Raw genomic sequence first — 72,089 nt, 5'->3', positions numbered from 1 at the left:
AGTTTGCAGAAAAAAGAGATTCATTTTTTCGTATGATACCCGTAGTAATGGAACTGGGAATTATCTCGCTTTACTTCTGAACGTATTTTGTGTATAAAACTTTACCCATTATCATGCTGAACCCGACTGACCCCGACTGATTCTGCCTTTGTGACCAATGTAGAGTATGATCAACACATTCATGCAGTCTGATCATGATCTGCACTGTTCGCCATTCAGTCAGTATCTTTTTTGTAAGCACCTCTTTTAACAGAAAATGGTACTGTCCAAATTGAGAGATGTACAAGTTTATGGTCAGGGTTAAAATTCAGAAAACTACCGTAGTTAGCTCTCTTTACCAATGTTTACAGTTTATTTTAAAGACACACAGTCAGGTATTTTGGGGAAAAAGAAGAAAATTTGATAGATCTATATCAGTTTTTGTTAGATTTTACTCGCAACCTTAGCTAATAAGTCACGTGGGTTTGCCACCGTGTATTATGATAAGAGGTAAGAAATTTTTTGATATCATAATGACATTTGCATTCATAATACTGCAGTAAATATAAATTCTGCACAATATCTGTCTGCTAGTTTAGTGCCGTTATATTTGCAGTGACAGAGAATACAATATAAAAAGCTTTATTTCTTTTTTTAATTTTGAGGTTTTATACTTTCTAAAAAAAAAGACGAATAGAAATTTGTAAAGCGTTGTGATCTGCTTAAGTAGTGGATGTGCCTTGATATAGAGCTACATCAGTTGATAAATGATAGATAGGATATTTGTTCGTTTTAGTTATGAAATAATAGGCTATTTCTCATTTTGTGATGCTGGATGAAATCACTTTTTGGATTTCAGATGCGAAGGAATTATACCACGAAAGCGCAGTCGTAATAAAACGCATCTGAACGACAAGCAATGATTTTATTCAAGAGCAAATCACTAAATGAGATATGTTATTTCGATTCTAACACGTTACCAAGGATTTTTAACATTTTTGATGACATCCATCAAACATGTGCCTGTTTTCTGTTGGTTTCTTTTCCAGCGCGCCACTATGCTGTTTAACGATCTGATAATTGTGACGTCAGAAAAATGAATTGTTTGGGAACGCCTGAGTGATTAATTACAACGAATCTGAACGGAAAAAAAAGTTTTATTTGCCAACAAAACACGCAAAACTAAAACATATTTTCATTATAACACGTTCGAATTAGGCCAGGAAGGGATAATATTTTAGGCGTAAATGTACCGAGTAAACCGGAATAGCCAAAAGTAGATTCTAGATCATTTTGCGAAACATGTTTGAATTGACAAGACAAAACACTAAAATCCTTCCTTAACTATATAAAAGAAAATCTTTAGAGTGTTAGAATGTATAATAACACATAATTTTCAGCCTTCTCAGTTTAATAGGAAAATGAATCGGGTCATGTTATATAAAATATCTTTTCGAAAGTGAAAACAAGATAGAGTCTACAATATTTTCACGAGTGAAACTGTAAGATATGGTCTTCATGAGTGGAAGATATTTCGATCTTACATGTAACAACAAACAGATTTTCTTTTTATTTCATGTTTTGACTAGATCTACATTTACCCTTTTATTGTTTCTTAACAGTGAAAAATACATTTAAGTACCGCATGTATTTGCCATTTTATCTAAAAAAAACAACAACATTATTTATGAAATTCGTTCATGCGATAAGTCCACACGCCTACAGATTTTATGGCCCAGAGGCTGAGCACCACTAGATCCGGTTGTTCTTTATTTCAAGTGAAATCCACTTGTAAGTAGCATTTTTATAATGAAATAATAACATGACAGAATTTGTTATAGAAACTCACATCATACACCACCATTATTTTTGGGGGTCTCAATTTTTAACTGGTTTTGCAGTTTATGTGTTTGACTGAAAATATTTTCTTGTATCAAACATGACCCAAACTTTTTCTTTTGAGTTTATTCAGCACTGACCAAATTTGTCAAGAAAATGAAACGGTTACAGACTTTTAAAATGGATCTGATGTGTACTACAACCATTGGAAATATGCCAATTTTATATGCATGTATTTACATTCGCCCTATTCTTTCCCATTGAAACCTTTGACGTTCATTTCGTATGAACAGCAAAAGGAAAGGCGCGAAAGTTATGTCATCGCTGCTAGTGATAACCGACCGCTGTTTTGACGGCGTTTGCGTATAGTCAGGGAGAACGTTCCTTAGATGACGTCGCAGTTGTTCCGTCTGGCGAACAGAATGGCCGGGAAGCTGATTTTAATGCTAAATGCTACAAATCATATAGTTTACAAATGGAAAGGAAATATAATGTAAATATATAAGAAATGAAATTATTTTTTTCAGTGATTATGCGAAATGATGTCATTACAGATCTGGTGCAGCCTTTCTGCGCATGCCCGGAATGATTTTCAGTTGGAGCGCTCAGTAAAATTACGCAATTTTTTGCATGTCCGCACGCATTTAGTGTATAATATTCATAATATACTGACTAAAGGTTAGGGTCAGTATCACCATGGTTACAAAATATATACATTTAAGATATTTTTCGTTCAAATTTAGTTTATCCGGTATATACCGGAGTCTGTAATATATCACAGGCGCAGCAGCTCTGTTTTTAGTCACACCCCGCAGTTATTCCATGTGTTAAACAGAATGACCGGGAAGCTGATTTTAATATTGAAATGCCAAAAAATAATTATGTGCAGTTTATAATATTATCTTGTTTACAAGTGGGAAAAATATATAATGTAAATATAAGAAATGTTCCAGCAGGTATGCAGATTTTGATTCCATACATCATGTTTTTATGTCGATGTAAATGAGATGTGGAACCAAAATTTGTAGTCCTGTTTGGCGCCATATAACCTTTACTGTGTTGGTGCGCCGTAAAACCCAAATAAATAAATAAATATATTATATATAAGAAATGAAACTATTTTTCCGGTGTTCTTGTGAAATGAACGACAGAATAGGGTCGGCAAATTAAGCATGTATTGCTCATGGATTTGCCGATCCTGTTCTGTCGTTCATTTCGCATGAACACCGAAAAAAAATCATTTCATTTTTTAAATAAAATAAAGAAGAACTGCCTTCTAGGGTGTTGTAACCTATAAGGGAACATTGGTAAAAATTGAAATCTGGCCAGATGAGGATAGAAATGGGCTACTGAGATGAAAATTTAATAGAAAATGACATATTAACCGCGCCATGAGGAAACCAACATAGTGGCTTTGCGACCAGCATAGATCTAGACCAGCCTGCGCATTCGCGCAGTCTGGTCAGGATCCATGTTGTTCGCTAACAGTTTCTTTAATTGCAATAGACTTTGAAAGCGAACAACATGGATCTTTACCAGACTGCGCAGATGAAAGGTTTTATTTTAACCATTACGCTGGATAAGCCCAACAAACGTTATATATATTCAAAATTTCAAGGTTGCTAGGAGAAAAAATATGGTAAAATGTTGCCTAAATTTCACACCTAGTTCATACAGGCCTAATTTTCACACCTAGTTCATACAGTGGCTAAATTTCACACCTAGTTCATACAGTGGCTAAATTTCACACCTAGTTCATACAGTGGCTAATTTTCACACTTAGTTCATACAGTGGTTAATTTTCACACCTAGTTCATACAGCGGCTAAATTTCACACCTAGTTCATACAGGCCTAATTTTCACACCTAGTTCATACAGTGGCTAATTTTCACACCTAGTTCATACAGTGGCTAATTTTCACACCTAGTTCATACAGGCCTAATTTTCACACCTAGTTCATACAGTGGCTAATTTTCACACCTAGTTCATACAGGCCTAAATTTCACACCTAGTTCATACAGGCCTAATTTTCACACCTAGTTCATACAATGGCCTGATTTTCACACCTAGTTCATACAATGGCTAATTTTCACACCTAGTTCATGGCCCAGGTGCAAACCTTGGAAAGAAATTTAAAAAATAGCAAAATATCAAAACTCGGGTTATTCTACGATTAACCACTTTTGGGAACTTATTATTTCTTAAATAACCCGAGTTTTGAGTTTTTATGCGTATGAATATATCACGAAGGCCGCATCACTGATAAGTTTGAACAAATCTCACATTCATAAAAGAGGATTCGCACGATATGGTATTTACACCAAACATAAAGGCCATTAACTCTGAGAATTCAACTGTAATGTTGTTCTTTTTATGAATTTGATATTTTAGACGAGAAAATTCCACTACGTGAGTCTAGAGTAACGTAGGTAGGTCACGTGACACATATAGACTTTTCTATTGGGGGTTGGTGGGTGGGGGGGGGGTCAGAATTCAATTATTAATTGGACTCGAGTGCCGGTTCTTTGTCAGAACCAATTGTCCGGTTTTTCGTTGACAATCTAAATGTATGTAACGTCTAAAATACCTTAGAATGTCCGTCTGTCTAAATTTACAACACTTAAGGAATATCAATTCCTTTCTTTCAGGTTTTACATACGTTATGATTGAACGGTTTACATACGTTATCATAAATGGAGTTTCAGACTAATGATTTCTCACACATTTTAATAATGTTACGGATATTTTAACTTCAAATGGTACTTAAAAAATCTGAATTCATGTTTTTCTTTTTACCCATTTGGTAGCCCTACCAGTAAGTAATTCAGTCCGGTTCAAAATATGCTAAAATTGAACGATAAGTTGTGTAAATGCATTATGTATAGAGGCTAAAAGTAGCCCATTTATTTTATGTCTGACTATGTGTAAGACTGTCGCCATCGCAATCGCAAACCACCAGGATAGCACTTTAAAACTAATCAAAGGACCTCCTTCTGCCATAGCACAAGCTGCGAGAGTATACTCATTTCTGTTTTTAATATTTGTGTTTTTGTTGGTTGGTTGGTTGGTTGGTTGGTTTGTTGGTTGGTTGGTTGGTTGGTTGTTGTTGTTGCTGCTGCTGCTGCTGTTTTTCTTTCTTCCATTTTTTTCATTTTTTAAAAGAAGGCTTAAAGCGACTGGCCTCCAGATCGATCGACCAAAAAATATGTTTTTTAGATGTTTTGAAATAAATGCTATATTTCTTAAAGTGGAATTATGCGCATTTTTCAAGTAAGATTCCAGCTGAAATAGATGAGTGTATAAAAAAGGGTGGTGGAAATTATAGTTTTGAACCCAGTATACTAAACTCTTCTTGCTACCAGCATAAAATAATTAGTTTCCAAATATGACTTTTCTTATTTTGACAGGGGCAGTCATTTTAAGAAAAGTCAAACTGCACGCAGGAGTTGCTTCCCTTCGACTTCAGAAATCACTAATTATAGGTAAGTGAGATCACTGAGAAGAGCTATTATTTTATTAGTCCGATGTCTTTCTTTCTGAAGCATCAACTTCAAATACTTAAGCAGCTTTATCTTTAATTTAACACATTTAAATGCACAACAACTGAAAATTGCTTTTATAAAACATTCACCAAAAACACACTATATGCAGAAAGATGCGCATAATGCCACTTTAAGAAGGCTTTAAAACACAATTACTGACAGACTTTATGTTACGGAAACTCGCGAGAATTTGCTGTTTTACTACTTTTTACGATGAAAATCGAAAAGCGTTTGTCACGCTTTTACTACAGGCAAACTGTCTCGATTATAAATACCTATATATGTAGTCATTATTTGCTACTTCAGCTACAGCGCTATTGGTTACGACGACGGGAAAAGGTCATGTTTTTCTTGATTTTAGAAAGAAAAATTCATATCTTAATGTTCATAAAATTTGAAAGAAAGATTATTTTTAGCTCAATCTGGAGGTGAGTGCCTTTAAAGAATTGAAATTTGAATACATTGTATTACTAACTAATATAACTAGGTTGTCAACTTAAATTGTTTAGGAAGAATGATAAGACTGAATTCAAAAAAGAAGAGATTTTATCTGATTCCTTTGTGAATTATTTTCAGATTTGTTTGCGAGTTGTTTCAGCAAAATACTTGAATTTGAAAGTCGTTGTGAGTTGAAATCTTAAATTACAACCACGAATGAATCGATTTTGGTTAAAAAGGGATAAGTTCATCGGCTTTTGGCTGTTAATAGTTTCTTTTCTTTTTTTAAAACATTGTAATACGTTTGATTTTTAAAAAACCGGCATTACTGTCGGAAGTGAAATAAAAATGATAATAATTCCTTTATTTAAAGAGGAAAGGCTCATCTTCCACGAATCCCTCATTTTACAGAAATATATACAGTTAAATAGTCAATATTTTCACACAGTAATCACTGGGAAATTTCCAACGAAGTTTGATTGTTTGTAACAAAAAGATAATATTTGTGAATGACTCAATGTATGAGTATCTTTGCTACAGTAAAATGTAACATTATAATAAATGTGCATTTTTTTATGAATTTCTACACGCATGTCCGATTGCTGCGTGTACATTGTATTCTCCCTGTCTGTCGTCTGCGCATACTTAGACAAGAAGTCTAAACTTTAATTTCTAATGAATAAACTTTTTGACAAATTTGCACTTTTTTTTCTTCGTTTTAATTGTTGACTCAATTCTAAGTAATTATTATCAATTAGAAACAGTTTTGCCACCATAAACAATAGCAAATTGTCATAAACGATAGCAAATTGTCAAAAAAAAAAAAAAAAAAAAAAAAAAAAAAAAAAAAAAAAAGCCTGCGAGGCCGAAGAAGGCGATAGCCGGTGAAATCCGCCACTCTCTTCTGTAATTAAGTTCGATCAAAGCGGAATGACACGTGCCAATTAACAAAATTTCTATCCGGCGATCGCTGATTGGATAACTGCACTACACGGCTACTAAACGCTAGCGCCACCACCAAATTGTGGTGATAAGGAAAAGAGCGTGTGTTAACGATTTGAATACTTTTTCAAGAATGAGCAGAAGTTCTAAATCTCAAAAGATATATAAATGATAAGTATGCAGAAAACTGTTCATGCGTGCACAGGTATTTCGTTCCTTTCTAATTCATCGGGAAGTTTTACTCAAGAAAAAGCACATGTCGTCTGTGATTTGTCCAAAATTGTACGCGGGTCACGGCTACTAAACGCTAGCGCCACCACCAAATTGTGGTGATAAGGAAAAGAGCTATCGACATTTCCGTGGTGCAGCTATCGCCCGTTTCTACTTGTAAACACGTAAGTAAAGTTTATATTTTGTCTTATATTTTCATTGATAGAACTTTTTTCGAAGATCGGAGAATGTAGTTCCGTGTAACAACACTTTTACTACAGGTTGGCTGCAATGTCATTAAAATATTATGCAAATTGTGGTGCCAGGAGCTTTTCTCCCGAATTTGACAGTGGCATATTTTTATATCTGACAGTATTCGAACACCATTCCGATGAATAGACACACTGTAAGAACATACCTGCGCATGCAAATGGGTAGAAATGAATAACACGTATTCCCATACATCAAACAATTACAAAAAACACAGTAAAAAGTTAAAACACGACTATTTTTGAAAGTGGTGGCGCTATCACTCAAGTGGTGGCGCTATACAGTAGTGGTGGCGCTGTTGTATATGATTAGTGGCTGATATATTCAATTTTAATATATGAAAATGTCTGTCTACAATAATCGATGTTATCAACCTATCCCACACTACACCCAAATTACGTTACTCAACAAAATACATGTAGTAACCTCTACATTATCGCAAAATAATCTACATGTATATGGATTCAGATTGTACATCTAAGCGCTATTGATTAATCGTATTTAATCGATTGGAATTGAAAATGTACTGTACTCACTTTTCAGAAAGAATTGTGAAAGTAAGATCTTCTGTTTACAATGACATGCAAACGACGTATAAAAACAAAGGGGAGTAACTTTCAGAATCTTAATATAACAAATAAATTCTACACTATCTTCAAATTATTTCTTTTACACAAATCTATGTTTGAAATAAAAGTATTACTACTATTTTTCTTGACCTGAATTTAAAGTACACTTACGTTTGTATTTAAGAAGAATATTTAAAAGTTAGAAATAATTCTACATTAACATTTTAAACAAAGGAAAATATTTGATTTGACTACAAGAGTCCCAAGGGTCTGTGAGTATTTTGTTCTTTTTTTTCTTGGATAGAGAATGTTTCATAAAGGTAAGTAATCTATGATCGTGTTTTTCTTTCTTTAATAACATAATTCCCTGCAGGAAAATTATCAATTAGAGAATGTTGGTGTTTGTTTTGTTCCGAATGCGTCAGCAGTTCGTATTATTGAATGCCGTAACAGCGCCACCCCTACTGTATAGCGCCATCACTAGAGTTATAGCGCCAGCACTTTTAAACATTCTGGTATGTTTCTTCTAACCCGAGATTTTATTATTCATGGTGTGTGCGTGTATAATTATTTATCATTTCTACACCATTTGCATGCGCAGGTATGTTCTTACAGTGTGTCTATTCATCGGAATGATTTTCGAATACTGGACGATATGAAAATGTGCCACTGTCAGATTCGGGAGAAAAGGTCCAGACACCACAATTTGCATATTATTTTAATGAAATCACAGCCAACATGTAGTAAAAATGTTGTTACACGGAACTACATTCTTCGATTTTCGAGAAAGTTCTTTCAATGAAAATATAAGACAAAATATAAATTTTACTCGCATGTTTACAAGCAGAAACGGGCGATAGCTGCACCAACATTGCACAAACAATATGGTCGGTACAAGTTCAACAGATGCAATTGATGCTTCTTTTCTTAGAAAGGTAAATAAACTATTTTAGTAAATTCTATTTGTTAATGTATTTGTCTGCTTATTTAAGACGTTTCTGTCGTTTCTGTCCAGATACTTTGTCTTCATGAACAGTGGCCATCATTACATATTAGCCAGTTTATTATAATTCATTTACGGGGTTATTTTTTATGCTTCGGATAAGAGCTGTATTACCTGATGCAAGTCAAAAGATCACCTTGATGAAAGTTTTGACTATGGATCAGACAAGTACATTTAACTAAGTGTATCAACCAATTATTCCCCCACATATAATTTAAGTTTAACTTAGTTCTAAGACAACACCGAAGACTAGCTGTTTTACAAAGCTAACTAAAACATTGATACATGTCAAACTAAAGTCTTCTTTCATCAAGGGACAATACCCTGTATTTACCTTTGATAAGACAAATTAGATATGCGAGTTTCTCCCCTTATCTACCAGTAAGGTAACATAACGTATCTTATCACCAATCATTCTGATTCATCAGATGTTCGACATGGTGCCCGAGACGAACCGGAGAACCATGGTAAAGCTCTGTTATGCGAGAATGCTCGCCAATAAACAGTGTTGTCATTATCATCCATAAAAGAATAGGAAGGACGAAATGGGAGTCCGTATATTTAATGCAAGAATTTTATTGGATAAAATATTTTCATGATCACCTCAAATATGAACAGAATCAATAACCAACCTCAATAAAACATAGCTATGATGTAATATAGTCATATAAATTAAAATCATAAAAATCATTTTCAGCAGTGATATGTGAATGAAACTTTAATTGAAATCATTCAAATTGTGAATTAAAGATATCCAGATAAGATAATTTTGATTCACCAACAGCTTTTAAAACTCGATTTGTAACATTTAGTGTTACAATAACATTTTTGCTTGTAGGCTTTCTTTCGGGCGGAGATACTTGGTTATTAAATGAAAGTTCATTTTTGAGTACAATCTATGAAATGGACTAAGGCAGTCTGACATTGTGGAAACTTTACTTGCAGCAATTAAAAACACATGTATTTACAATATGTAACAGTACAGAAAGAAATGACAATTTAAGACACCAGTCAAATAATTAAGTACTAAATTTTTAGGTTTATCTGACCGCTATCTCATTTGCATTTGCTTAGTTAATTAAGTATAACATGTTGCGCAACAGAACATCTGGTTGTATATCAGTATGGATAGCGCACACTGCATGCAGTTATGTAAATTCGCATTTCTGTGATCAAAAGTATTCATAAAAATTTTCGAAAAAGTCAACGTTATAGGATAGATTTTTAGTATAGAAATATGATAATTTATTTAAAAATCTAGTTCATTTTCTTTCATTTCTTTTCATCATAAAGTTTTTCTTTTTATGACTGATCCTTATACAGGCGCGGATACCTGCTGTGTTTACAGAAGTTTTATGGTATGATCATGCTGACAGCTACTATACTTAACACTTTGCTATTAATCAGAAACACATTACACGCTTATACATTTAAATACTAAGCAAAAAGCCAACCTGCTATATGCTGTTTTATTTTAAAAGCAATATTACTGTAATACTAAAATCCATTTTAAATTTAAGTTAAAAGATATATCATATCAGTCCATCGTTCACACTTAGACTAAGAATAGTTTTGACAATTATTTATTCGACTGTAAGCTTCGTAAACATGATAATTAAAATTAAGTACTCGAATCTGTGACTGTGTCAGTAGTATATTTTATATACTTCCAGTAGTGCTAAATTATCTGCAGTCAATTATATCATATAGCAACCTCGTAATACATATAATAACAGTAAAAATAATACAGTCTTAAAACTCTGTTAAAGCCGATAAGAATTCTGATTTTGTTTATATTTTCTATACTGAATCTCAAACGTTATACTATTTTTAGTTCGCAGGCACTAATATCTCATTTATTTCACTTTTACAAAAATGCAACCGATATATTCTGTCAGTCACAGTGTAGCGCGGATGTTTTTACAAAACTATAAACTGTGATTATTGACATTTCACATGTAACAATCTGTTACATTCTAAGACCCCGAATATTTTAATGACACGTAGTTGCGACAATTTACATTTTTGACCACAACAATGACATTGACCGCAATACACAGTAATATTTGACACCAGTTTTTTTTACATAAAATAAACGATATGTAACGCAAAATGTGATAAAGGCAATATTTTATCTTTTATTTTTAAACAATCAGTCCAAAAACTTAAGCTATACAGTTGTATTCCTAACATCTTTGCCTCTACTACGGAATACTTCAAGCAAGGCAGATACTCCTATCAGCTAACCGAACATAACTCGGACATTTTGGGCAGAGTGGCTAAAATGCAATTTTAGCCGTTTTTAAATGCAAATGGAAGCAAGATGCTATTGAATTACTTTAAATATTTTTGTATCATCATTCTCTTTGTTTGTTATACTTTCACGTCATAACAGTGATAAAATTTGTTTCAGAGAAGAAACAGTATTAAATGTCCTTTAAAGTTAGCGAAAGACGTGGTTTGCTTGCATTTTATATAGGTTACATAGGGAAATACTATGGTTAATTTCAAATGAAATTGGAAGCAAGAAGAAATAGTGTTACAACAATAAAAAATACACCAGTGGAAAGATAAGAAAATGAATTTTATGATAGGAACAGTGATAAATTTAAATATCAAAGCAGGAAATAAGAATGGTCAAAACAAAATTTAATCCTTCTATATTTCAATGTAAATCTGAGGTCTGTCTGATATCAGAAAGTCTCTGCGGCGGCTGTTCTCGCACCCCGCTGCGGATAGCTTGATAAGACGCCTAAGAAGAAAAAAGTTGGGTATGATTACGTCGAGGAAATACAAATGTTTTGGAAAGATGGTCCCACCAGTAACATTATGGAATTTAAGACACACCGGTGAAAAAATGCATTCCTCACTGGAGTCCTGTCTTGTACTTGCATGCATGTGATACACTTCATGGATGATTAAATTATCAAAATTCGATATATTTCAATTTTCAGTTACGAAAACCACTGATAGAGAAGAGGCGACGAGACCGGATGAATGTTAGTATAGACAACCTGAAAGCTATCCTCGCCAAGTCCTCCAAAAATGTAAGTATCATTTATTACAAACATAACGTATTGAACTCTTTCAAAATGAAACTGACAGCGAGTCCTAAATCAGGCGTCAAACAATCTACGATATCACAGTTATGCCAAAGACAAATAATATCTAACGTTAACTGTCTACCAAATAACTTTTAATATAATCATAAGTTTTCACTGGACAAAGATAAAAAGCAGTCTTACTGTAAATATTTCACTGAATAGCCTGAATTTCTCGTGGGTATTTCCGTGCGAGATAGTCTTTTTAAACGTGGTTACCGTGAGCTGTCGATAAAAGATCTTAGGGGCGAATTTATAGAAGGAGATTTACTAATTAAATATGTTAATTAGTATTTTTAAAGACCCATCACAATTTAGTTTCCCTCTCAGTGTATTTTAAAATTTCAAGAAGACAGCTAAAATAACGACCATACACTGCAGAAACACAATGTGGCACAAGCTAATACATCAAACACTGCTACATTAAATAATAAAATGTTTAGACTTCAAACACATTTTATAAGTACCATCACGAAAACACAATTCCGTGGTTAGTCTTTAATGTTATCCTGGTCACTTTTTGAGCAAATTTATAGTCTGAATTTTGAAATACCGCATAATGAACATATCGCTTGACAATCATGTTACATCGATCAACAAACTCAGACCATATCATAATTCAAAAGAGACATAACGATCTTAAAAACTTGCTCCCAGTCCAAATTTTTTAAGTATATGTGAAATATATCCTATCTTTCAGGTATATTAGATAGCTAAAAGAAATATTTACAAACGGCATTCGCTTGGTGTAATGTTAAAATTGACCTTGTTTGCACGGTGTTGCAATTTTTAAACAGCCTTTACCTTGTCGTTTTTTTATTATTATAAATTTTGTATAATTTATGATATTTCTTCTAACTCAAGTAGAGACAAATTTCAAAGTGATGGCAGTTGTCCAAAATGTTTGCAGCGAATTCATTATACCAAGAAACTCCACACTATTAATAAACAATTGTAAAACACAAAATAGTATCATTTTTGTCCAGGGTGCCTGAAATAAATGGATTCAATCAGGCAGATTTCTAACTCCAGCATTTAAAAAATCAAGGTCGAGTCCTGCGGGACTCGGTTTGAAATTTTGTCACTTCATTCAAAAATAAGCTGGGACAGAAGTAAAACCTACTTGCATTTCTTCCACGATATGTAATCTTCATAAAATGGTGCTATTTCATGTAACAGACCCCCTTCCTCAGTATTTTGTACTTAACCTTTACCCTATTGATTCTGCCTTTACGACCAGTGAAGACCAAGATCAGCCTGCAAATCCGTGCAGTTTGATCATGGTCTGCACTGTTCGCTGTTCAGTCAGTAAATTTTCAGTGAACACTCATTTGAATAATAAGTGGTCCAAATTGAATGATGGACGCGTCCATTATAGAAATTTAGCAGGGTTAGGGTTAATTATCTTTTTCTTTCATTTCAGGCAGGTTCAGTGGTAAAGATGGACAAGGCAGAGATTCTTGAGTTGGCTGTCGCCCATCTTTCCCAGTTACAACAACAACCCAACAGCAGGAGCGCAAATCACGTGACTTCCTACCGTGTTGGTTTCAGGGAATGCAGGAGGGAGGCAATCCGGTACCTTAACTCTGCCACACAGGTGTCAACCCCTCTACTTCAGGACCTTGACAACCATCTACATAACGTCTGTGACACTTATGAATGTGTACCACAGTAAGACGACGTGTCGCGCGCAAGACCCAGGTCCATAGCTCAAAGGTCAAGGTCACACTTAGACGTTAAAGGTCATTTTTCATGATAGTGCATTCGTGTCAGGTCCATATCTTTGTCATCCATGGATGGATTTTAAAATAACTTGGCATGAATGTGTACCACAGTAAGACGACGTGTCGCGCGCAAGACCCAGGTCCGTAGCTCAAAGTTCAAGGTCACACTTAGACGTTAAAGGTCATTTTTCATGATAGTGCATTCGTGTCCGGTCCATATCTTTGTCATCCATGGATGGATTTTCAAATAACTTGGCATGAATGTGTACCACAGTAAGATGACGTGTCGCACGCAAGACCCAGGTTCGTAGCTCAAAGGTCAAGGTCACACTTAGACGTTAAAGGTCATATTTCATGATAGTGCATTCGTGTCCGGTCCATATCTTTGTCATCCATGAATGGATTTTCAAATAACTTGGCATGAATGTGTACCACAGTAAGATGACGTGTCGCACGCAAGACCCAGGTCCGTAGCTCAAAGGTCAAGGTCACACTTAGACGTTAAAGGTCATATTTCATGATAGTGCATTGATGGGCGTGTCCGGTCCATATCTTTGTCATTCATGCATGGATTTTAAAATTATTGGGCATGAATGTGTACCACAGTAAGACGACGTGTCGCGCGCAAGACCCATGTCCGTAGGTCAAAGGTCCTAAACTCTAACATCGGCCATAACTATTCATTCAAAGTGCCATCGGGGGCATGTGTCATCCTATGGAGACAGCTCTTGTTTGACACTAATATTTATAAGCGACCACAATTGTACTTGACTTGACGTGCAAAAACTAAAATATTAGTTTTAAGCGAAATATAAACATTATGTTGTACTTGATCTAACTAGACTTCCTCTTACTATTCTTTCTTCCCTCTTTCCCTCTTCTTTTAACTTCAATTAATATATAAAATTTTGCATAGCTTTTTCAATACACATTTTGTAGCCAAATCTCATGTAAGTGAATTTGGTTAAGGGGAGGGTATGTAATAATGTTGAGAGAACTTGTTACCCAACCCTTTTGCATATAATATTGTTAAGTTTTGTATTTGAGATGTAGATGTTATGTATATTGATATGCAATAAAATATGTTTAAACTTGACGTGGCTTTTTTCTGTAGGTACTGACTTGCCCTTTGCAACAAGGTATCATTTATTAAAATCAGACATCAGGTTATGAAGATATGGCTCCTCAGACAAGGACCAGCACTCTATTTAATATATGAAGAAGTATGCATGTTTTTACGAAAAATGATACATTTTGAGACGGTCCTCCGACGAAACCGTCGGCGGTAAAATTATACAAATTAATTATCAGACTAGACAATGTTTGAATTTAATTTATAAAACTTATTTCATTAAAATATCACCAGCTCGTGTTTGGAACATTCTACAATTATTTGAAGTTAATGAAAAACATGGACATTTTACGTTCGGAAAAGTACGGAAATATAGCTTTTTATCTTACCCTTCCACCGGTAGACGGGCGACATGCGATACGACATTATGAAAATGTCGCTTCGTATTGTCGAGTGTCACTTCGTGTGTCGTGTATCGTTTGAAATTGTCGCGCGTCGACCCTCACCCAAACCCGCGACACGCGACATACGATACGACATTTGGAAAATGTCGCTTCGCGTTGTCTAGCGTCGTTTGTGATTAGGCCTATCGCATGTCGTTTGATAATGTCTCCATCGCGTTTGCAGGGTCGACACACGACAATGCGAAGTGACATCGCGACATTACGAAGTGACAGAGCGACAATGCGATACGACGCTCGACAATGCGAAGTGACATCGCAATATACCGTGCTTTTGAAAGGCGACATTTCAAAGTGGATATCGCGACATTGTCGTTTGAGATTGTCGCCGTCGTTTGCGATTGTCCGGTGTCACTTCGTAAAGTTGCTATGTCACTTTGCGTTGTCGTGTGTCGACCCCACAAACCCGACGGCGACATTATAAATGTCCTCAACAGGATTCCATAGTTTATCCCAAGGGATTACGTACATGAAAAACATGCCGACAATATGGTAATGATACAGCACGGATAGCGGTCGTTCGCAACTTATCTACATAATGGTTTTGTCCAAACACCAAATTGTTTACACAATTTCGGATAAGACGCGTTAAGTAAATAAAAGCGTACGGCGGTGCTTTCACTGCGGAGATGTTAACTCTTTAATCGGGTTAGAGAGATGAGAGGCCGCCGGGAGTTAAACTACCACCCTGCAGTCGTAACGGACAAAGTACGTACTTATCCGAATGATTAATCAAAAGATACCAAAGTGTGAAGTGCTTGCCATGTACCACGTGATAGTTAAGCCAAGTTGACAATTCCTACTTCACGTTTTTGTACCGCCTTTGTGTTTGTGTAAAGGTGTTAGTACAGCATTTTTTTTCATCATCAGTTTCAACATCTTGACTCCACAAGTTAACTTTTCGGAATTTAATAAGTTTAAATATAATTTATGTTGTTTTTTTCATAAAAAAAATGAATAGAAAGAAAGAATTAAAGAGAATGCTAGAAAGAAAAAAAAGAAAAACGGTGAAATAATTGTCAATAATTTTGTTCCGTTCTGTCGTTGCCTAACTTTTCCAGAAAGATACATATCGCAGCTTTCAATCAAAGTTATACGAGCACTTGTCAAAATATCTTAGAACAATGCCATTAAAGAGCAATTCAAAAAGTAATGATTCTGTGCATTTTAACGACTAAGGACCCGAGTGAAACTGTTGCATGACAGTAAACACCAGATGTACCTTTTTTCAGACCGGCGTAGTTATGGATGAAAATGTAACATCTTGAGTTCTGGAGTGAAATTTATTTGATCTTACAGAATTTTGTTTTATTTTTAACTGGCTTAAACATTTTTTTTACCCATTGTGTAGTTCTGTGCAGGTGCAAATATGTAATTGATCCTTATCAAATATATTTTACTCGAACATTTCACTAATTTGTAGAAAGAAAAACAACACGTAGAATAATTAATAAATAGTTATTCTTAAAACTTTTGCTTGTAATATCTTGAAGTTTTGTGTAATTTTTCTTCATCTGTCACCAGAATATCATTTTATCTTAATTTTCTCGTCTTACTTATTAGGGGACACCGGGAACCTCCAGATTGTACAACAAAAGAGAGAGAACAGTTTTAGATGCATTTGTTTTAGGAAATCATCGCTAGCTTTGAAACATAGTAGCTGACAGATCATATGCTATGGCAATACGGAAGAATTAATTGCTTTTACTATTTTTCCATTGATATTTGAAAAGTGTTTGCATTGATAAAACTGTCTTAATTATAAAACTAAAATTAAACGGTCGTTGAGTACGAATTTAACAGTTGCGTATTAGTCAACAAGGAAGGATATTTTTTATTGCCGAGGTGGCTCAAGTTCGATTCCTGACTTGGACATACTTTTGTTTCTTGATTTCGCACTTTTACCATAGTTCAGAATTTTTTTTTCATAATATGACCAAACTTCGATCTTAAAGATTGATCATTTTAGCCATTATCTGGAGTCCATTCCCTTTGATTATAATAGTAGAACTTTAGGGTTCTTTATAATTAGGCATTATTCGGACGACAGTATCTTATTAAAAATACAACAAGACCTTATGAAATAATGGAACAAATAGTAGGAATAAGTTTTGATTATTATGTGAAATGACTTGCACCTTTAAATCAGGTAAATGGTTTTCATATTATTTTAAAATCCCACTTTCAAATGGTGAAAAGGTGATAATTATAGGTATAGAACAGAAAACGCCGCAGACACAAACACTCGCACCACGTGACACAAAAACTGCGCTGTATAATCTATTTTCAATAAAGTTAACTGTACATGCTATTTATATCCGAGAGAGTTCAACCTTTGGCGACTATTTATCAGCAGCTCGTATGAAATATTATACATGTAGGTTGGAAAAATTGTATCTTAGCAGGATTTTGAATTAACTTAGGACATTAAATATTTTGATTCAGTTTTAGCTGTGGAAAGAAACTGAAAGGAAAGCACTCGAACATGAAGCAGCTAGGCGAGGATTGGACTCGGTGGAGGATCATCATGGCTGAAAGTTTGATTTGAGACGATAGATTAGGTATTTCAGTGATTTTCTTTTTAAAAAGTGCAGTTTTCTCTCCAAAAAAATGAAACAGTTACACTCTTATTCTATCGTAACATGACAATGTTTACTTTATAATTTGTCACGAATATTCATAAATTGACAGATTAAATTGTGTGTTACACTGTACATATTCCGCAACATTAGATGGAAGTATAAAATTGTAAAATAAAGAATATATATATTTTTTTTCAGCTGCAGGTGTCAGTGAGGAGTGTTTGAAAAGCAACCGTAATGGAAGTACAATTACTAGAAGTAGTCAAACACAAAACTGCATGGTAATGACGTACGTGGGGACTGGTAAGTGTCATTTGAGAAATATGTCAAGTGTGCAGTTTCCACTCAGAAATGAAAACAATAAAGATTGCCTTATTTAACATTATATATTTCATAATAAGGCGGTATCATTCTAAATGACATTATAGCATATTCAAATCGCTCTTCCTCTCAAAGGGTAGCTCATTTAAAATTCATAAAAAGTTGCTGTTGGTTTGTAGTTAATATGAGTCTGTATAGTTGTTTATGCTAAGGTTATAAGCATAACAAAATCTATCATTCTAGGAGTTATCTATCATTCTAGGAGTTAGCAATTTCTTGGACATTTTCATAAGATAACATTAGTAATTTCTAATAGTAATCACTTCATCCTATTTTTGATAGTTTTGACGCCACACCGACACAACTATATATAGATCATATGGCGATTTTCAGCTTTTCATGGTGAACAAGACCCCAGGCGCCCCTCTGGGCATTATTTAATCACGGACGGGCACCTGGGTAGTAAAATTGACCTTTCGTAAGCCAGCTGCATGGCTTCCTTACATATGGAATTCTACGCTCCAAATGTGGCTGAAACCCATATCGATGAGGGGCAAGTGATTTGAAGACAACGACCTTAACAACTCGGCCACAGAGGCCCTCCCACTATTTCTTTATCCGCCCTTCTGAAACAATTTTTTCCTTGATTCTTTGTTTTTTTTTTCAAAACGTAAGACTATACCATTGATATTTCACTGATGTGAAAGAACTCTGAGAATGACGCAATTCACGAGAAAAAAACTTGATACAGAGAAGGTGAATCAAACAGTACCTGTTTACTTGTTGTGTATTTAATAATTACTGCAATGTCGTAATGATATTAAAATTAAAAAAAAAAGCAAAAAGTATAATTCCTACATGACTTAGATATTTTTACTTTGTTTATTCTAGGGGTCAAGATGACTGAAACGCATATATTGATTGGCCAACGTTTGTTCTACAACCAGAAATAATTCATAGAATATCGGACGTGCCATGTTTGATATGAATGGTCCATCCTTTTTGCCGAATTCCAAAAGCCAGTGGACAGTAAGATGAGAACTTACACATGAAGGTAAAAGATCAGTGTCTGTTTAGCTTGTTTAGTTCGACTATACGACGTATGGAGAGCTATCCTACTCGACCCGGCGTCCTTCCGCGTCCGTAACTTGGTTAAAGTTTTGATGCACTTTCTCTTTATCTTTGTTATTACTTGATGGTTTATTTCTTCCAGCTTAAAATAGTTATTCCTCATTATCACCCACATCATATAACACAAGGGTCGTAACTCTTGCACCAATATTTTATGAATTATCCCCCACCTTTTTACTTAGAATTTCAGGTTAAAGTTTTGGTGCACTTTCACTTTATATCAGTTAACTTTATCTCAGTTATTACTGTATGAATTTGTTTCAAACTTTAAATAGTTGTTCCACATCATCATCCACATCATATAACACAAGGTCCATAACTCTGGCACCAATTTTTCATAAATTATTTCCCCCATTTAATTTATTAGAATTTTATGTTAATATTGATGCATTTTCACTGTATCTCTGTTATTTCAGAAGGGATTTGATTCAAACTTAAAATAATTGTTTATCATCATTATCATCACATGGGCCTTAACTGTGACACATGTATGAGTTATCCTCATTTTTACTTAAAATTTCAGGTTAAAGTTTTATTCACTTTCACTTTTAAATTAGCTCTGTTAATACCAGACAGATTTAATCCAAACTTTGAACAGTTATACCACATCATTTGACACAAGGGCAATAACATAATATTTTTTTAACTATCCCCTTTTTTGCTTACTTCATTTTGTATTTCAGGTTAAAGTTTTGATGCACTTTCACTTTATCTCTGTTATTACCAAATAGATTTCATTCAAACTAGATGTACCACATCATCACCACATCATCTGATACAAGGTTCATAACTCCTGCTCCAATATTTCATGAATTATGCCCCTTTTTACTCAGAATTTCTGGTTAATTATGGTGCATTTTCACTATATCTTTGTCATTACTTAATGAATTTGACAAAAACTTAAATTAGTTTTCCAGATCATCATCATCATCATGTGACACAAGATCAGTAACTCTGGTGCAAATATTTCATGAGTTATGTCGTTTTTTTTTTGCTTAGAATTTCAGTTTAATTTTGATGTTTTTTATATATCCGTTGTTACTAAATGGATTTAATCAAACTTAAATGGTTGTTCCACATCATCACTCACATCATACTATAGTATAACACAAGTTCTATAATTATGCTGGCACCAGTTCATTCTGAGTACTGCCATCTTTTTACTAATAGAATTTCCGGTAGCGATGCACTTATGATATATCTCCAGTATTACTAAATAGATTTGATTCAAAATTAAAATAGTTGTTCCGAATTATTAGCCGCGTGATATGACACATGGTTCATTGCTTTTGCGGAAGTTTACCATGAATTATGTTCCTTTTATTCTGATTTAATGTTTTGAGACGTAAGTTATTGTCCAATATCTTCATCAACATTTGAGTCTTTTAAACACCCCAGAGACAGCTTCAGCTTTATCAGATGTACCCAATTTCACTATCCAGCATCAAAATAGTCGAGCACGCTGTCTCCTGAGACAGATCTTGTTTTTGAACCACTCTCAAAATTTCGGTCATATGGCAATATTCCAGATTAAATGGTGGAAAACGTTCATTGGTACATCCGGGAATCATTTCGTGCACGGGCGGGCACGCAGGTAGAACCACCGGCCGTGGACTGTACCCGGTATTGTTACTATTTCTGATTCTTTGGAATCATACATAGATACTCACACATGGCTTAAACACAGAGGTGGGAGACAAGCGAGTCTCAGTTATTAATAATTATCACCTGGCCACGGAGGCCACTTTATCAGTTTGTATTTTAACTCTCTCAGGTGTGTTACTGTGATCGCATTGTGTCCAGCAATTTGTCTCTGCTCGTCGTACAACATAATTATGCACTTTTAGTTTCCGATTGCCTTGTTTTTTTTAAAATAAGAGAAATGTTCATCCCTTGTTCTGACAAATCCATTACAGACCCCCAAAGTCATGACCATTTATTGTGAAATTCAATATTTTGTTGTGATTACCGCATAACTACGGCTTCAATGCCAGTAAAAGTCACAATGAATCTATATCTCTAAATCTAACTATTTAAGGTAATGGACCCGTAACGACAATCAACAGTTCCCTCGCGATTGCGTATCCTCAGTATTCGATTTCGGTCTGCTATAACAGAAAATTACAACCGGAATACCGAAATCGCATACGGAGAATACCGAACTCGCATACGGAAAATACCGAACTCGCATTCACAGAATACCGAAATCGCATACGGAGAATACCGACCTCGCGTTCGGAGAATACCGAACTCGCATATGGAGAATACCGAAATCGCATACAGAGAATACCGAACTCGCATACGGAGAATACCGAAATTGCATACGGAGAATACCGAACTCGCATTTGGAGAATACCGAAATTGCATACGGAGAATACCGAACTCGCATTCGGAATATACCGAACTCGCATACGGAGAATACCGAACTCGCATTCGGAGAATACCGAAATCGCATACGGAGAATACCGAACTCGCATACGGAGAATACCGAACTCGCATACGGAAAATACCGAACTCGCATTCACAGAATACCGAAATCGCATACGGAGAATACCGACCTCACGTTCGGAGAATACCGAACTCGCATATGGAGAATACCGAAATCGCATACAGAGAATACCTAACTCGCATACGGAGAATACCGAAATTGCATACGGAGAATACCGAACTCGCATTTGGAGAATACCGAACTCGCATTCGGAGAATACCAAACTCGCATACGAAGAATACCGAACACGCAATCGGAGAATACGTAAATGAACGGAATTTGCCGATTGTCATTACGTGTCAACTACCTAAAAGTCATTGATTTCAAATTGTATCTAACTGCGTTTAGAATAAGATCTCAAAATCAAAATACCAATAAGCATGTTGATAAATCATTTTTAGCTCATCTGATTTTTTGAAAAAAAATGATGAGTTATTGTCATCACTTGATCGGCGTCGGCGTCGGCTTTGCCTGGTAAAGTTTTATGTTTAGGTCAGCTTTTCTCCTAAACTATCAACGCTATTGCTTTGAAACTTGCAACACTTGTTCACCATCATAAGCTGACCCTGTACATCAAGAAACATAACTCCATCCTCCTTTTGTCAAGAATTATGGCCCCTTTTAAACTTAGAAAATCAGAATTCTTGGTTTAGTTTTATGTTTAGGTCAGCTTTTCTCATAAACTATCAAAGCTATTGCTTTAAAACTTGCAACACTTGTTTACCATCATATGCTGACCATGAACAGCAAGAAACATAAGTCTGTCCTGCTTTTTGCAAGAATTATGGCCCCTTTTGGACTTAGAAAATATCAGATTTATTGGTTAAGTTTGATGTTTAGGTAAAATTTTCTCCTAAACTATCAAAGCTATTGCTTTGAAATTTACAACATTTATTCACCATCATAAGCTGACTTTGTACAGCAAGAAACATAACTCCATCCTGCTTTTTGCAAGAATTATGGCCCTTTTTTGACTTAGAAAATCATGGGTATAGGACAATTTTTCTATTTTCAAAAAAAAAAAACAAAACAACAACATCAGATTAGCGTCAGTACCCGCAAGGCGATGCTCTTGTTACAACCCCGAAGGGACGTATTATGTTATAACGCAGGTGTTCGTCTGCCTGCCCGTCCGTCCGTCTGTCTGTCCGTAAGCAATTTCGTGTCCGCTCTGTAGTTCTTGAACCCCTTGAATGGTTTCGAAGGAACTTGACACAAATGTTCACAACATCGAGACGACGTGCAGAGTGCATGTTTCGGATGGCTCGCTTCAAGGTCAGTCTCATATTTAGGGGTCAAAAGTCATATGAGTTTGTTTTGTGTCAACTCTGTAACCCTTGAACTGCTTAAAGAATTTCAAAGAAACTTGGCACAAATGTTCACCGCATCGGGACAACGTTCAGAGCGCATGATTTGGACGGCTCACTTTAAGGTCAAGGTCACACTTAGGGTCATCAAAAGGTCATATGACTTTGTTTCGTGTGTATATTGCTCTGCAATGCGGTGCTTCTTGTTTTTATTTGGCAGATTCCTTTTTTATGCCCCCGGCATCTACTGATGCGGGAGGCATATAGTGATTGTCCTGTCCGTCCATCCGTTCGTTCGTTCGTCCGTTCGTTCTTTCGTTCGTCCGTAAAATGTTAACCAAATGGGACCGTTTCGTCTAGCATCAATACCCCTTACTAGAATGACTTGATACTAATGCAGATGTAATCTGTGACCATTCCTCATCTTCAGACATCACCTGAACTCAGTTTGACCTTGACCTTGACCTCATTTTGGACTGAGGTTGCTTTATATGGGACTATTCTTGGTTAACCAAATGGGACCATTTCGTCTAGCATCAATACCCCTTACTAGAACGACTTGACACTAATGCAGATGTAACCTGTGACCATTCCTCATTTTCAGACATCACCTGACCTCAGTTTGATCTTGACCTTGACCTCATTTTGGACTTAGGTTGCTTTATATGGGTCATCTTTTGGTTAACCAAATGGGACCGTTTCGTCTAGCATCAATACCGCTTGCAAGAATGAATTGATACTAATACAGATGTAACCTGTGACCATTCCTCATCTTCAAACTTCACCTGACCTCAGTTTGACCTTGACCTAGTTTTAGACTTAGGTTGCTTTGTATAAACAAGGATGCCACCGGGAGCATCAATCGTTTATTGAACGCAGCTCCTTGTTTTTCACTTACACAATTCTTTTTAATTACTTCCCTTTTATGTTACTGTAAATAGCTTATTTTGTAACTTTTCTATTATTGGCCGTAGGAAAAAAAAACAATACCACTTTTTTGTGGTACAATATGGATGGTACCTCCAATGTTTTGTGTTTTTTGACATATTTACACCTGGTAAGAATATTTTATTTTTTGGAATTTCTTCCCTTTGTTGTTCCTGTCCTTTGGGCTTCAACAGTCAAGTTCTTTAAATTTTGCTCCCATCGTCCTCTGATATAACCCTTAGGGCGTACTTTGTCCCGCTTGATGGAGCTCTTGTTCTTAATAAATGTGGTAAACTGTTTTTATCCGACAATTTTCCATTTAACAAGAGTGGTACTAAGCTCAGAAAAAAATCATGTTTCTCTTTATTGTACACCATCTGACGTTCAGTAAGAAATCTTTTGAAATGTGTTTGAAAATGGCTTATGTTTATTCCGTCGGTGTCAAAGACCCGGGAGGCATTAAGTGTTGTAACGGTCCGTCCGTGCTATCGTAACAATCCCTTGTATACTCATCTCGTACTGTGTTCATCTGATTGGAATGGAAGTTGGTATACGTCATCAGCAAGAAGCGGATAATAGGATTATTATAATAGTAGCTCGATCTGGGATGCTGTATTCGGCTGGAGTGGATTATTGCCAGATCGGATCTGACGAGGCGCGCAAGCGCCGAGTGTGATCCGATCTTGCTAAATCCACAAAAGCCGAATTTTCATACAAAATCCCAGATCTAGCTACTGTAATAATGACCCATTTATTATATACCTCTACCTTTTTGTTTGTTGTTTTTTGGGTATTGAACGAAATCTTCAATGTTTATCGATATTAAAAGGGAACTAACTGAAGTTTGTATGTGCGCATCCGCGCAGGCTGGTTAGGATCCATGCTGTTCGCTTTCAAAGCCTATTAGAATTAGAGAAACTGTTAGCGAACAGCATGGATTCTGCACAGTCTGGTCTGGACCCATGCTGGTTGCAAAGCCACTATGTTGGTTTTCTCATGGCACGGCTCATATGATAAAGGCACTTAATGCCAGAATGTTAAAGTCGGATTACTATTGTTGGAGTAATTACCCTTTTTTGACCTTAAGATATCACATACATCAGAGCATTGTGTACTGAACTCCTTCCACAGTTTCCCTCTAGTTGAAATAAAACTTTATATACAACATAAACATGAAGTGAACATGCGCACGGTTTCGGAACTTTCTTTTCCAACCATCATATTTGGAGTTATGGCCCTTTTTGAATATTGTGTACTCAACTCCTCCAACAGTTTCAGTTCAACTGAAATGCAACATAGTATATCATACCATTAGCATGTGGTGGATAAACGCATATTTTCAGGACATCAATGTCCAATTATTACTTTTGGAGTTATTGCCCCTCATGTATCATCAACATCGAGTGGGCATGCATTCTCATCCATCAGAGGTTCGTCAAAATCCCGATCCGGGGAACCACGGTAAACCTCTGGTATGCGAGAATGTATATACCTCTACCTTTTTGTTTGTTGTTTTTTGGGTATTGAACGAAATCTTCAATGTTTATCGATATTAAAAGGGAACTAACTGAAGTTTGTATGTGCGCATCCGCGCAGGCTGGTTAGGATCCATGCTGTTCGCTTTCAAAGCCTATTAGAATTAGAGAAACTGTTAGCGAATAGCATGGATTCTGCACAGTCTGGTCTGGACCCATGCTGGTTGCAAAGCCACTATGTTGGTTTTCTCATGGCACGGCTCATATGATAAAGGCACTTAATGCCAGAATGTTAAAGTCGGACTACTATTGTTGGAGTAATTACCCTTTTTTGACCTTAAGATATCACATACATCAGAGCATTGTGTACTGAACTCCTTCCACAGTTTCCCTCTAGTTGAAATAAAACTTTATATACAACATAAACATGAAGTGAACATGCGCACGGTTTCGGAACTTTCTTTTCCAACCATCATATTTGGAGTTATGGCCCTTTTTGAATATTGTGTACTCAACTCCTCCAACAGTTTCAGTTCAACTGAAATGCAACATAGTATATCATACCATTAGCATGTGGTGGATAAAGGCATATTTTCAGGACATCAATGTCCAATTATTACTTTTGGAGTTATTGCCCCTCATGTATCATCAACATTGAGTGGGCATGTTTCACTATAATTATGGAGACTTTCATGTCCGTTTATTATACTACAAAATGAAATGTGTGTGTGGGTGGGTGGGGGGGGGGGGGGGGGGGGGGTAACAGGTGCAACATTATAAAATAAGTTCTACTTTGAACTCAGTAGGCCAAGGGTCAAGGTCACAGTAACCCGGAACAGTTAAACGGTTTCCGGATGATAACTTGAGAATGCTTGGGCCAAGGATCATAAAGTTTGGTACACAAATGTAACATTTTAAAATACAGGTCAATTTTCACTTTGAGGTCATCAGGTCAAGGTCACAATGACCCGGAACAATTAAACGGTTTCCGGATGATAACTTGAGAATGCTTTGGCCTAGGATCATAAAGTTTGGTACACAAGTGTAACATTATAAAATACAGGTCAATTTTCACTTTGAGGTCATCAGGTCAATGTCACAATGACCCGGAACAACTCAACGGTTTCCGTATGATAACTTGAGAATGCTTTGGCCTAGGATCATAAAGTTTGGTACCCAGGTGTAACATCATAAAATACAGGTCAAGTTTGACTTTGACGTTAGTAGGTCAAGGGCAAGGTCACATTGACCCAGAACAGCTCAACGGTTTCCGGATGATGAATTAAGAACGCTTGGGCCTATGATCGTGACAGTTGATAGAGCGTTGGTCATGACATGCAAATAACTCTTATTGATTTTGAGGTCAGTAAGTCAAAGGTCAACGTCACAGTGACCTGGAACAGCTAGACCAATTCCGGACGATAACTTAAGAACGCTTGGGCCTAGGATCACGAAACGTAATATGGAGGTTGATCATGACCAGCAGATGACCCCTATTGATTTTGAGGTTCAGCTTTGACATTGGCTTACTTCTGTACTTACAAGGCCGTATTGTGGGGAAATTTGGTCAGAATGATAACAATAATAAAATCTAGGCCAAGTGTGAATATGTTAAATCTGGGGTCAAAAACTAGGTCACTAGGTCAAATAAAAGGAAACCTTGTGTATGCGATAGAGGCTGTATTTTTTAACTGATCTTCCTGAAATTTTGTCAGAATGATAACCTTGATAAAGTCTAGGCCAGCTTTGAAAATGGGTTATCTGGGGTCAGAAACGAGCTCACTAGGTCAAATCAAAGAAAAACTTTGTGTGTGCGATAGAGGCTGTATTTTTCATATGATCTTTATGAATTTTGGTCATAATGATTGCCTTGATAAAGTCTAGGTCAACTTTGAATATGGGTTATCTGGGGCTAAAACCTAGGTCACTAGGTCAAATCAAAGAAAAACCTTGTGTATGCAATAGACGCTGCATTTTATACCCGATCTTCATGAAATTTGATTAGAATGTTTGTCTTGATAAATAGGTTAAGTTTGAATATGGATCATCTAGGGTCAAAAACTAAGTCACCCATTCAAATTAAAGAACAACCTTGTGTACGCAATAGGGGCTGCATTTTACACGGGATATTCATAAAGTTTAGTCAGAATGATTGCCTTGGTGAATTCTAGGTCAGGTTAGAAAATGGATTATCTGTAGCCAAAAACTAGGTCAATAGGCCAAATCAACAAAAAACATTTTGTATGCGATAGAGACTGTATTTTTAGCTCGACTATTCGAAGAATAGTCTAGCTATTCTACTCACCCTGGCGTCGGCGTCGGCGTCGGCGTCGGCGTCGGCGTCACACCTTGGTTAAGTTTTTGCATGCAAGTACATACAGCTATCATTTAAAGGCATATAGCTTTGAAACTTATTTATTCTTTTTCTAGGTCAATTACCAACCTCACTGGGTCAAGTTCCATAACTCTAACATGTATTTTGAGCAAATTATGCCCCCTTTTGGACTTAGAAAATTCTGGTTAAAGTTTTACATGCAAGTTACTATCTCCAAAACTAATGCAGATATTGAATTGAAACTTCACATGTGTCTTCGGGGTTATAAAACTAGTTGATAGCACCAAGTCCCATAACTCTGACCTTCATTTTGGCCAAATTATGCCCCCTTTTGTACTTAGAAAATTTTGGTTAAAGTTTTGCGTGCAAGTACATACTGTGTAACAGCTATTACTAAAAGGCATATTGATTTGAAACTTATTTTTTCTTTTTCTAGATCAATTACCTACCTCACTGGGTCAAGTCCCATAACTCTGACATGTATTTTGGCCAAATTATGCCCCCTTTTGGACTTAGAAAATTCTGGTTAAAGTTTTGCGTGCAAGTACATACAGCTATTACTAAAAGGCATATTGATTTGAAACTTATTTTTTCTTTTTCTAGATCAATTACCTACCTCACTGGGCCAAGTCCCATAACTCTGACATGTATTTTGAGCAAATTATGCCCCCTTTTGGACTTAGAAAATCCTGGTTAAAGTTTTACATGCAAGTTACTATCTCCAAAACTAATGCAGATATTAAATTGAAACTTCACATGTGTCTTCGGGGTTATAAAACTAGTTGATAGAATCAAGTCCCATAACTCTGACATGTATTTTGGGCAAATTATGCCCCCTTTTGGACTTAGAAAATCCTGGTTAAAGTTTTGCGTGCAAGTACATACAGCTATTATCAAAAGGCATATAGCTTTGAAACTTATTTATTCTTTTTCTAGGTCAGTTACCAACCTCACTGGGTCAAGTTCCATAACTCTTAACATGTATTTTGAGCAAATTATGCCCCCTTTTGGACTTAGAAAATTCTGGTTAAAAGTTTTACATGCAAGTTACTATCTCCAAAACTAATGCAGATATGGAATTGAAACTTAACATATTTCTTCGGGGTTATTAAACTAGTTGATAGCATCAAGTCCCATAACTCTGATATGCATTTTGGTCAAATTATGTCCCGTTTCGAACTTAAAACTCTTTTGATATTTAACATTTTGGGTAATAATTTCCTGCTTCTGTGACAATATTTCGAATAGTCGAGCTTGGCTGTCTTACGGACAGCTCTTGTTCAATTGATTTTCATGAAATTTGGTCAGAATGGTAGCCTTGATGAAATTAAGGTCAAGTTTGAATATTAGTTATCTGGGGTGAAAGACTAGGTCGCTAGGACAAATCAAAGAAAACTGTTTTGTATGTGATATTTTTCTTCAATTTATTATTGAGGTTCATTAAATTTGGTCAGAATGATTGCCTTGATCAAATCTAGGTCAAATTCGAATGTAGGTCATCTTGGTTCAAAAACTAGGACACTAGGTCAAATGGAAGAAAATACTCCTTTACACTTAAGAGACCACAGTTTTGGTCCAATCTTAATGAAAATTAGTCAGAATATTTGTTTCTTTGAAATCATTTGGTCAGAATGATTGCCTTGATCAAATCTAGGTCAAATTCGAATGTAGGTCATCTTGGTTCAAAAACTAGCACTAGGTCAAATGGAAGAAAATACTCCTTTACACTTAAGAGACCACAGTTTTGGTCTAATCTTAATGAAAATTAGTCAGAATATTTGTTTCTTTGAAATCACTTGGTCAAACATGTTTACACTGTTATGTTGTGTTTCTCAGGTGAGCGACCTAGGGCCATCTTGGCCCTCTTGTTTATTACTCTAGCATTTTCAGGGGATATGATTTATGTCATACAATGTTGACATCATTCCTGTTGAAAGTTAATATACACGCTGTTGCTGTCGTTTTACTCATTGTAGCGCATGTCAGAGCAGGAATTATTCAAAGACAGCGGTGGCAAGATCTTATAGAGTCATTACAAATACTTCTACTTCGTTTAAAGTTCCACAATGCTTTAAACATTTATCTTAAAAACTGATTAAACAGCTTTCCAAATAGATATTATGCATAATTACATAGTTAGAAAAGCAATATTTTTAATGTTATAGTAAAAGCCGTAAAGGGGGCGGGGGTAATAAAAACAATAGAATCAATAAAACATTCTAGTATACTCTGCAATATTCTTACCTTTGACAAATGTTAAAGAAAGCATCTATCAGGCATAGGATTTAACAAGAAATTAATGTATTCGATGATCATAACGGAAAATTTGGCAGCCACATTTTATACAAAGGCATTATGTACGATGTTCTATTAGGGCCAGCACCTGCTCCCCAGCAACACGAAGCGCGAAGGTACGACGGACGGTACGATGGCGAAGCGCGACAGTACGATGGTGAAGCAAGACAGTACGATGGTGAAAACACGATTCGCCTTTTCATTGGGAAAGATTTCGAAATTTGAGAAACCAAATCACGTCTAAAATCAGCGCCGCAAAAATGCACATTGACAACCTAATCGCAAAGTTAAAACAAGACAATCGGAACAGTAAGAGTTGGTTCACTTGTCTTAAATCCTTCATTAGCTCGACTTTTCGAAGAAAAAGTAGAGCTATTGTACTCGCCCCGGTGTCGGCGTTGGTTAAAGTTTTTGATAAAGTCAAATATCTCTCTTGCTATGAAAGCTATTGACTTGAAACTTAAAATAGTTATTTACTATCAAAGTCTACACTAGGTGAAACAATCCCCATAACTCTGATTTGAATTTTGACAGAGTTATACCCCTTTTAAACTGAGAATTTTTGGTTAAAGTTTTTGATAAAGTCAAATATCTTTGTTACTATCAAAGCTATTGACTTGAAACTTAAAATACTTATTTACCATCAAAGTCTACATCAGGAGAAACAATCTCCATCACTCTGATTTGGATTTTGGCCCTTTTCAACTTAAATTTTTTTGTTAAAATTTTTGATAAAGTCAAATATCTCTGTTACTATTTAAGCTTTTGACTTGAAACTCAAAATAGTTATTTACTATCAAAGTCTACACCAGAAGAAACTATTCCCGTAACTCTGGTTTGAATTTTGACAGAGTTATATCTCTTTTTAACTTGGATTTTTTTACTGGCAACGCTCTAATTCAGAGTCAAGCACTGAGAAAAGTCGAGCGCGCTGTCTTACGGACAGCTCTATTTAAACCTCATTCATCCTTCTCAATACCCCCACTTACTTCTGGCGATAACATTATGTACAGTGATACCGATAAGGCAAATCTCTTAAATGACTTTTTCGTTGCCCAAACTCGAATTGATGAAAGACGAGCTCCCATTCTCCCTGATTTGCCTGATATCTCTGATCAAACTCTGGATGACAACATTATTACTCCAAGCGAGGTGGAATTGGTACTAAAGTCACTCCCTTTCGGGAAAGCAGCTGGTCCTGACGGAATTAATAATCGTATACTTCGTGAACTTTCATATGAACTGATTAGTCCTCTCAGCTCTCTATTCAACGATTCAATTCAGATATCTCAAGATCCTGACACATGGAAGGAAGCATATGTTTCTCCTCTTTTTATGCCCCCGAAGGGAGGCATATTAGTTTTCAACTGTCCGTTCGTTCCTTTGTTCGTTCGTCACAACGTTAACTTTTTGCATGAAGGTACTTTACTCGCGAACCACTGCACCCAGGACCTTCAAACTTCACATGCTGATAGTACTCATTGAGTACAAGACCCCTACTGACTTTGGGGTCACCAGGTCAAAGGTCAAGGTCACAGGGGCCAACATTAACTTTTTGCATGAAGGCATTTTACTCGCATATTAGTTTTCAACTGTCCGTTCGTTCGTTTGTTCGTTCGTCACAACGTTAACTTTTTGCATGAAGGCACTTTGCTCGCAAACCACTGCACCCAGGACCTTTACACTTCACATGCAGATAGTACTCATTGAGTACACGACCCCTACTGACTTTGGGTCACCAGATCAAAGGTAAAGGTCACAGGCGCCAACGTTAACTTTTAGCATGAAGGCATTTAACTCGCGAACCACTGCACCCAGGATCTTCAAACTTCACATGCTGATAGTACTCATTGAGTACACGACCCCTACTGACTTTGGGTCACCAGATCAAAGGTAAAGGTCACAGGCGCCAACGTTAACTTTTAGCATGAAGGCATTTAACTCGCGAACCACTGCACCCAGGACCTTCAAACTTCACATGCTGATAGTACTCATTGAGTACACGATCCTTACTGACCTTGGGGTCACCATGTCAAAGGTCAAGGTCACAGGGGCCAACGTTAACTTTTTGCATGAAGGCACTTAACTCGCAAACCACTGCATAGTACTCATCGAGTACACGACCCCTACTGACTTTGGGGTCACCAGGTCAAAGGTCAAAGTCACAGGGGCCAGTGTTAACTTTTTGCATGAAGGCACTTCACTCGCGAACCACTGCACCAAGGACCTTCAAACTTCATATGCTAATAGTACTTATTGAGTACACGACCCCTATTCTATGGGGTCAACACGTCAAAGGCCAAGGTCACCAGGTCAAAGTTCAAGGCGATGCGGGGGCATTTGTCACCAGTAGTGACAGCTCTTGTTTAATCTGGCGACCCTTCATTAGTAACTATCACCCTATATCCCTTATCAGTACTGTCAACAAAGTATTTGAAAGAAATGTATTCAAACAGACTTTCAGCTTTCAGCGGGAACATGATATTTTTACTCCTTTCAGTCCTGTTTTATTCCTGGTGACTCTACTGTTAATCAACTAACAAACATCTATAAATTATTTGCACAGGCTATTGACTCCGGTATTTTGTGACATAAGTAAGGTCTTTGATCGTGTCTGGAACAATGGACTTATTTTCAAACTGAATTCTGTAGATATTTCCGGTTCGTGTTTCTTCTTGGTTAGTAGAAAACAAAGAGTTGTTCCTCCTGGTTGCAAATCGTCTGAAAAACTCATTACACCTGGTGTTCCACAAGGGCAATTCTCGGGTCTTTACTCTTCTTTATTTATAACAGTGATATAGTATTAGGTATCCAAGCGGACATTACGTTCTTCGCTGATGACACTAACCTTTTCATTGTAGTAGAAGACCCTGTCACTGCCTCGTCTATTTTAAACTCTGACCTGCAGAAAATAACATCATGGGCAAAAAATGGTTGGTAATATTCAATCCTTCTTAAGAAAACTATTTGGATAAGAATGTACCAATCCCAGGTTAGGAATTGTGGCACTTTGTTATAGAATACTGAATATTGCTTAAAACTAATATAAGCTTAGTCCAGATAACTCGCCTTACAGGTTTTACTTAACTAAACAAAGTATGTGGAACGCTATCCTACTCGACTCGGCGGGGTCAGCGTCTTTGTCGAAATCAAAGTCATCATATGACAAAAGGACCATAACTCTCGCTCCAACATTTCCTGAATTATCCTCCTTTTTACTTAGAATTTCAGGTTAAAGTTTTGATGCACTTTCACTCTATCTCAGTTATTCTTAAATGGATTTCATTTAGACTGAAGGTAGTTGTTCCACATCATCTCCCACATCATATGACACAAGGCCCATAATTCTGGTACCGATATTTCAGGTTTTGATACACTTTCACTCAGTTTCAGTTATTACTAAATGGATTTGACTCAAAATTAAAATATTTGTTCCACCTTATCACCCACATCATATGACACAAGGTGTATAACTCTGGCACCAATGTTTCATGAACTATGTCTCCTTTTACCTAGAATTTAAGTTTAATTTTGATGCATTTTCACAATATCTCAGTTATTACGAAATGGATTTGATTCAAACTTGAAATAGTTGTTCCACATCATCACCCCATCATATGACACAGGGTGCATGACTTATGACCAATATTTTATGAATTATGCCCCTTTTAGCTTATAATTATACGTATATATTGTTTTGATACACTTTATCTTTACCCCTCTTATTCCTTAATATTTCTGACACAGACTCAAGCTATTGTGCAATATCTTCATCCGCCATTTGAGTAATTAAACACTCCAATGACAGCTGTAGTTTCTTCCGATGTGCCCAGTTTCACTATCCAGCACCAAAATAGTCGAGCGCGCTGTCTCCTGTGACAGCTCTTGTTAATCGACTAAACGAAGTATACGGAACGCTATCGTACTTGATCCGTTGGCATCGGCGTCTTCGTTCAAATCTAAGTCATCATATGACAAAAGAGGCATAACTCTTGCACCAATATTTCATTAATTATGTTCATGTGGGGAAGTTGGCAGTTACTTGCGGAGAACAGGTTTGTACTGGTACAGAATCCAGGAAGACTGGTTAGGTTAACTGCCCGCCGTTACATGACTGAAATACTGTTGAAAAACGGCGTTAAACCCAAAACAAACAAAAAAATTCATTAATTATGCCCCCTTTTTACTTAGAATTTCAGATTAAAATATATAAATAAAGTTTTGATAAACTTTCATTCTATCTCTGTAAACACTGAATAGATTTGCTTAAAAGTTAAAACAGATGTTTCACATCAACACCCACATCCTGTGACCCTAGCTATTGGTACTATTATATCAAGAATAGTCTCCCTTCATTTTAGCTCGACTCCTCGGCTCGAAGAAGTATAGCTAATGCACTCGCCCCGGCGTCGGCGTTGGTTAAAGGTTTTAATAAAGTCAAATATCTCTTTTACAATCAAAGCTATTGACTTGAAACTTAAAACAGGTCTTTACTATTCTAACATGGCTCGATTTGATTTACAGTTAAGCAAAGAAGGAAATCAAGCTCTGAATATTCTGAGATAAACAACGATTGACGCGCGGACCGGTAAAATGCATATGGCGTCAAATTGCCACATGACGCCCGATACATTACTTCTCGGATAAATGAAGTCCAGCATAATATTTATTAGAATATGTCAGTGAGCATGTCAGAATGAAAACAATCAATGCCTTCTTGTGATTTATTGTCTAATCGTTCAGATGCTTCAGTAACACCCTCGTGGTTCAATGCCTACTCATCTGAACTCTGAAACGTGGCAAATTAGACGATAAACCACTCGAAGGCCTTGATTATTTGTTAATTAAAGTCTACACCAGGAGAAACAATCTCCATAACTCTGATTTGAATTTCCCCTTTTTAACTTAGATTTTTGGTGAAAGTTTTGGATAAAGTCAAATATCTCTGTTACTATGAAAACTTTTGATTGGAACTTAAATAGTTATTTACTATCAAAGGCTTCACCAGGAGAAACGATCCCCATAACTTTGATTTGAATTTTGAGTTATGCTCCTTTTAACTTAGAATATTTTGGTTAAAGTTTTCGATAAAATCAAATATCTTTATTCCTATAAAAGCTTTTAAGTTGAAATTTAGAATAATTAATTTTGTTATTTACCATCAAAGTCCACACCATAAGAAACAATCCCCATAACTCTGATTTGAAATTTGACAGAGATATGCCCCTTTTCAACTTAGACTATTTTGGTTAAAGTTTTATAAAGATTTTACTGACAAAGCTCTAACTCAGAGTCAAGCACTGAGAAAAGTCGAGCGTGCCGTCTTACGGACAGCTCTTGTTCATTATATTTCAGGTTAAAATTTAGATGCAGTTTCATCCGTTTTCTGTTCTTACCTAATATATTTAATCTAAACTTAAATTAGTTATTATATATTCTTACACGACCGATATGTTTTCCTACTAAACAAAGAAGGCTAAAAACTGTGTGTAAATATTATTCATTAATTCATTTTAATATTTCTGACGTCACAATTTTTACGCCATAGCATTAGACGGCATAGCGGTGCACTGGAAAAAAATCAATAAAAATCAGGCAAGTATTTGACGGATATCGTCAAGGACGTAGATAATAATCCTTGAAACGTGTTAGAATCGAAATAATATATCTCAAACAGTGATTTGCTTGTGAATAAAATCATTGTTTTGTCGTTTAGATGCGTAGCTCTATTACATTATATCACTCAGCTGCACTCTCGTGATAAAATTCCTTCGTATTTAAACTCCAAACAGTTAATTATTACAGACATTATATGACACAAGGTCCATAACTATGACTAAGGTATAGCATGAATTATGCCAACGATTTTTGAGGGTACCCTTCCAGACCGTTTCAGTACTAAATTTTTAAAGTAGGCCATTGCTTGGTCGTCTAGGACAATCCTAGGATCAATTGGTAGGAAAATATCAGAGTCGAAAATATCACATAAAATCCGGAATTTCACAATGGTGAAAAGTCACACGTGTTTGGCCGTTTTAGTACTTATTTTGTACGTCATTGCTTTGTCATCAAGGGCTATCCTAACACGAATTGCAAACGAAATATCCAGGTTGCAAAAATTAACCAAGTTTGGAATTTCGCACAGGTCCTGACTTGAACAGAAATGACGATTTTTATCTCGACTTTTCGAAGAAATAGTAGAGCCATTGCACTCGTCCTAGCGTCGTGTCGGCGCCGGCGTTGATTAAAGTTTTTGATAAAGTCAGATATCTCTGTTAAGTACTATCAAAGCTATTGATTTGAAACTTCAAGTAGTTATTTACTATCACAGTCTACAGCAGGAAAAACAATCCCCATAACTGTGTTTGAATTTTGACAGAGGTATGCCCCTTTTTATGGTTAAAGTTTTTGATAGTCAAATATCTCTGTTACTATCAAAGCTTTTGACTTGAAACTTAAAATATAGTTATTTACTATCAAAGTCTACAGCATGAGAAACAATCCCCCTACCTTTGGTCTGACTTTTGACAAAATTTTTTTATGTGAAAGTTTTTGATAAAGGCAAATATCTCTGTTACGATGAAAGCTTTTGACTTGAAACTTAATATTATTTATTCTCAAAGTCTACGTCATGAGAACTATCCCCGCATAACTCTGATGATATGAATTATGACAGAGATATGCCCCTTTTTGACATAGATTCTTTTGGTTAAAGTTTTATAAAGTTTTTACTGGCGAAGCTCTAATTCAGAGGCAAGCACTCAGAAATGTCGAGCGCCCGAACAGCTCTTTTTTAAAGTAGGATAAGTCGATGCTTGGTCATCTACGACCATCTCAGCATCAATTCCAAGCGAAATATCCAGGTCGTCAAAGTTATTCTTAATCATAGGCGTTAAGTTGGTCTGCAGTTTGCAGTTTGCAGTTTGCAGTTCGCAATTCGAATTGCAAACCGCAAACTGTTTTGCATTTTGCAGTTCGAATTGCAAACCGCAAACAGTTTTGCATTTTGCAGATCGAATTGCAAAATGGATTTTTAATTTGCAATACAAGATGTATATGATCCATGATTTGCTTTCCAAGAAAGATGTTAATGACGGTTTTGAAACATTAAAGTTTCACCTTTTAGTCTCCTTTGCGCTTTGTAATTTGAATTGCAAACTGCAAAATATTTTGCATTTTGCAGTTCGAATTTCAATACGAATTTTTGTTTTGCGTTTCAGAATTCAAGATTCCAATGTCAATTGCGCTTTGTAATTTGAATTGCAAACTGCAAAATATTTTGCATTTTTCAGTTCGAATTGCAAAACGAATTTTTATTTTGCGTTTCAGAATTCAGGATTTCAATGTCCATTGCGCTTTGTAGTTCGAACTTCAAACTCTAAAATATTTTGCATTTTGTAGTTTGAATTGCAAAATGCATTTTTATTTTCGATTCAATATATGTATCGAGTTACGATGAAGTTTCTCAGAAACGTGGTATTTTTGGGGGCTTTTCAGGCTTCAAATTTTAAAGTTTCAATCTAAGTTGCGTTTCGTAATTTGAATTGCAAACTTCAAAATAGTTTGCATTTTGCAGTTCGAAGACTTTAACTGTAAAACCCTTGAAAATCGCAGTTTCCAAACCTCTCTCTCATTATATTCTAGAAAATAGAACATTACCTTGTTAAAACGTACCTTGATAATGCCATACAAAATGGAATCTAATATATTTGCCGTAAGAAATCTAATACACTGTATATTAAATTCTACAATGTCACACCCAGTATGCAAACTCTTTGTTCCAATAACCATACGTCCTTTGAATAACACCATTTCACTAACAAGAGGAGCACATTTGCCCAAATTTAATCTCCTGGGTATTAAAATACGACATAAAAAAAATGAAGTCACTTTCTCGGGTGCTCCTATTTTTTCTTTCTTGTTAAATTTAATCCGTGCTTGTATTATAGAACTATGATAGAAAGCTACCAAACTGGAACTGGACACATACACTTTGCATCGATACTAAGACTATTAATATGACACATTTAATTTGGGAGCACCAGTACGCTAAATATAGTACCAAAACGGACATTTCTTATACATAACAGCTGGATGGCTTCCTCACATAAAGAATTCAACGCCCCGAGTGAGGCTCGCACCCACACCGATAAGGGGCAAGTGATTTGAAGTTAGTGACCTTAACCACTCGGCCACGGAGGCCCCTCGGTTAGAATGAGGTTCATGATATTAGATATTGAGTGTTTCTGATAAAGCAGTTGCTGTAATATATTTCTGAGACATTGCATTTAATTTATCATTGTCTATAACTAATGTTTTTGAAAAGGTGTAATACAATTATTTTTGTTCTGGAAAATAGCAAAATATTTATATTTATTCAAAAACAGACGCGTCTTTTTAAAATCTAAATGTTTTAATCTATTTATGCGATTACATTTAGAATCTGAATACATGTTAATGCAAAAAAAGACAAGTAAATGTAATCAAAGTAATTATCATATATGAAAATATCAACCGTGTCATACTGAGTTATACCATAACCAGCCATCGTTGAGACATGGCTTACGTTGGAACGTTCTTCTCCCGGTGTGGCTATGCACTTGTGTTATTTATATTTACCCTCTAAACTGGTTTAAATGTTAAGTGGCAATGCCTTTAAGTATAAAATTAATAAGATTGATACAAGTATCAAGAAAAATAATTCAATGCTTTTTGACGTGACATTGTTTCTTACGGTCTGTCCATATACCTGGAAAAAGTGATATTTAATGGCAAAGAGAGTCATTGTTTGACAGCCATGCTAATTTTTTCGATATCTTTCATCAGGAATCCGCCCGTTTTTTATGTATAGTTGAACCATATCCAAACATTAGTACAGCTGTCAAGCAATGACCCTCTTTGCCATCTGATGTCACCTTTTCTAGACGACGGACGATGGACACAGCGTTATTACATTAGCTCACCATCAGAAAAATATGGAAGATGAATATGGCAACATTTCTTCGTGCATCAATAATAATTAAGCAAATTACAGTGTAAGTGTAGTTTTCTCTTTTTAGATGAATGAAAGAGCCACGCTTACATTGTATGAAAGTGTTAGTTCAAGATTTAATCTTAACTGTCATTACTCAATTCAAAACTTACACATTGAAATACACCATGTTGAAAACCTTTTAATAACTCGTACTTGAACAAAAATTCTATCTCTATGGCAAAACCTTGTATTGAACATATTTTCACGTGCCGTCAAGTGGTACAGATACATCAAGTTTAAGAACATTAATTTCATATAAACACAAATTCTATTATTTTTGTGGGACACATTTTCGAAAGAACGTACTGCATTAACCATATATATTAGTTTCTTGCTTTGCTCTTTTAATGTCGGCTGTATATGTTCTTTCTTTGTCCATAAAAAGCATTCATTCGTTATTTGTCCAATCTAATCTCTGACCCCACAGTTGTTCCTCCACGATCCCTTATCTGGTCATTAACTTTCAATAATTCTCTTCTCTGGTTGTGGGGCTCGTGGCCGATGTTAGGTCGTTGACTCAACATTTGCCATGAGGTTGAAACCTCATTGGCGTAGAATCTCACGTAGAAGCATCACTGCTACGAAGGTCGGTGTTCTACAGGTGCCGCTACGTGATGAATATGCAGAGGCACCTGGGTTTCTCCATTAACTGAAAGTCGCCATGACTAAATTGGTGTCGACAATAAACAACAAATAAATACTTCTTGTTTGTAAGTGGAAAAAAAAAAAACGAATTTACTTATGTATTTTACATATAACTGAAACATCGAAGTGGAGAACGAATTTTCGACACAATCTTTACAACTCATGTTCGCGCGAGCTGTAGATCTGTGCTCTCCCTGTTAAGCTAAGTGAGAGGGAGAGTAAAATGGGTAAACTGGGTGACTCACATTGAAAATTATATTACTTTTTACATCCATATCCAGATAAGAGCAGTAAAAATGCACACTTTTTGTCAAAATTGCAAGCTTTATTACATCTACCGTTTAATTGTTTATATAAGCGCCCTAACATCCAAATACATAAAACAATTCTCGAAGCAATATTGTCATGTAGAGTCAACAAAGGCTTGAACATTTGATGCATGGTGTTTCGAAAATAAAAAATGTGTTTTATTTCTTCACCAAGAACAAACACGTTTTCTTTTCTATTTCGGGTATTCTATTGCTTGTTCAATTCTAAAGGTAATCTGTAACTTCTGACACCGTAAGGAATACGGTGAACCACAGATGTATGATGTCGTGCGGCGACGTGCGGCGATACGCCGTACGTGAATTAAAATTATTGACATGGAAATGAGTAAATTATTAGTGTTTAATCAAGGACAAAATACAAAATAGTGTATTAAAGTCGTTTAAATCAAACATTTTAACATGTTTTCAGGACAAGATTATCATGTGACAAGCAAAGAAACCCCTGCAAATTGAATGTATATTGTTATACTAAGGGACATTACTTCATATCAAAATTTACGATAAATGTAGATCCAGTTTAAATACTATTAAGAAATATAAAAGCAGTACAATGTTTATGTCTTAAACTTGTTGTAATAAGAGACAAAAAATCCGATTAATTTCCACACACAAAAAGGAAGCAGTTATTCATTAGGAAAAGGCCACGTTCAAGAAACACAGCTCCACTAAAACAGGACTGCGTTATTGTATATGAAACTGCAGTCGGTACCTTTGCATTAGGCAAAGTAACAAAGGAAGATATTAACGGTCAGGCGAAAAAAAAAACTATCTTTGATTCTTAGTTGCTTTTTAAGTCCAACATGTGTGTATAGCTCAATAACTTGCATTTCTTTTTTCAACAGGGATACGAGAAGCTATCAGTCATTCCGTTTACATACTTCGTTGATGAAAACAACATTGGTAAGACACTATCAAACGCGTTTCCTTCATATGTACGAAACTTTATGAAAGGTAGACGCTACGAAAGTAGAAAAAAAATCGCATAAGTTTCGTTTAGCTGCCGTCAAGAAAGTCATTTGTAAGATCACAAGAACTGAAAAAGAATTCTGCCGTAAGAGCATCTAAAGAATTTATTGTAAATTCGTCGTAGACTGAAAAAACTAGCGCTGGGTCCCCCACTATATCCTGTAGATTACCTATATTGGCTCTTGCGCCTAACGCTAAGGCATAGACAGATCTGCCCACTCTTTTTATCTTATCTAATTCGGTATTCATTTCAGCAGTGATACGTTCTTGCCCATCAGATAGTACTATTACAATTTCTCGACTGTCATCGCCTTTGTTCACAATGTTATCAAATACACTATTGTCAGCAAATTTTAAAGCATCGGTTAGCTTTGAAGTTTCACACGTGTGTCTATCAGATTGACAATTACCGTCTGAGATAACAAGCCTTTGTATCGACGATAAGAACATTTGCTTTGTATCCGAGTCATTCAAAGCTCTCCTTAGCTGAGTGTCTGCTCCATCTCCATACGTCACCAGTGCAACTCTGACCGTATTGTTTTCCGTTTCCATTCCAGCTGTTTTGTGTGTGAGGTATGTTATTGCGTTTAAACCAGTTTGGAAATTGTCAGCTGACATTGTCGGTGACATATCTAATAAGAAAACAATGTTCGAGGAGGTCTTCCATGAGCATTCTGAAGGATAAAAAGCTTTAAAACAGAGTGTACTTATAAATACTAGTATTCTGACAAACGTTTCGTACATCATCATTAATCTAACCTGTTCTGAAATATTATGTAAACATATATTTCTTGATGACTTTAGCTCGACAGGAACTTTTATGTACATATTATATATAATTAATGAATTAATTATCTGACAAAATAATCAATTTCAGGCGGTGTACGTGTTCTTAAACGGCCAACACATTTATGCTTTGAAATTGAACTAAAACTACTGTTTACTATACCGTCACACGTTAATTGCACCAACTCTTTCACCACTGTGTACAATGCATTGAAATTTTGAACCGAGTAGACATATGAACGTCCCGTAGCCGTGCTTTCTTTAGATGCTATGGCAAGTAACTCCATATGGGACACTTCTTTACCTATTCCTGGAACAAATTTCAAATTGTGAAACATTTTTTGACGTCAAGATATCTTTTAAATGCATTTTCGCATCTGCATGAAGACCTTAACAGCTTTCTTACTATTGAAATTCAGAGGGTTTAAATCAAAATAGTTCATGCAAACTATGAAAGAATAAACTGGATATCGTTAATCAATAGAGAATGTAAATGCAATGCGTATATTTTTATTTGTTTGTTGTATTTTTTGTTTTTTTTGGTTACGCCTTTTCAACAGTATTTCATCTGTCGCGGGCAGTAACTACCGTGTTCCTGATCTGTACCATGTCAAACTGTTTCTCGCAGTAATGCAACCCACTGATCATCGAGGTGAGGACATGATTTCGAATGTTTTATCAAAAGTCACGGAGAACTACGCCGCGTGATCGAACTCAGCTGCGATCTAGACACGTTACATGAGCTAAGCGGCGGGCTATTAAATATTTTATTTTTTTTTTTTTTTTTAATCATTCTTGCTATTTCTGGGCTAAGTTTGTTCTGGATAATATTTATAATTTACTTATCACTGAAATTGCGTTAAATATAATAAAATTGATTTAATGTTTAAATGCAGATTTTCTTTTTACTTTTCTACAACTCTATTTAGACTGTACGCAAATCGTTGATACAATTTTACTGCTTCTGACAGAACACGAAAATATAATTGTTTTAATATACACTCATTGTCTTTAAAAACGCCTTATTTATATACATATATATGGCAATTATTTAAGTATTGCAACTTGTATTTAGATATTTTGATATTTCCTTATCATTATTCCCCAGACTAATATTTATTCGAATACAGCGTCTTCTGTAGACTCTCGTCCGACCCCAGCTAGAATATGCCTCCGAGGTATGGTCACCCCATGCCCAAACCTAGATAGACCAAATTTAAAACGTCCAAAGGAGAGCCGCCCGTTGGATCATGACTGACTATGACCGTACTTCTAGTGTAACAGATATGCTATACTCCCTAAACCTTCGTCGGCTGGATTTAAGACGTATAGATTCTAGGTTATCACTCTTTTATAAGATTCATCATGATCTGGTTGCTATCCCAATCTCAGATAACCTTACCCCAATGACCCGATGTGTCCGCTATGGCCATTCCCTTAGTTATAGGTTAATTACTGCAACTATGGACTATTACAAGTTTTCTTATTTTTCGAGAACTGTGTACCATTGGAACTAACTCCCCCCCCCCCCCCCCCCAAGTGTCGCTCACCTCCCTACGCAAGAGCAGTTCAGTGCCGCAGTTTGCAGCCTTAAACACGCCTCGCCCTATCTATCCTGCAAACTAAAGTTTTAACCTTTTTGTTTCACCAACGTTATTTTTTTATTTAGTTTCTTTAACTCAAAAATTTTTATCACTATATTCTTTCTTTTTATGATTTTGACGCGCAAAACGTCTACGTCCCCGCAATTTTTTTGACGGTTACGGAAGATAGATAGATTCTGTTGTGATACAAATGTACGTAAAGCGAAACCGTTGTCACATTTGCATTAGTAGCAATGCTGTAACTCACATCATACAAATTTACTATAAGTAAACCTGTTAACGTCGATAAAAACACATGAACAACGATCTTTTTTTTTAATCCCGACCTTTATAAAGTAAGTATTTACCTATACTTATAAAAACTTACACGTTTGACTCAACCACGTGAACGTTTTTGTTTACATCCGTACGTCACCTACGTTCGCGTTTGGCAAAGTAAAAATCAACTTACTATATAATTGTCTTTTATCACTGGCAAACTGATCAATTTATGTATACATTAATGGTGTAATGACTTAAACGAATATTTGATATTCTTTTCCGACGACGACATCTGATTTTCTATGTACCCGAAGAAAACTAATCCGAATAAGAGCTTACTTAATGGTAGTCATGCTTCTTTTAAATAAGTCCATTTTAACACAGTATTTTGTTTTGTTATATATATAAACGCAGTACAAATATTTCTAGGAAAAATACTTTCTAGGTGAGAAGACAGAGCGTTTGTCTTGTGTCTCTGAGTGTTAATAAAAAGATGTGTAAAATTCATTCATTCGTAGCATACAGCTTCCTATCTTAAGCTGTTTGTGATCACTTACCAATAGCCAAGACCTTGTTCGCTGAAGACTTTAGATTTCCCGCGGCCTTGACTGTAGCTTGTCTTTTTGTCGACATACCATCCGTCAACACAAACACATACCGCTTAGCAAAATGTCCATACGGTCTATTCCTAGATGTACTGTCAAATAGTTCCTTTGCCGCTTTAAGGCCTTTGTCTGTAAAAGTCGCTCCAGGTCTGTATTTGATATTACTTACCGCTTCTTTAAGTGTGACATTGTCGTTATACTGTCCTATAGAAATTTCAGTAACCGCTTCAAACGAATAGGTTATTACACCTACTTGTAGGTTTTTCTCTCCTAATACAATATGGTCAATAAAGTTGTTAATGAAGTCCAACTGTTTCCCAAATTCTTCTTTTGTTTGACTCGCGGATGAATCTAGCACAAATACGAGATCGGCTACAGAGGGCTGACATACTCCTGGAATGATTGTTTTCACAAACTTAATTGACAATATGTACAGGGAAGAATTTCTACCTGCTTAAAATTAAACCACTTCCTGCTGAACGTAGATAATTCGACGGAAAATATGTTTGACTCGTACACGACTTGAGCACAAATAAAACATTGTCACAGAAAGCTGGCATTCATCTACAAATAACATCTCTCGCAAATTGATATCGTATACAAAACATTCAAATTATACAAATATTATTGAGGATTACAATTCTCTTTTTAAACAATTTACTGACAAAATTTCGAACTTTTCTAACCAAGTTATTTATAACCTCATTTTTTCACTTCATAATCTTACCTGTTTCGCAGTATACACCGTAATAACGTGGAGGGCAATCACAGAAGAATGCATTGACCCAATCCAGACAGGTAGCACCATTCTGACACGGTGAACTTCCGCATTCGTCGATTTCTGTAGAAGAGCGTATAATAATGAATACAGAAACAGTATTACTCGACCCTGTTGATATAAACTTAAAGAAGATTTTAGTGGCGAATTAAACTTTACAAAATTCTATTCGCTTAAATTTTACAGTTTTGCGCCTATCTATTGCTAAGCCTTAAATTCTTAGAAAAATATGTCAAGCAACTTCAAATCATAGAAAGAACAGATGGCTTCACATGAAAAAGCAATTTATGAAGCATAAAAATTTCTTTACAGTATAACTCTACAAAACAATTTTCAGTACTGTGAAATGTACATTGAATTCCGAAAAAGGACTGCATAAATAAGCAACACATTCGGACAGTTCATCGCCTTTTAAAAACCGTAATTTACAAATAAGTGTTGTATGTCATTGTTTTGATATGCATCTAAGTGCTAAAATTTCACGTAAGTGGATGGAACATAGTTTTCTGCAATTGTTTATTTTTATTTCATTACAAATTGTATTCTTTCTTTAAAGTGCGAGTGTCGGGTGCGGGTGTCGGGGTAGGGGTAGGCAACTTTTTGAGAATATCGTTATTCTAAGTAACCATCGTATGGGACTGTACGACAAGACATATTATGAAATTATAGTAAGGTAGATTGTTGGTTAAGATGTTTTATCACATATTTCTGTGTTGTGGTGATATATTCATACACCTTAAGAAAGTATTTGAAAGGCCGGTAACATCGAAAATGTGTCTTGACTAAGGGGAATAGCAAGTATTTCAGGTAGACGGTAAAGATTTAACTACATTTTGATTAAAACATACCAATGGCACAGTTTATCCCAGTGTATCCTGGCGCACAGATACAAGTATATAAATTCACATCATCCATGCAGGTTCCTTTATTCTGGCAAGGCTGAGAGTAACATTCGTCAATATCTAGAAAACGAAAGAAAGTATTTTTTTCTTTTCTCTATGTGTTACATGTATATATAATCTTATAGTCTTTAAAACATAGGTATGTCATGTATAATATTTCTACATACATCAGAAAGTGGTTAAAGAACATCATGTCAAACATTTTACACAGTATAAAGTAATGAGTACCTTCTATCGGGCATGGTAGATCATTTAAGAAAATAAAAAGAGAACAATGTTGAAATATACTATTGGTTCCCAAAGCGGCAGTGCAAATAAAAATAATAAATGATGACTGTGTTGAAGGAGTTTATTGGTAATATTCTCACTAAATTCATTAAAGCGTCCTACTTACCGATACCACATAAAGTACCCGTGTACCCAGGCTGACAAAAACAGCGAAACTTATTGACACCATCAATGCAATTTCCATTGATACAAGGGTTGCTGGCACACTCGTCAATATCTGTGATAACCGTAAAGTAATAATGCATCTTGTGCCAATATCATGTATACGGAAAGTTTAAAGACAGGAGGCACAAAAAGAACTTTAGACAAAAACAACTCTGAATGACTACAGAAAATTTTGGAAATATCTAAGACATTGAAAAGCTCAAAATAAAGGCTAAATCTTACATACTGCTGTCACAAAGAGTTCCGGTGTACCCAGCGTGACAAGAACAAAACCAGTTGTCGCCGGTAACTTTGCAATCTCCATTGACGCACGGAGATTCATCACATATTGCTGCAAGTCAAAAATAAGTCATGATAAATCAATAAATGTAAAAAAACGCGTTATATACATATATAACATCTTTTTATCTTCGTAACATAACAACTTGTTATTGCTGTTCTTGTTATTGAAGTAATTAATTGTCATTTTGCCACTCAGCATGAATAAACAGTTAGGATTATAAAATATATTGTTTCCAATGATAGCCGGTATTAAAAAGCTGTAAATGAAAGAAAAACTATTTCAAATAAATTGGGTTCAATGTTTCACTGGTTATCATTGTGAGAGGTCGGAAAATCGTTTACGTTTAAAACACCAAACTTCATTTGGTACAATAGAGTACTTGTTTGGAGAAAATACGAATAAACTCACGTTTTTCACAATAAAATCCTGTATAGATGGCAGGACAATTACATTTGTTTCCAAAGTTTCCTGGGGTACACGTTCCTCCATTGTAGCAAACGCATCCGTCAATATCTGTAGCATTTCATAATATTTTTTATATTTTTGATGACTTACATTAAAGTGGCGTATATACAAAAGTATATAAAAATGAGCTTGATAGTTTCCGTGAATTTGATCTCTGGTGTCATCTAAACCTCCCTCCAATTATATCACCATTTGTTGAAATAACTAAGTTCAATAGGTTTTAAGAAGTACGTTTACATGCCCTCATGATACGGAGCGAACGGGGCTTCTAGGCCAGCGACTTCCAAGTGCCTGTTTGTCAACGCTGTGGGCCCAAAACCTCGATTTTGGTGATCATTAGTCCTCTACCGATACAACACTTGATGGGACTATAGGACGTCCGTCTGTCTGTCCGTTTGGGAAACTGTCCCTTCAATTATTCAAAAAGTATTCAAACCTGGTTAATAAATTTAATACGTTTCTAAAAGGCAATGTAGGTCACTACTGAAAGTCCAGTAAAAATTGTTTCCGCTCATTACTTTTATACACATTGACGGATTATCTTTGTGCTGCACACAAACATATCCTTTGAGGTTAAAAATTAAAGTCAGTTTCCTGTCAAGTAAAATTATTTTTTTCACCCAATAATTTGTTTTATGCATTGAAATAATCTCTGCTCCTACTGACCAGACAAATTGTCGCAGACGTGCTTGGTAAGCAAAGGTCACGGTCACATAAATTAAAGTAAAGATAGCTTTTGTTCCTTAGCTTTAAACTCCCTTGAAGCATTTTCGTATACACTCATACATTACAAGGTTATATGTTGCATGTTATACTTGCATTTCCTATGTCTATCAACTAGAGGACAAAGTAACCATTCAGGTTGAGTATAAAGCTTTCTGCTCCATAACTTTTAATTGCATGACAGGATATTTTATAACTACACAGAAATGCTCTCCATGATTAGAAATTTAAGCAATTTTAGTCTTGACACTGTTACCAGCAACCACAAGAGAGACAAATATTTACGGTGGGTGTTTTCTGCGATTCAGCGTTTTCGTTCCACGACCCCGCCGAGCGAAAACACGAGACTTACTAATTTAAGATGGAGAGAGCGCGGGACGAAAACACAATAATAATAATAATATTTAATTGTCGTGTTTTCGCAACGCGCCCGCGACATTCCAACTTAAAAATCTCTACTTTTCGTCCAACGACCCCGGTTATTATCGTGTTTTCGCTTCGCGCCTTCGCTAAATAGCGTGTTTTCTCCCCGCGTCCCCGCCTTTTTTAAATTTTAATCCTCGTGTTTTAGCTAAGTGAGACCGCGAGGTGAAAAATGAAATTGCACAAATCAGCCACATAGGTGAATGCAATACATAACTCTTACAAAAAGAAAATGCAAAAATGTTGCGCTGCGAAAGTCGAAATTAGAGAAATAAAACGGCCGGTGTAATGAAGTATTTCGACCCCCATAGAAAAATGACCCCCCGGTCCTAGTACTATGACCTCCAGATCATAGTACTATGACTCCCGCACGTGAAGTAAACTGAACCTCACGAAGAATATTGACTCCCATAAAAAACGACCCCTGGTCATTTGGTCAAATTTAGTGATAACTCATGTATCTAAGGCCTAATTGCTGCATTTTATGCCCCCACTCGGGGGAGGGGGCCATATAGATTTGCCCTTGTCCATCCGTCCTTCCATTTGACCATTAATTGACAGAAATCAGAGCATTCCGCAACGGGAAAAGGGATTCTATTTCTAGACGCTGTATCTTGGTGTATACATTTTTTCAGGAAAATAACAATTCACAATACGTTCACAAAACACACCAGTGTCAATAACCCCTGCAAACTTCGGTATGAAGTAATTCTTCAGAAACTGCTAGCATAGAACTTAGTATTAATAGAAGTTGCAATACCTAGCAGTGGCAGTAAAATACGGTAGCGGCAACAGTAGAAAGTAGTAGTAGTAGTAGTAGTGGCAGTGGTAGCGGCAGTTGCAGTAGCAGCAGCAGCAGAGGAATAAGTGACAGCAACAACAGTAGCAGAAGAAGAAGAGGTAGATGAACAAGACGTATTAGTGGAAGCAGGTATAGTAGTATTAGTAGTATCAGTAGTAGCAGTTGTAGTAGTTATAGTAGTAGAAGAAGTAGTAGTAGTAGTAGTAGAGAAGAAGAAGAAGTACATGTAGTAATAGCAATAGAAGTAGCGGCACCAGTAGTAGAAGTACAATCAAAATGTTAACTATTGGCAATGGAGGGTATTAGAGTTGTAGATCTAGTAAAATTGTCCGTTAGGTTTGGTGGGGATCACTTTTTAATAGATATTATCGTCGAAAGTCTTTTTAGGAGCCGGTGTTTTACACGGAAAGAGTAACTTTTTAAAATAGAATTATGTCCGGGAATCGATACTGTATGAGAGTTCGAATGTAGTAATTTTGGCAGTGAGTATTTTAGATGGAAGGAGTCACTTTTTCTATAGAATAATAACCGGGGGTCGTTATTCTATGAGATTCGAAGGGAGTCATCTTTAGAGAGTCTGTATATTACTTGGAGGGGTCAGTTTTTTTACAGAACAATGACCGGGGGTTCGTTATTCTATAGAGTTTTCAAAGGGAGTTTTTTAAAAGGGGAGTCAATATTTTACAGGAAAGGAGTCACATTTTCTATAGAATAATGACCGGGGGTCGTTATTCTATGGGGGTCGAAATACTTCATTACACCGGTTCGCAGGGCGACAACCCGCTAATTGCCGAAATTTAAGCATTACAATTGCGGTGGGGCGTTATGAAAACTTGCTAATTATCGGCGTCGATGTACGAAAGAATGAGATTAAGTAATTAAAATGGCGAGGGCACGGGTAAAAAACGCGATATTTTAGCGCTCTTCAAACATCGAGTTAAAACTTATTAGTTATCGTATTTCGAAGTGACATAGCGACAATGCGATATGACGTTCGACAACGCGAAGTTACATCAAGATATATCGTACTTTTGAAAGGCGACATGTCAAAGTGGATATCGCGATTGTCGTTTGGGATCGTTGCCGCCGTTTGCGATTGTGGGGTGTCACTTCGTAATGCCGCTATGTCAGTTCGCGTTGTCCTGTGCCGACCCCACAAACGCGACGGCGACATTATAAATGGCCCAAACAGGATTCCGTAGAAATTGGTTTGAAACGTTATATATGTCTCTCATGGTAAGAAGTAGACTTGTAAGATAACTCTTGATTGAACGTTTATCGATATGAATACTTTTCAAATATATTGTTGTAAAGGCTTGCACTCTGTGTCATCTATATGCATTCCGTAAATCTCATAAGCTGCTAGGTATATTCATTTACATGCAAAATAAAGGAAGGTAATTTGTCATAAATTCAATAAATATGTATCTTTATTACTTGTTCCAAGTCAAACTGATGGCATTAATGAAATTTCAGAAATTACTTACTGATATAAATTTATTTTTATTAAAATCCAGAGAGGTAAGCAGATATAAAAGAACTCCGGAACCTACGATTAGTTTTGACACATTCATCACGGAATCCAAGATTTATTGTTGTCGAAAATATTTGGCAAGTTAAATTAAATCAAACCATAAATGAAGTCTCTGTATGGCTGCAAAAATCCTATATAGCAAAATTCGGACCTTTAAGGGTCTAAAACTCTAAAAGCCATAATGGGATCTGGCCAGATTTCGAAAGGAACCTAGATATTATGCAAATACAAGTTGTGTGCAAGTCTGATAAAAGTTGATTGCAAAATGTTGTCTCTAACAAATTTTTGGCCCTTTAAGGGGTCATAACACTGGGATCCATTACGGGTGACGAGATCCAGCCAGTTTTCGAAAAGAACCGAGATATTATGCCCATACAAAATATGTGCAAGTTTGATTAAAATCAAATACAAAATGTTGTCTCTATCGGGTTCACAAGGAAATTGTGAACGGACGGACGACGGACGGACGGCCGAAGGGCGATTACTAAAGTTCACCCTGTCCCTACGAGCTGAAAACATATGACGATGTTGTTTTGTACAATATTTTAAAAATTCTTTAAAAGCAAAATCAATAATAAAATTTAATGTAAATAAAGTCAATAAAATTAAGAGGTTTCTTTTAAAATGGCCATGGTGAAAGAAATCGCAAATTATAGCATTTGTAGGAAAACAATGACAACTTGGCATGCAGCTCAAACTTTATGTAAACAAATGTCAAAGTGTAATTACACATTAAAGGAACAGAGAAAATATCAAACCTACCTGTACAAGCTGACAACGTCAATGGTCCGTTGATATCTTCCAGTGAATTGTAACTGTCTGCGTTGAAGTAATAAGACGAATTTGTGGCCACATTTTGTAACTCTTCAACATTAACTGAATTTCCAACACCCGCTGTATAAATGATAATCCCCAGATCTTTCAGCTTTTCTGCAGCGATTGTACTTTGCTCAAAGTTGTAACTCTGACCTTGAAAATGAATCACACAAAAAAAAATCTATGAATCTGAATATTAAAAACGCTGACTTCGTTAAAAAGACATTGATCTCCATTAAACTTAAGCATTTTAGAAGTTTTTAAACGGATGAACCAGAAGCTGGTATTTCTTCATTTTATTGGCTATGTGTTCTTTCAAATGTCTGAAAATAAGCACTTAAACCTTGATATTCATATTGGTAGAAGTGAGATTAATCGTTTTACAGCCAAATCCTGCTATTTCAGCCTTAGAAAAAACTGTGAAATTTCGTATTTTTGTCTTCATTTTTTTTCAGAAATGTCTGTTGGCGTCCGTGTTTTAGTGCAGGCATATGGTGAAAAAAATTGTGATATTTGTGCATAACAAAAACTGGGAGGTTTTGGTAGAGTAATACCAAATTATTCCGTAGTATCTTCTTTTTTTTCACCAAAGGTAAATATATGTAGAATTTGAGATTTAGTTTGTGCCCCGTAGGAACACTTTATTTCGTAAACTTAGGTGTTCATAACTCTCCATTTATGCATACCATTTGACAGTGATTGCTTAGATGAAAGACATACAACTTGAATAATGGAGATTTGAAACGAAATTAGGTCAAGTTCGTCTTTCATAAGCGCATTTTCAATTGACTGATTTTTCTGTATGTATACTGCAGTCCCTAAAGGATTAGTTCTTTTGTGGATGGTGTTCTTATTGGACATCAGGCTCCACCTCCAAAACCTTGAAAATGCGTCGTAAGCGAGATACAAACATGCTGTTTATGTGATTGTTGGTTCTGGCCTAGGTTTCTTTAACAACATAATTATATCTTATTTGCTCATTCGTAAATATCTTTGCTACATTACCTAATTGAATGTATTGATATATTTTGCTATTAATGGTTAGTGTTCCTCCAGGCAGGAATTTCTTGAAATGTCATGTCTGCATCTTGTATTGCATGAGTCAGATCAACAAAACAGTTTGTTTTAACATGACATTCTATAACATTTTGAGTCTAACTGATCTGATCTCACTGATTTGTCTTGTGTAAATGTATACTAGCAAGCCGTATGTTTTCAGATTTACAGATACAAAAGCCGCTGAAATTCTATTCAGTGCAAGCTCCTTTGCGTATTACTCAAAAGGAATAGCAAGACCACTATTGTTTGTTTGTTTTGGGTTTAACGCCGTTTTCAACAATATTTCTGTTAAATAACAGTGGGCCGTTAACTTAACCACTGTTCTTGGGTTTTGTACCAGTACGAATCTGTTTTCTGCAAGTAACTGCCAACTTCTCCACATGAGTCAGAGGTGGAGGACGAATGATTTCAAACACAATGTCTTTTTATTTTATCAAATAGATCCGGGGATTGAACTACCAACCCAACGATCCGTAGATTTAAATAAATGAATGCAAAATGTAGCTATTACGATTACCAATAATAAAATGCTATTATTTTGTTTTTCATGACTGAGAGGTAACCTTAAATTGTTAGCAGTTTAATCGATAAAATCATGACGTGCCTTTTAAAGGCACACATTAATTTATAAGGAATATACTTTAGCTTGATATATGTATCTAACTTAAGTAAGAAATTTCTTATAAGTGGTTAATAACCTGAATTGTCAATAATCAAATTTTAAAACTGACCGATGAACTCTCTTTGCCATTTACGGGTAAATCGGACAGTTTCCTGTATGTATATAGGGCAAATATTTTCCTATCGGCAGAATTTCTATTTCTTTAACCTTAAGCCTGCTGGCGGCAAGTGATTCTGCCTTTGCGACCAGTGCAGACCAAGATCAGCCTGCACATCCATGAAGGCTGATCATGGTCTGCACTGGTCGCTATTCAGTCAGTAAACTTTCAGTGAGCACCCCTTCGAGTAAAAAAAGGTATTGCCCAAATTGAATGATGGACCAGTCCATTTTAGAAATTTAGCAGGCAAAGGGTTAAACTTTGTGTACTAACTGAGAATCATGTTTAAAACAGAAATATGTATTGAAAATCATAGATACCCAGGTTTGATCATGAATTATCTGCTCTTGCAATTCGGAAAATACTGAAAAAATCGACTTTCAAGGGCATTCCGGTAAGGGCGGCATCGGTCATTTGAAAAAAAACTTCACGAAATATGTTTACGTTTTCATATCATATATATTGTTATAGATATTACCGTCTGTTATGAGTATAGCAATTCCAGTAGTCGATGGTCGGCGTCCTGATGCAGATGTGTCCTTGAACATTTCTGTTGCCTTGACAATACCGGCAGTAATATCCGTTCCTCCATCCGTATAACTAAAATTTAATATGGGTTATCTACAGTTCGTGTAATTTCGTCAAACATTTGTACTCAGTCTTGATATTTAAGAAGATCTATACAGTAAGCACGATAGAAAATGTTTAATATAATTATATTATTGACATTACATTGAATGTGGCTTTTAACGGTATGACATTTCTGTCTAGCAGGTATAATTATATAAGTGGTATCAGAAAATTAGTTGCCCTAAGAGTTGAAACATCCAACTAACAACATCATTAATTTATGTCAGAACCACTCACTACATTAAGTGAAAATAGATTTAAATTCAAGTACGACGTTATCGGAGGCTTTAAAACCTATAAATATATTGCATACCTCACTGCTGAAATAGCTGACTTTAAGCTTGTCACGTCATTACACTTGTTAAAATAAAACTCGATACGAGCATCGTCGTCAAAGACGATTAATGCCACCTGAGTTGCTGATGGCCCTATATTGAAAGCATCTACAATCCGTTGAACAAACTGCAGTGACTTTATGAAACCATCGTGCGTAACGCTCCCAGAGCCATCGATGATGAACGCAATGTCAGCTGGCGAAGCATCCTGGCAATCTAAAAGTATATTGATTTCAGTCAATTTCATTGAAATGCTTTGTAAGTTTAGAGTCATTGTTTCGGATAATGATGACTTAATTTTTATACTCAATTTATGGCAGAAAGAAACCATTGTTTTCATTACTTTAACTTTTTTGAAATTCATAGTTCTTTATGTTCAGTCAAAATGAATATACAGATGGTGCTATCAGCTCAGTGTTGCTATCCTTAATATCTAACATGATTTAATTCAATTGCATCAGCAATAAAATTCCGCTTTTATTATTATTATTATTATTATTATTATTATTATACCAGATTTATATAGCGCCCTTTTCATGATCAATTTCACGTTCAAAGGCGCTTTACATAGTTCAAATGCAGCCACACAGGGCGCATAATTCATCCTCTACTAGTACAGACACAGAGCGATATGACCAGAGGGACAGAGTGAGACAAAGCCCCCATGACAGAGAGATCAGAAATCAGATACAGGCTTGTCCGGCTAACTTAGCCTAGCTCATTGCGAATAGACAGCCTGGTTCTTTAACGTGCCCAGTGTATAGCACTGATACACGCAAGGATTGCCTGAGTTCCTGACCAGTACACCTCTAGTTGGGTGGGAAACACTGAAAAGCGTTTCTGAAAATTCTCGAGTAGCTGCCGCGGATCGAACCCCCGACCTCAGGATTGGAAGGCCAGTGTGCAAACCACTGAGCTATCCGCTTTTGCCTGTGGTGGGTGAAGTGAAGGGTTGTGTATTTCACTAGCTCTTATAAACAGACTTAGTTAATGTTTTCTTTGCATGCGTTATATGCTTAAAAATGATCTTACATTCATATGTATATTATAAATATAGGCTGCATAAATCAACCCCCTTCACACATTCATCTTCAGAGGCAATCCTAATGGATACGGAATTAAAATTTTACATAAAATAAGGATTTCTGATGATCTTGTTTAACTAGGTTGAACTGTATTTAATCACGCACATGCACATGTACACGCACACGCAGACGTACACATACAAGCAGGAAAGACAACACAGCAAACACCTCCAAGGGACGGTCGGTGCCAAAGAAAATGTGGGTACGTAACCCCACTCATAGTAACAGGTGAGAGGGCGCAAATGTAAAAGAGCGATAGGGGAACAAAATAAAATAAAATAGAAAAAAAACACTAACAACAAACAAGACATAAATTTGAACAGACAAAAGAAAAGTTGAAATACTGGGACACCGTTTCGGAACGGTCAGTAATCCTTATAAAAGGAAACTTGGGAGGGGTGGAGTCTGCGAGGAGAGTTAGAGAGCGGATAAACGCGTTTATGGCATGCCAACCTTGCACTACCATATTTTCAGCGAGTTAAAGAAAGACACTTGAATAGATAATCGAACACTAAGAAAGGCTCTGGCATTAATACAAAATACCAGATTATATAAGTATGTCAATCTAGGGTATAATAACACTAGCAACAGCACCAAGAGCCTTATATTTAAGGGTATGACTACGCAAGCTGCAAGACAAAATTCCATTCACTTCGTCCGTTTTTGATAGGATTTAGGAGTCTCAGAATACGGAGTTTTACACTTTAATTGTCTTTAACATGTTTCAAATCCAAAAACGCCCGTCGGAAGTTATCACATGTTCTTTTGTTTATCTATCAGCAGCACGTGTTAATTTTGACATGCTTTATAATCACAGTGATCATTTGATGCAAATGTATAAAAAAGTAACCGGCGATTACTTTTTTTAATTTTGTATTTGTCAATAGTAGGTTACAGCATATAGCATATAGTATAAGAAATTTTCTATAAGTAGGTAATCACATACTGAGTTATTTGAAAAAGATTGTATTATATAGAACTCGTATAAAGCCCTGACCCTTGCCATGTTAGATTTCTTTAATTCGAACAGTACTATAGAGATTGCAAGATGTTTACCGAAAAAAAAACCCCGACCAATAGGCGTAAAAACAGCACAGATCGTGATCAGACTGCACTGCAGTGCAGGCTAATCAAGATCTACACTGGTCTCAATAGTAGAAACCAATTGTGTTAAACAAAACAAGGGTCAAAGCAAAACCATAGTATAATAAGTACTATTGAGCTACATAAAGGGAAATAATTCCTACAAGTATAATAAGCTAAGGCCTAAAAACAAATATGTTTGTTTCCTGTAACCCGACCGACCGTAAGTTTTTACCGCCGACCGCAATTTTTTTATGGGCTGAAATTCGAGATTCTGATCATATCTTTATTGATTATAGGGATAATTTAGTTGTACCCGACCTTGTCGCGCATAGTCACGAACGTTCCTGGTTCTGTCGACATGAAACAACATGGCGAAAAGCCTGTTTGTCGGTAGACTCGAGGTTCCGGGTTTTCCCCCGCGAAAATCGAGAAGTTTTCTTTGATGCATATCGAGTTCAAAAGTTCTGCCCCTTGTCAATCAAAATCTTGGTGAATTTCAATACTGTTCGCCGCCACAAGCGGAAGTATGGCAGTAGGCGGAGCGTCATATACTAATTAGCTACTGACAGCTGTCAATCACGCCACGCGCCGACTGACACGTGGTTATCTCGCGGTTTGTATTTAGTACTTCATTATGAAAGGTGTTAATTGATCAAGGTGTAAACGATAATTGATAAACATTTCGTAGAAGAGCAGTCTATTATCATGTTTGTACAACTTGTTCAGGGGTCACGCTGTCGGTTGCACTTGAGCCATTTGCGACAAAAGATTAATTGTGGCCCCGAAAATCTCTAAATGGCAAAAACGGCCCGAAGCTATGTCTGTCTGCAAAACTATGAACTTTGCCTGTTACACAATGTTTACTGAACAAAAGGAATCAGTGTAGAAAAAAAAACTTGTATGAACAACATCTGTTATTGAAAGGCAGGAGCAAATTTTCAACAATTTTATTTGATTAGTAATTTAAACAGGCCTCGACCTTAGCGGTGGACCGTTGGACCGACGCAACCAAAAATATCGGCAGGTCCACTATCAAAAGTTGGGTAGACCGACGGTCAACCAATTTTCAGTCACGGTCTGCAAATAAAATAAAACCCTTAAAAGTGAAAAAATAGGGGTGGTGGGGGGTGGGGGATCGTATCCATATCGGCGAATTCACAAAACGAAAGTTGATTTTGCCTTAGTACGGCATTCTACAGTTATAAGCATTGGCGAGTTAAAGTCAGGATAGCACGAATGGACTACTCCACCGATCGGGTGAGTGGTTTTTACGTGGTAACTTTACCAAATTGAGTAATTACATCAGGCAAAATTACCTGGATTGACTGGAATTTACCCGCGAATCGTAAAACTATCAAAACGTCATGCTGGTAATTTTCCATTCCACAGCACGTGCGCCCTATCGTAATACTTAATTTACATCGCAGTTAAACGCGCGTAGTGCATTCATTTTTTAATATAATCGCTTCAGATATTCAACACCGCTTGAGAACTAATACAGTTTGAATTCTATAACAATTTTAATAAGATATCGACAGGAATGTAGGCAAAATTCTTTTAAAACGATCAATTTTTCATATAATGTTTTGTAAAATTTCAAACAGCGCGATCTTGATTATTTATTTCCTTTTTAAAGTAAATAAACGGTACATACTATGGTAATAAAATTCAGACTTTTGACCAGAAAATACAAAAAACACAATTAAAAAATCTTAAATAATGAAAAAGCGGCAGCAATTTAAATACATGGAGTAAAACGATTTTTTGGCAAACAGATTTCTGTTAGCACGGCAGAATAGGTTACGTGACCTCATGAACGTAAATATTAAAATGAGGCAGTATGATGTCGTTGCGATTTTTAATAAGTTTTAAATGAGTCTTCGTACATATATTTTTTGACACAACACTTTGTTAGATATTCTTCTCAAACAATAATGTAAATTTCTTGAGGGCAAATAGGTCAGCATCGTTCACGGTCTGACACATTTATATGTCAGTTTATTCTGGATATTGCACATTCGCTTTTAAAAAAATAATGAAAAAACTTTTTTACTGATTTCTTCTCAACAATTAAAGGAATCGAGAAAGTACGATCAGACAGTGATGTGTCACATGGCGCGAAAACATGACGTAATGCAATGACAATCTCGTGGAAACTATACCGCTTTGATCTCCACTGCAGATGCCACAATATCCGACACACTTCTTTGAGCTCTTTGAGGGGGTGTTAATTGATGATGAAAACGAGGCCAATTACTTAGTTTATCGTCAGAATGATTTCCGATAATTGTTGATGTTTTTTTTTTTTCACTTTCAACACTGGTGCTGATTGTGTCCATATTTTGGGACACTTTTCAAAATAATTATTTTTCGGGATAACAGATTGCTACAGTCTTCCATTTTTAATAATTTAGAAATAAGTCCTGTTTCTTTGAGTTATATGAAGTTATGACGTCTACAGCATCACAATTTATGAGATAGAATTGGAGGTCCACTAAAGTCTGAGCAGGTCAACTAGATTTTAGCAGTTGGTGAACCTGCTGGCAACTGCTGAAAAAAGTTAAGGTTGAGGCCTGATTAGGCAGTTAATTGGCGATAATAAGGTTACTAAACACTGAAATGTTCTGACACCTAATAAAAAAAAAAAATCCCTACCTACCGACCCCCATTTTTTTCAGCATGTTACAGGAAACAAACATATTTTTTTTTATGCCTAATCAAAACACAGTTATTCATCTTTCTTGATTGTAATACCTACTTCTTATCACCTTAATAAAAAACAAAAATAAAAGATACCAGATCGGCATAAGAGGCTATGCAAAAAAAAGCATGAGAGAGAGAAAAGGGGGGGGGGGGGGTGGAGAAGGGACAGAAACAAAGTAGGGGTTGGTGGTGCAGCACTGGGGAGATTTCGAAATGAGCTGTACAAATGAAAGATCAGTTGTCTAGTGAAAGCAGAGATAGACAATCACTCCATTTTACATTAAGTTTGTTTAAGGAGGTAGGTTACCTTGTTACAAGGGTAAATTCAAGTTAGTTTAACCGAGCATTTGTTTGTATTTCGTGTAATATGAAGTTTTACCTGCTACAATCTCAATTTCGTTTGTCTCTGTCCCTTCAAATTCAATTTTTATTCAGGTTTGAAGAACATGACCCTCTAAAGGTATTTGATATTGAAAGAAGAAGGAAAATACGGATATTTAACACTTTTCAGTGTATTTTAGTTTCATTGATATCCGTAGAAGTCTGCATAATTGATAATTTTACTAATATGCACGTTAGCTTTCTAATATAAGCTTTAAATGTATATGTCGCGGGGCTCGTGTTTCCATGGTAACGCATTTTCTCTCATTTTTAAACAACTATGTATAAAAATAGGGGTTTTCGACGGCTTAAGTGGCATTCTGTTAATGACCAACATGGAATATTTGGGAAATATTATAAGCAAAATGCCAAGCACTTTACATGGTACCCTATTTTTCTTAAAGTTTACAGTAACCATGGCAACAGAGATGTTTAAAATAGCTTATATCTTGCTTTTTGTCGTAATTTCTTATAAAAAAATATTGAATAAGATTATCATTCTAGTTAATGTAGCTTTAAAACATATTATTTCTAACGTAAGTTATATTTTCTTGTTATTTGCATTGATTCAAACAAATTTCACAGCTTAGAATACATACGGCAGTACCCCTCGTCTGGCATTTTTCATGGAAAAATCGTTCAGCATGCTGCTATTATTCTCATGGATATTGTTGAAATGAAAATAAAAAGCCGAAGCTGTGTTTCTTAAATAGACCAGTGTCAACGCTTTTGAATTTTACATTTAGATACATAGGTCACGGGCTTCGTTTCCATGGTAACATCAATTAAATTCAAGGAACCACATTTTTCTACTGAAATTTGAACAATTTTAGATCTTAGTTTTAGTATATAAGTAACAAATTATCAACGGAACCTGAAAATAGGTATTACAAATCAAACTGCTAGATTTTTTATTTGAAAATGGCCGTTACAAGTAACCTTTCATCCAACTATATTCCAAATAACATTGGTTACCATCATCCATTTTCTTACAATCCGCATAACGTTTCAATATAACTACATAAAAGAAGCAAAATATTGATGATTATTCAGAGCAAAAGATTCATAACAAATATTTCAGCAAATATTTGTTATTTGAAGATAGTTAAAATAAAGAAAATGCACAGAATTACGTACATTCAAGATAAATTCTATTAATTTTGCGCGGTAACTGACACGTAACGTCATGACGTCAATGACGTCATTTTAAGGCAACATTGTTTTGAAGCGTTTCTGCGGCAATTGATTCATTATTTCTGCATTATTAAACCATAAAGTATCAGATCGGAGGCAGGTTCATGATTTGTTTTCAGGAGAATGAATATACAAACACATTTAATTTGTCGTAAACATCGTCGTAAATCGTCACGTTAGCTTCCGGTTGGACATGCGCACATACAAATATGAAGGTAACCTACCTCCTTAATTTGTTTTCTTTCTTAGCATTAAAATGTTCAAGTTTCAATAGCATTTCATTTGTGTTTTGAAAAACTGAAAGCTTGGAAATATGTTTCTAGTTCGACATTGATATATAGTAAATTTCGCATTTAGTAATATGTTCATTAATGCAATGCTAAATTTTTCGTTACCTAGAATAATATCTGTCTTTGACCATTCAGTGGAAATATTCGGACAAGTTTCGTTTATCCATCTTTTGACCTCAGTCCAGTATAAGTTACTATAACGGCAATCATAAAATAAATGTTGTAAAGTTTCAGTTTCTGTATTACAGAAAGAACATAACGAATCATTTCTTAAACCCATTTTTTGGAGAGAGTAATTTGTTGAAATGATTCTATGATTCAGTCTGAATTGAAACCATTGCAACCTTGTATCTTTAGTTGCAATGAAAGGGAATTTATATATATATATTTCCAGTTAAAAAGCGCATTTAAATTTAATTTATCAGTCCATTTTCTCCTTAGAGAGATGATTATTTTTGGCCTGGCAAGTAGGAAAGCATAGATTTTTCTACATCCTTTTATTTGACTATTAACTTTTTTTTTTACTGCAAATGGTTGTAAAGGTGAGGTTTCCCTTCTTGCATAATGTGGAAATCTAACCTTGTCAATGAAATCTCTTATTGCTGCGATGATACTTTGATATTGTAAAAAATTTGTTCTGACTTCATATTTATCAATAAAATCATTATACAACAGAAAGTTTCCATTTCTATCTAGAAAATCGTTGACTAATAAAACTCCTTTCCTTATGAACATGGGATAGTGAAAACTAACACCACCAATTTTAAAATTACTGCTGTGCCATACTGGCAGTGCACAAAAATCACTCCAGCTTTTTGGGTATTGGTCATTTATTCGTATGATTCCTTTAAAGACATCATTCCAAAAGTAATTTCCAACAGTGTTCAGTTTATTTTTCATAAAATTCATTCCATAATTACTATAGGTTTGAAGAAAAGGGTAGATATCTGTAATTAGTTCAAAATATGTAGTATTATATCTCATATATCTGCGAAGCCAAGTCAGTTTTAAAGCGGTAATGAAAGTATCTAACTCTATCATTTTTATACCTCCATTTTCATAGGACTGAATAACAGTACTTCTTTTTACCTTATCCTAGTCATTCCATAAAAATGTATAAAAAGAATTTTGCAAAGTTTTTATGATGTCATTATTTGGATTTGGCAAACTCATAATAAGGTGATTGATTTTTGGTAAAGTTAGTGTTTTTATGACTATATTTCTACCTATTGGACTGATAACCTTTTTATTCCAGTGAGCGAAGAGCCTTTTAATTTCTTCAATTTTTGGTAAATAGTATTTGCCATATTTTTGAGGTCATTTGTGAAAGTTACTCCTAGTAATTTAAAACTATGGGACTCCCACTGAAGTCCTAATTCTGGACAAGGTAAAAACCTGCTACTTTTTAAAGATCCAATCAATCCAGCTTTTGTTTTATCTATGTTTATTTGTAATCCTGATATTCTTGCAAAGAAGTCTAATGTTTGTATTGTGTTTTTTAAGGACTTTTCAGTTCCGTCTAATAATACAGTCGTGTCATCCGCATACTGTGACAGGAGAAATTCTGTATTATTTATTCTTATCCCTTTAATATTTTTGTTTTGTTTCAATATTGCCGCTAATACTTCCGCACACAGAATTAAGATATAAGGGGACAGGGGGTCCCCCTGACGGCAACCTCGCTGGACCCTAAACCAGTCTGACAGGTGACCATTTATACTGACACAAGATTGTATATCATCATAAAACAATTTAACCCAGTTTATAAAGTTTCCACCAAAATTACAATACTGTAACACCTTGTACATAAAAGACCATGAAAGGGAATCAAAAGCTGTTGCAAAATCCACTAACAATAACATTCCTGGTATTTGTTGTTCTTCTGTGTGGAACATTACATCATACACTAGTCTTATATTATCTGCAATAAATCTTCCAGGAAGAAAACCAGTTTGGTCTGGACTAATCAAATTTGGTAAGACATTCTTTTAATCTTTGAGCAATGCTAGCAGAAGCGATTTTGTACGAAAGATTCAAAAGAGAAATGGGACGCCAATTTTTAATGTAACGTTTATCTTTATCTCCCTTTGGGATACAGGTTATAACCCCTTGTTTAAGAGAAACCGACAGATCCCCCGAATCAAAGGCATAGTTAATTGATCTTACTAAGAAATGGCCAATATCCGACCAGAAAAATTAAAAAAAGACAGTGGTAAACCCACTTCTGCCGGGCTCTGTGTCGTTTGACATTTTTTAGACTATTCAGCATCTCCCTGTATGTAAGATGTCCTTCTAAACCTTGTTTCGTATTTTCACTTAATTTTGGAATACAACCATTTTGTAATATATGGTCTAATTCTACTGTTTCAGTCTGTCTTACTGAATATAAGTTTTTATAATGGTTAACAACCTCATTCATAATTTCCTCTTGCTTTTGCAGGAGAGCTTCCGATGTCGAGTACAGTGAGTTCATTAACTTAGAAACAAAATTCCTTTTTTCTAGACCGCAAAAGTATTTTGTGGGTTTTTCGCCCTCAGCGATCCACTTAGCTCTAGACCTTATATAGGCACCCTGCAATTTTTTTGATCTCAGCTCTGCCAGTTCTGTTTTTTTACTCTGTAATAAATCAAAGTTAGTATTATTTTGTTTTTCAAGGGTACTAATCTCTTTTATAAGTTTCTCTTGTTTATTATCTTCTTGTTTTTTCTTAAAGGAGAAGAAAGCTATACTTTTTCCCCTAATCTCCATTAAAAGAACCTCAAAAAAAGTTTATCATTTATGGTCAATATTAAATCTTCATTACTTATATTTTCTACTGGTTCTTGTGAAGATTGTTCTTCTGAAGCGTATTGTCTTTTAATCTGCATTATAAGTTGCTAAGTTTGTTCAACAAAGATTTAAAAGAGATGGTCATGAGTACTTCAGATAGAGTCAAATATACTTAATTCCAAATAAATAACTTAGAACAATATACAAGGAGAAACAGTATTAGGATTTACGGGCTCGAAGACGTCAACAAGAATGAAACTCCATCAGATACAACGGGAAAGATTGTCAAGTTCATGAAAGACAATCTAGACATTACGATAGATGAAAGTTCTAAAAATGTGGCGCATAGATTGGGCAAGTTTACTGTAGACGCCAATAGACCTGTAATTTGTAAATTCTTGCGCAGAACAGAAAAGATGCTCATTATTGGTGCTAGGAAGAAACTAAAGGGTAAAAGTGTGTTGTCATCAGAGAGGATTTGACTCTCAAAAACGCGAAACTACTGGAAGCTTTGTCTGGAAAAAGAAGAAGTTAAAAACTGTTGGTCGGATAATGGTAAAGTTTTGGCACTTCTGAAAAACGAAAGAAAGATCAAAATTGACATGTATACAGATTTGTCAAAACCATTACTGAAAGACTGATCAATGATGACTAACCGAATTTAAATGTTCTCAACACACTATAAACTTCATAGGTGCTTTAGTGCTATTATATGTGTGTTTATTCCTGTTTCCTTTTTTTCTCCTTTCAGTGTTTATTTACATAAAAAAATCATGTAAATTTCCTTTTTGCTCAAACCAGTGTATACCTATAAGGTGTTTGCATAAGATTGGTCAGAAAGACAGTTATTATTGAAATAGTCACATGTCAAAGGTAACTTTTATTAATAGCCACTATTAACGTGGTTTCATGTTAATTTTAGGCAGATTATTTTAGATAATCAGAAAATTTTTGTCAATGTAATCAATCTGATAATATTACATGTTAGGGTAGTCATGTTAGGATAAAACTTAGTAGTACAGAATACTTTTATAAATTTTGAATTTCATATGTTTCTTGTTTAAATATGTTTTATATTCCTTATCTTAGCTTAGTTCAAGATTTTTACGACCACCTAGGGGCGTTTTCAACTTTTTGTTATAAAGGAAATGAAAAGGATTTAGGTCCTTTTAGAATTGTCTCATAACTGACAAAAATGACAAGACAGTAATCAATTGGTATTTCTATATATTAATACTGTAATAGTCACATGTCATAGATAGCTGCCATTAACATAAGCTATTATTAGTGTGGTATTGTGTTTCCTTTTTATGTAGATTTTTTTAGACAGTCAGATAGTTCCATCAATTAAAAATCCTTTCTATTATGCAGAGATGTAGTACAGAACATTATGTAGGTTTTTCTTTTTTCAAATATGTTTCTCTTAGAAAGAATAGTCTAGTCTTTTCTTTGCGGAATTATCTTTATGGACCGTCACAATGTAACAATTTTGACTGTAGTTTTTCATTTTCAGACTTATCTTCGTGGACGGTCTCGGAGGGAAAAAAATATTTTTTTTCTTTTTTTTTCTAAAGGTCAAAAAGGACAAGTCATCTAGACAAGTGGTATTATCAAACATCATTATTGAATTAGTCACGCGTCATAGAGAGCTGCTACTAATATTTTTTCATGTTAATTTTTTTTGTACATTTATTAGGCAGTCAGAAAAGTCTGCCTTTTATACTTCCTTTGTGTTTCAGCCATTGTGAGGATAAAAACCTAAAGATATAGCTCAGAACATTTAGTGGTTGCTACTGTGCTACTTTTGATGGGTTTTTTCACGCGTTTGCCTCTTATAGCTGACCTTTTCCTTTTAGAGTTTCTGAAGAAAGTTAACTTTAATTACCCAAAAGATGTAAATACTTTCTTTAAGACACTTTGGGAGTAGGACGTTTTTTATGTAATAAGTATGTTTTGAATTTTGTTTTTAGCTCGACTATTCGAAGAATAGTCTAGCTATTCTACTCACCCTGGCGTCGGCGTCGGCGTCGGCGTCGGTGTCACACCTTGGTTAAGTTTTTGCATGCAAGTACATACAGCCATCAATGAAAGGCATATAGCTTTGAAACTTATTTCTTCGTTTTCTAGGTCAATTACCAACCTCTCTGGGTCAAGTCCCATAACTCTGACATGTATTTTGAGCAATTTATGCCCCCTTTTGGACTTAGAAAATTTTGGTTAAAGTTTTACATGCAAGTTACTATCTCCAAAACTAATGCAGATATTGATTTGAAACTTCACATGTGTCTTCGGGGTTATAAAACTAGTTGATAGCAGCAAGTCCCATAACTCTGACTTTCCTTTTGGCCAAATTATGCCCCCTTTTGGACTTAGAAAATTCTGGTTAAAGTTTTGCGTGCAAGTACATACAACTATTTCTAAAAGGCATATAGATTTGAAACTTATTTTTTCTTTTTCTAGATCAATTACCAACCTCACTGGGTCAAGACCCATAACTCTGACATGTATTTTGAGCAAATTATGCCCCCTTTTAGACTTAGAAAATTTAAGTTAAAGTTTTACATGCAAGTTACTATCTCCAAAACTAATGCAGATATTGATTTGAAACTTCACATGTGTCTTCGGGGTTATAAAACTAGTTGATAGGATCAAGTCCCATAACTCTGACCTTCATTTTGGCCAAATTATGCCCCCTTTTGGACTTAGCAAATTCTGGTTAAAGTTTTGCGTGCATGTACATACAGCTATTACTAAAAGGCATATAGATTTGAAACTTATTTTTTCTTTTTCTAGATCAATTACTAACCTCACTGGATCAAGTCCTTATAACTCTGGCATGCATTTTGGGCAAATTATGCCCCCTTTTGGACTTTGAAAATTCTGGTTAAAGTTTTACATGCAAGTTTCTATCTCCAAAACTAATGCAGATATTGAATTGAAACTTCTCATGTGCCTTCGGGGTTATAAAACTAGTTGATAGCAGCAAGTCCCATAACTGATATGCATTTTGGTCAAATTATTCCCACTTTTGAACTTAAAACTCTTTTGATATTTAACTTTTTGGGTAATATTTTCCCGCTTCTGGGTCAATATTTCGAATAGTCGAGCTTGGCTGTCTTACGGACAGCTCTTGTTCTTGAAAGAGTCATGTGACTTCGTCTTTCTGCGCACAGAATACGCGTAAATACTTTTTAAAACAACTATTTTTGCAGTAAGACGTTTCTATGTTTAGAATTTTTTCTTTTGTATTCTTGAAGGAGTCATGTGACTTTTTCTTCCTGCGCGCAGAGGGTGTCGTATCTTTTTACGAAATTAATTAAAAAAAAAAATTGTATTCTTGAAGGAGTCATGTGACTTTTTCTTCTGGCGCACAGAATGCGCGCAGATACTCTATTAAAGACACATTTGCAGTAAGAGTTTTCTATGTGTCAGCATTTTGTATTCTTGAAGAGTCATGTGATATTTTCTTTCTGCGCGCAGAAGGTGTTTTGTTTCTTTTTCCGTTATTGTGAAATTGGGAAGAGAGAAAAAAAAAACGAAAAAAAAAAACAAAACAAAATCGTTAGATTTTTGTCATTCCTTTCTTTTACAAAGAAGATATTGTTGGATTAAAATAGAGATAAAGCTGCACATACCCATTTTGCAGAGAAACCTATATGTATCATAGTTTTCTAGGTATTTTGTGAATTGGTTTTCTTTGTTGAGGAAAGAAAAAAAATCAAAAATGATTATAATTATGTTTAAACACTAGAAAGTAACGTCAGAAACATACAGGTATCTTAGTTTCAGGATATTCCGTGTTTCTTGTTTCCTTTGTTGAGGCAAAGAAAAAAGAAAAAAAATCCGAAATTGACTACCAATAGTTATTTTTATATACAACTTTATGAAAGGCTGTTCCTTTTTCTTGTTCAAAAGATAATGTCTAAACATTTGAAAATATCATCAGACACCTACATGTATCTTAGTTTTTAGGTATTTTGTGAACTTTTTAGCTTTTATTGGTTAAGGTAAAAAGTCAAAATCAATTATTACTAGCCGTCTTTATATATACCATTACCATAGACTGTCTCTCTTAAGGCTTATGTCTAAATATTGCGTACAAAAATAAAAATTTATGTTCTTTCCCTCAGTTTTTCACTTCAAAAACAGAACTACATTTTCGTATGTTCCTTAATAAACTGATTTTTTTTTTATTTTTCTACTATTTTTCAGGTGCAGCACCGTGTGTTTTTTTTGTTTGTTTGTTTGTTTTTTGCTGTTACATAAGAAGCAGGGTATTTTTATTATTCTTTCTTTTCATCCATGATTTGTCTAGTTTTTTTCTATGGTTGAGAATTTAACTTTCGTCTCAATGAATGTACAAGGACTAGGTGACAGGGGAAAACGGAAAGATGTTATTAATTACCTGAAAGAGAAAAAATACAATATTTATTTTCTCCAAGATACACATTTTACAGATAGAGAAATTAAGTACATTCGCGCACAATGGGGCTATGAATGTTATTTTAGTAACTTTAATAGTCAGTCTAGGGGGGTAGCAATATTTATAAATAATAACTTTAGTTATAAATTCTCTAGTATGGAAACCGACCAGAATGGCAACCTTCTTATTCTTCATGCTTGTATTGCAGATGTTAATCTTTCGATGTTTTGTATATATGGCCCAAATAAAGATGACCCTGATTTTTATAAATATATTGAAAGAAAAGTGTTAGAAACTGAAAATCATTGTTTAATTGTTGGAGATAATAATATAGTGTTAAACCCAGACATTGATTGTTTTAATTATATAAATGTAAATAATCCTAAAGCAAGAGAAACAGTGCTTCAAATGATGATCGAATGTAATTTAATTGATGCATGGAGAGAACAAAACATTGAAGAAAAACAGTATACATGGTTTAAGAGAAATCCTATTAAAAAAGCAAGACTAGATTTTTTCCTAATTTCCAGTAATTTATACACAGACTTGAGTAATGCGTCAATTTTACCAGGCTGTAGAACAGACCATTCAATGATTTTATTAAGTTTTGAATTCGGAAAGTTTAAGAAAGGTACCTCATACTGGAAATTCAACAACTCTTTGTTAAGGGATATTCAATTTGTTGAACAACCGGCGATTATTTAAATTTGTTTTCAATTTATGAAAACGTGATAAATTAAATATCTTACGTGTGAAACATTTCTTAATGTTTGAATGAAAGAAAGATTGGTATTCTCAATATCAATTAAATATTGACAAACTCGGGATTTCAAAGATGATCAAATGGGAGTGGAAAATGTTTGAATAAATGCTATCCTTTTTTATATATACGAAAATGAAATTTATTACACGAACTTGATTAACCTTAATGTTTGTAAATGATTAACTTACTTATTAATTATTATATACACACTTTATGTACAATTATAAAGGATAATAATCCCCTTCATCCTACGTGTAAGAAAACATTAACGCTAGTGCACAACTTCCACTTCTGAATTCCGGAAACTTCCAAATACCGAACTTTTAGTCTGGTCAAGACGTCGCCCGGGTTTCGGAAGTTACACTGTATATGTACCAATGTACAAGCCTCCACACTGGGATTTTTCATGTTTATTAAAACATTAATGTTTTCCCGTCCAGATTTACTACACTGGCGACTCTTGCGATTGAAGGTACAAAAGTAAGCATGGTGATCGATGCTTCATTTTTGTAACATATTATATAACATGTTAGCTAATTTTTGGAAAATTATTTGAGCAACAACCTAATAGTATTCCAGGATAGGTCTTTAAGTTGGTACTCAGTGAATGGATGGAAAAACATTACATCCAGATAAGGCAGCGGCATGTGTCATATTTACATTCCAAGCATCCAGTACAATTTAAAATGAGTCACCCAGCATTGAACATCAGTCGGGATATTAGTTATGACTGGGAACCAAACCCGGATCAGACACACTGCAGTTCAACCTACTAACCACTACGCCACAGACTCTCAACAGTATACAACCATTGAACACACTTTAGGACATAATGCTGTATTTAAAATATAATCCTTTGTCTCCAACCCAATCCACTAAAACAGGTACAATCATTTTTGGAGAACTTGAACTTTGGTTATTGTGCCGGAAAGATGAGATTCAAAACATTTCAAGTGTACTTGTAAAACATATAAAAGCATAATTGTAATGTGTGAATTATGAAAAAACAGATTTAAATCAAATTGGTAACAGTTTACTTTTCAAATGTTTTGAAGCTGTACACTACATTTAGCAAGTATTTAAACACTTGCGAAAAAGGTAAAATATACATATTCAATTATAAGGTGTTTATAATTGCGTTTCTCCTTTGCATACGTTTATGTTGACTGTAAAAATATGTAATAAAAAATGAAACAGGTAATTCCCCTTTTGAATTTGTGCGTTTTGCCTTTCTATTTTAGGATTCGCATTTGAATTTATATAATGAAAAGGCATTAAATATTAAATCATCCTGTCATGTATTGATCGGGAAAGTTTTTATCTAGCGTTTTATTGAAATATCAAATTGAATAAAATCATTATTGTAGGATGCCTATTATCACTGGGCCCTCGTGATATAATCCCTTCTCAGTTGACAAATCGCTATTTGAGATACATTAGTTTTTAATTAAAAAAATAATGATAAAATAAATAAATAAAAAAAAAAAAAAAAAAAATCGTGTCCCGAGATATTTACAAACCGAAATCAATTGTCGACATTATGAATATTCAAAAGCAAAATATTGCAAGTTTTCTTTGAAACAGGGCATACATTACTAGAGTAAGGTCTATCTTGATGGTTTTCGAAATGTCAAAATAAATCCCTGTTGAACTATTATAATAGAAGTTTTACATTGAGAGTGTAACGCTATACACACTTTCTTCGCTGTTTTATCTGTTTTCCGTTAGTGGCTGCTAGTGTTTCGTAATCTACCAATGTGGGTGCTTCGGTCTGAAAACCGATATTGTCAAATGGCATAATACACATAGCAAAATATGTTCCGACAGGCAAAAAAACAACAACAACATTTATACGGAACATCAAATGGTTATTGTAGCAGATCATATAATTACTTTCTAAGTAATGTATAAAGGTTAGATAAATAGATTTGTACATAAATGAGCCGCGACATGAAAAAACCAACATAGTGGCTTTGCGACCAGCATGGATCCAGACCAGACTGCGCGGATGCTGTTGGTTTTCTCACGGCTCAAATATTTTTAAACGCTTGTATGTAAATCAGGAACAACGAAAACAATCCAACAGTGTAGTATACTTACTACGCGTTGATGAAACTGAATCCACGGTAAATCCTAGGCACATAAACAAGAAAACGATTTTTATCACTGAACACATTCTAAATAATAAAGCAAACAAGTAAGTCTGACGCAACTTCTCTGTCCAATAACAATAACTTCAAAAAGGAAGTAAAAATCCTCTTTTATCTGCATTAGATAAGAGGCAGTGGAACGTATCGCATAATTTGGCACGTTGGATTATCTGAAGTGATTTCATAGGCATTTATATTCGACTGGTTATTTATGTAGGGATAACGCATGTTTTTTGTGTTATAACATCTGCAGAATCCCGAGGAATTGGTTGGTACCCGAGCCCGTTTCCCCGAGGGATTCTGTAAATGTTATAACACGAAATGAGCATGCGCTAACGCTATTCTAGCATAAAACGAGTAAAACTGATAAATGGATATAATTAATGTCTCTCAACGTCATTAATTTGCCACGAAATGCGCGGAAATGTCTGAGTTGTTTTTTTTTACGTTGACGTCATTTCGTTTTGAATTATTCGTTTTGGGGCCGAATGTTGCCATGGAACGCGCATATACAAAAAGGTGTTACAACAGCACGCGAACGCGAGAATCTCTCTGTTAACACACGTTTTCTCTCCTGTTAAAACACCCCCGAAAAGTGACAAGAACAGCAGTTTTATGCTATAATAATTATTGTATTTGTTAACATTTCCCTGAATGAGTATTTTTGTGTAGGATAAACACACTAGGTAACCCGATATGTTCGGCGCAGGATGCTATGTTCGGCGCAGGATCGATACATAGATTTTCAAATTTTAATGGTGTCAGTATTCTCATTATTTCGGTCTATAAAAACAAATATCCAACAAAACCACCTCACTAGTCTTATCACGCAATAAATGAAGTTTCCAAAGCCAATTTAAAATCCTGAAAAGATGCCACTATAAGCAAAAACGACGAAGTTAAATGTGAAACTTTACGCCAATTTCAGCAATTTTAAAGTTTATAGCCACATTTCTTTGAAAATATTGCAAAACAAAGCCAATATCTTTATGCACTATATTTATCAACCTTTTCCCTGTCA

At 35.3% G+C, this 72,089-nt stretch overlaps 1 protein-coding gene across 2 annotated transcripts; it reads right to left on the bottom strand.

Annotated features, from left to right (window-relative positions):
• Positions 1–40,345: 40,345 nt before the first annotated feature.
• Positions 40,346–71,141, bottom strand: LOC123534864 (von Willebrand factor A domain-containing protein 2-like). 2 transcript variants are annotated; one of them, XM_053519385.1, is made up of 12 exons: positions 71,019–71,141; positions 54,202–54,439; positions 53,737–53,858; positions 51,367–51,573; positions 47,066–47,170; positions 46,601–46,705; positions 46,316–46,426; positions 45,868–45,981; positions 44,969–45,082; positions 44,194–44,634; positions 41,935–42,081; positions 40,346–41,659 (listed from the first exon to the last, which is right to left on the bottom strand). In XM_053519385.1, exons 1-12 carry the CDS (start codon positions 71,092–71,094, stop codon positions 41,013–41,015), a joined length of 2,427 nt encoding a protein of 808 aa, XP_053375360.1. In that variant the 5' UTR covers positions 71,095–71,141; the 3' UTR covers positions 40,346–41,012. The 2 variants fall into 2 exon arrangements, with proteins under 2 accessions (XP_053375360.1, XP_053375361.1); XM_053519386.1 differs by having other exon boundaries at positions 40,346–41,617.
• Positions 71,142–72,089: the final 948 nt, after the last annotated feature.

Source organism: Mercenaria mercenaria, chromosome 12 (assembly GCF_021730395.1).
Source record: "Mercenaria mercenaria strain notata chromosome 12, MADL_Memer_1, whole genome shotgun sequence".
NCBI lineage: Eukaryota > Metazoa > Mollusca > Bivalvia > Venerida > Veneridae > Mercenaria > Mercenaria mercenaria.
This window is presented reverse-complemented; position numbering and strand designations above follow the sequence as displayed.

Bases quoted from the DNA above. Each gene is read 5' to 3' on its own strand.
- LOC123534864 (XM_053519385.1), bottom strand. From the start codon at position 71,094: ATGTGTTCAGTGATAAAAATCGTTTTCTTGTTTATGTGCCTAGGATTT. The intron at 53,859-54,201 runs GTATGCAATATA...ATTAAATTTTAG, and splicing joins TCAGCTATTTCAGCAGTGAG to TTATACGGATGGAGGAACGG. The intron at 42,082-44,193 runs GTAAGTGATCAC...AATTTGTTCCAG, and splicing joins GAACAAGGTCTTGGCTATTG to GAATAGGTAAAGAAGTGTCC.